Source organism: Sus scrofa, chromosome 6, assembly GCF_054392235.1.
Source record: "Sus scrofa isolate SSC_HxYL_T2T_F1_AM1 chromosome 6, Sscrofa_HxYL_maternal_Yorkshire_Landrace_v2.0, whole genome shotgun sequence".
Classification (NCBI taxonomy): domain Eukaryota; kingdom Metazoa; phylum Chordata; class Mammalia; order Artiodactyla; family Suidae; genus Sus; species Sus scrofa.
This window is the reverse complement of record NC_139388.1, coordinates 66,304,630-66,376,305: the sequence shown is the minus strand read 5'-3', so window position 1 is coordinate 66,376,305 and position 71,676 is coordinate 66,304,630. Positions and strand designations below refer to the sequence as shown.

The 71,676-nt window shown below is 44.8% G+C and overlaps 3 protein-coding genes across 7 annotated transcripts; all 3 read right to left on the bottom strand.

Moving 5' to 3' along the window:
- Window positions 1-3,483: 3,483 nt before the first annotated feature.
- On the bottom strand, window positions 3,484-11,553 carry ZNF134 (zinc finger protein 134). Of its 3 annotated transcripts, none has more exons than XM_084962410.1 (3): window positions 11,294-11,553; window positions 6,708-7,298; window positions 3,484-5,302 (listed from the first exon to the last, which is right to left on the bottom strand). In XM_084962410.1, exons 2-3 carry the CDS (start codon window positions 6,745-6,747, stop codon window positions 4,062-4,064), a joined length of 1,281 nt encoding a protein of 426 aa, XP_084818536.1. In that variant the 5' UTR covers window positions 6,748-7,298; window positions 11,294-11,553; the 3' UTR covers window positions 3,484-4,061. The 3 variants fall into 3 exon arrangements, with proteins under 3 accessions (XP_084818536.1, XP_003128163.1, XP_084818537.1); XM_003128115.5 differs by having other exon boundaries at window positions 6,708-6,805; window positions 11,294-11,434; XM_084962411.1 differs by lacking the exon at window positions 11,294-11,553 and adding an exon at window positions 9,143-9,176.
- A 13,102-nt stretch (window positions 11,554-24,655) lies between these two features.
- LOC146402511 (uncharacterized) lies at window positions 24,656-59,286 on the bottom strand. 3 transcript variants are annotated; one of them, XM_084962387.1, is made up of 3 exons: window positions 42,332-42,578; window positions 38,949-39,075; window positions 24,656-26,630 (listed from the first exon to the last, which is right to left on the bottom strand). In XM_084962387.1, exons 1-3 carry the CDS (start codon window positions 42,362-42,364, stop codon window positions 25,258-25,260), a joined length of 1,533 nt encoding a protein of 510 aa, XP_084818513.1. In that variant the 5' UTR covers window positions 42,365-42,578; the 3' UTR covers window positions 24,656-25,257. The 3 variants fall into 3 exon arrangements, with proteins under 3 accessions (XP_084818513.1, XP_084818514.1, XP_084818512.1); XM_084962388.1 differs by lacking the exons at window positions 38,949-39,075; window positions 42,332-42,578 and adding an exon at window positions 59,218-59,286; XM_084962386.1 differs by lacking the exon at window positions 38,949-39,075.
- Window positions 43,579-46,438, bottom strand: LOC146402512 (vomeronasal type-1 receptor 1-like). The gene is given in 2 exon segments (XM_084958887.1): window positions 43,579-44,629; window positions 44,632-46,438. Coding segments are annotated over 2 exon segments (933 nt in total). The 5' UTR covers window positions 45,371-46,438; the 3' UTR covers window positions 43,579-44,435.
- Window positions 59,287-71,676: the final 12,390 nt, after the last annotated feature.

Here is a 71,676-nt window from a genome sequence, read left to right as displayed (position 1 = left end):
AATTCATGTATGTCCTTGGTTGCAAAATACACTAAACCCATCTCAAGATCCCAAAAGGTCTCATTCCATTACAATATCACCAACCAAATTGCATCATCCAAAATGTCCAAATGAGGTGCAGGTGAGGCTCTGCATAATCCACCCTGGGGTACAAATCCTCTCCATCTGCAGATCTGTAAACTAGAAAATGAGGTATCGGAGTTCCCGTCGTGGCGCAGTGGTTAACGAATCCGACTAGGAACCATGAGGTTGCGGGTTCGGTCCCTGCCTCTTGCTCAGTGGGTTAACGATCCGGCGTTGCCGTGAGCTGTGGTGTAGGTTGCAGATGCGGCTCGGATCCCGCGTTGCTGTGGCTCTGGCGTAGGCCGGTGGCTACAGCTCCGATTCAACCCCTGGCCTGGGAACCTCCATAAGCCGCGGGAGCGGCCCAAGAAATAGCAACAACAACAACAACAAAAAGAAAAAAAGACAAAAAGACAAAAAAAAAAAAAAAAAGAAAAGAAAATGAGGTATCTATTCCGCAAATAAAATGGACCAGACCCAGAATTCCTTATATATTGCTTCCAAAGGGGAGAAAATGGAAGGGGAAAAAAAAAAAAAAAAAAAAGCCACCAGACCAGTCTGAGGACGTTGAAATCAAGCCTGGCAAACTACATTAGGTATCAAGGCCTGGGAATATCATCTGTGGTTCAGGACTCTGCCCACTAGACTCAAAGCAAACTCTGGGTTCTACTCGGCTGAGTCATGCTTCCTTTCTCAACAAAGTTAACAAGGTTTGCGGGTTAGTATTTTTCTCAGCCAGTTTCATATGTAGAATATTGAAGATCCTCCGCCCTTGAATTTCATACATTGTCCCTACAGATCCAAGATGCTCCTAGTAGAATAAATATTTCAAGAACTTTGTGGAGTTCCCGTTGTGGCGCAGTGGTTAACGAATCCGACTAGGAACCATGAGGTTGCGGGTTCGGTCCCTGCCCTTGCTCAGTGGGTTAGCGATCCGGCGTTGCCGTGAGCTGTGGTGTAGGTTGCAGATGCGGCTCGGATCCTGCGTTGCTGTGGCTCTGGCGTAGGCCGGTGGCTACAGCTCCGATTTGACCCCTAGCCTGGGAACCTCCATATGCCGCGGGAGCGGCCCAAGAAATAGCAACAACAACAACAATAACAACAAAAAGACAAAAAAAAAAAAAAAAAAAAAAAGAACTTTGTGGGCCTCCTGTAAATACCACATTATTCACTCCACCAGAAAAGAGATTGGTCCACATATTTTTTTCCCACCAGACAAAGATGTATCTATTTTTGGCTTTTGCTGAGATAGCTGAGGGTTATCTTTAAGCTTCCTATAGGCTCTCCAGTTGTATTGAGGGAACTTCCTTAATTATACAGTTAATCTCCTAAGACTCAGTATTCTGATTTTTGATTTGCTGAAGTATAATAAAAGGCTTTGCAGCCACACTGTTATTATCCTAGAATGTTTTCCTGACCATGAGTCTTTTTTTTCTTTTTGGGCACACCTGCCGCATGTGGAAGTTCCTGGGACCAGGGATCAAACCCATGCCACAGCAGTGACCTGAGCAGCAACAGCAACACAACCAGGTGAGCCACCAGGGAACTCCATGAATCTTAATTTCAATGTTTTCCACAATTAAAATGTGCTGAGAATTTCCTAAATCACCAAGTCAGTCTTGGGTCTTCTCTGTCATGTTTTACTATAATTAGTAAGAAACAAGACAACTTTCAACATTTTAAAAAAGTTTCCTGGAGTTCTCATTTGTGACTCAGCGGTAACCAACTAGTATCCCTGAGCATGCAGGTTTGATCCCTGGCCTCCCTCAGTGGGTTAAGGATCCAGCATTGCTGTGAACTGCCTGGCAGCTGCAGCTCTGATTCGACCCCTAGCCTGGGAACTTTCATATGCCTCACCTGCAGCCCTAAAAAAAAGCAAAAAGCAAAAAATACAAAAGTAAAAAAAATTTCCTCAGCTAGGTGTCCACAAAAAAGACTTGCACATGAATATCTGCAGCAGCTTTATTTTTAAAATTTAGAACCTGGAGGAGGGGGGAACCTTCAAAGAGGAATTAAGATAAACTGATAAGGTGTGTATATCCATAGAGAATATTACTCAGCAACAAAGGGAATGAGTTATTCACACACAAAATATGGATGAATCTCAAAATAATCATGTTGCAAGACAGCAGACAGAAATAAATTAAAAGTTTCACTTAAATAGCAAGTTTATGTATATTGAAAGTAAATCAATGGTTGCCTAAGGGTGGTAGGGAAAGTATTAGGAAGGGCATTGAGAAATGGCTTCTGAAGCAGCTTGAGTTAACTTTGAGGGTGATGGTTATGTCCAGTATCATGACTAAATGATGATTTTAAATGTGTATACATATATTAAGTCTTACCAAACTGTACACTTTAAGTGTGTTCATGATACTGCATGTTGACTCTACCTTTATTTTCAGTCCCAGGGTTCTCTCCATGCAGCAAAGACATCAGGTAAAGAGCCTGAAAACTACAGAAAACTACACACACAGAAAACTACATTTTTTACTCTGCCACTGATCCTGTTCATAAGGGTCACAGCCCTGGGCAGCATGAGAAATTTCATACACCCTGATCTCATTCAAAGTGATCTGAATGTTTATGGAAGTGTTTTCACAATGAGTACAACCACTCTCGTTTGCTGAAGTCTCTTTAATCCCAACTATTTACACTCAGTGTTTCTCTCCTCTTTTTTTTTTTTTTTTTTTTTTTTTTTTTTTTTGCTTTTTAGGGCCAAACCCTTGGCATATGAAGGTTCCCAGGCTAGGGGTTGAATCAGAGCTGTAGCTGCCGGCTTGTGCCACAGCCACAGTAACACCAGATCTGAGCCATGTCTGCAACCTACACCACAGCTCATGACAACGCTGGATCCTTAACCTACTGAGCGAGGCCAGGGTTGAACCCTCAACATGATGGCTCCTAGTCAGATTCATTTCTGCTGCACCACAATGGGAACTCCCAACACTCAGTGTTTCTATATCAACTTTGTTTCCTTCCTGGACACAGTAGGTCTTACAGCAAGTGACCTGTGTACAAATTCTGGCCTTCAGGACATATGGCACCTGGCAGGTCCTGAGGAAAAGCTGCCCCTCAACAGTGCTGGAAAATGTGGGACATGTGGTAGATACAAGACATTCCAGCCATGCTGCTTCCAAAAAACACAATTTGTTACATATTACCCCCTTAAGGTGATGCCTGGACCCTCTAATAACTCTGAAGTCCAGAGAAAATCAGGCCTGCCAAGCCCTGGATTCTCATCTAAGCTTTGGTCAGCAATGTAAATTAACAACAAAATTGGACTGAGAACTGTTCTGTCAACCTACTGTTCCATCTGAGGCACACAAAGTCAAAAGCCCCCACAAACACTGTTTACCACTTCAATCTGGCAGAGCCTAATTGTTTTCAAACCACTCTAAACAGCAAAAAGAACCTCCAAGATTTAAGGTAGCTTAAATAATAAGGTCTTTATTATCTCACAAACCAGAGCAACATGAGACAAGTGGGTCAGCCAGGTTGGGTGACTTGGAGACTGGAAAAATCTGTCACGAGTATTTATTACAAGAGACCAACAATGTCCAAGAAGAGAATAAACCTTTTCTGCTACGAGAACACAGCTCAGGTCCTCTTGGCTGAAGATGGATCATGTCCACTGCTTTTCCAAGTCAGAGGGGAGGAAATGAGGACTCTCATTTAACCCAGGTTTCTTAAAATTCCCTCCAGGAATTGGAGAGAGAGAGTACAAAGTCTGCTTCTCATAAGGATCTTTGGGTAACTAAGCTGGTAGAGTTGAGATGGTTTCAGCCATAGGCTTTGACATCGACAAATTAGGCAAGGTACCTGAGCAGGTCTGAAAGTGCAAATTAGACCCTGAAAGCTTCCCCTGTATCTGGCATTCATAAAGTATCTTCCCAGTGTTAATGTTCAGATATATGAGGTTCAACATAAGATTGATGTCTCCCTCTCCAAAGGGAGTCACAGAGCTCCTCTCCATGAGTCCCATCGTGTTGAAAGCATTCCTAAAGCCTTCCTGCAGTGTGAACTTTCTGGTGCCTAATGAGGTGGGAGCTTAAGCTATAAGATTTTCCACATTCATTGCATTCATACGGCCTTTCTCCAGTATGAACTTTTTGGTGCCGAACAAGGTGGGAGGTTCTGATGAAATCTTTCCCACATTTGCTGCAAACAAAAGGCCTTTCACCCGTGTGAACTCTCTGGTGTGCAATAAAGTCAGAGCTTCGGCTAAAGAATTTCCCACATTCAACGCACTCAAAAGGCCTTGTCTCAGTATGAATTCTCTGGTGTTTAATGAGGGTGTATTTGTGACCAAAGGATTTCCCACAATCACTGCAAACATAAGGGTTTTCTCCAGTATGGATACTCTCATGCTGAACAAGTGTAGATTTGTGTCTGAAGACTTTCCCACAATTGTTGCACTTATAAGGCCTTGCTCCATTATGAACTCTCTGGTGTACAATTAGGTTGGAGTGATGACTGAAGTGTTTTCCACATTCATGACATTTATAAGGCATCTCTCCAGTGTGAATTCTTTTGTGCTGGGTAAGGTTGTCTTTGCGGCTAAAGGCTTTCCCACATTCACTACACTCATAAGGCCTTTCTCCTGTATGGATTCTCTGGTGTTGGATGAGTGTGGCTTTGCGGCTGAAGGCTTTCCCACATTCGTTGCACTCATAAGGCCTTTCTCCAGTATGGATTCTCTGGTGCTGGACAAGTGTGTCTTTGCGGCTGAAAGCTTTCCCACATTCACTGCATTTGTAATCCATTTGTCCAATATGAAAGGTCTCCCCACTCTCAGTGCTCCTTGTCTTCCTCTTGCTGTGGGTGGCCTTTTGCTGGTGACTGCCCAAACTGTCCTGAAAGTCCTTCTGCTCCTCCTTACAGGCAAAGAGCTTCTCTAACAGGTGAGGTTCCTGACAAACTCTACAGTTCTTCACAAAAGAGGTCTTGCTTTTGTCTTCTCTTAAGAGTTTCTCCATAATGTATGGCTTCTGATGCTGGTCAAAGTTTGCACTGAACCAGAATTGTCTCCCACATGCCCCACATGTGTAAGATTTCACTCCATGGCATGTTTCTTGGTGTTCATCCAGGTGTAAAATATCTTTCAAAATGGGACCACATAAGTCACAAGTGTAAGTCACCTGAGTCAATGAATCTACCTTGGAAGTACGAACATGTAACACTCCTACAGAAACACTCTGCTCAGAAGTTGCCTCTTCATTCTCCACTCCATGCCAACAACCTGAAAGGAAAAAAAAAAAAAAAAAAAAAAAAAAAAATGCTGTTGATAACTTCAGTGGAAGTGGACATCCCTAACACAAACATGTGTCTAGAATACCCAGGATTTAGTTCACAGGGCAGGATGACAGATTTGAGATCAGGTTGAAGAAAGAGCAGTTGTGCAGTATTAGACTTTAAGACCCTTAAGGGGTTACAGAATGGGAAAGGTCTTACAAGAGACAAAGACACAAGGATGGGGTGTAGCTCAGGGCAAAGAGCCAGGCAAGACCTCCAACTTACACTTTGCGAATAACTTTTAGGAGGATTTTGGCTATTGGTAACAAGTGATCATGATCCAGAAATGTATATCTAAGCCCAGAAAATCTGATTTAAAATGAGTAACTGGGGTTAACGAATCCGACTAGGAACCATGAGGTTGCGGGTTCAATCCCTGGCCTTGCTCAGTGGGTTAAAGATCTGGCATTGCCGTGAGCTGTGGTGTAGGTTGCAGATGCAGCTCAGATCCTGCATTGCTGTGGCTCTGGCATAGGCTGGTGGCTACGGCTCCAATTAGACCCCTAGCCTGGGAACTTCCATGTGCCACGGGAGTGGCCCTAGAAAAGTCAAAAAGACAGAAAAGTAATAATAATAATAAAAATAAATAAAATAAAATGAGTAACTGGTATTGAAAAACTATTTTTTTTCTTTTTTTTAGGGCTGCACCCTCAGCATATGAAGTTCCCAGGCTACAGCTACTGGCCACAGCACACAGTGATGCCAGATCCCCGACCAACTGAGTGAGGCCAGGGATCACATCTGCACTCTGATGGATACTAGTTGGATTTGTTTCTGCAGCGCCACTATGGGAATTCCTCAAAAACTATATAAGAAGGAGTTCCCGTTGTGGCGCAGTGGTTAACGAATCTGACTAGGAACCATGAGGTTGCAAGTTCGGTCCCTGCCCTTGCTCAGTGGGTTAAGGATGCAGTGTTGCTGTGAGCTGTGGTGTAGGTTGCAGACGTGGCTCGGATCCCGTGTTGCTGTGGCTCTGGCGTAGGCCAGTGGCTACAGCTCCGATTCAACCCCTAGCCTGGGAACCTCCATATGCTGCGGGAGCGGCCCAAGAAATAGCAAAAAGACCAAAAAAAAAAAAAAAAAAAAACTATATAAGAAGATGTGTATGTTTCATGTCCAATAGAGGAGCGCAATATAGAGGAACAGTAGAGAGTACTGATGAGTGGGGTGGATGGCACTGGGACAGAGATCATTACAGCAATGACAAGTAAGTAAAGTATCCAAAATGGGAAGGAAAAGAGAAATAAGGTATGGCCTATAGCCTGGGCACTAAACAGTAGAGGGCACAGGACAGATTTCTGGTGCTATCTCAACCTATCCCTAAAGTCACATCCTCCCCAAGCATGACTCACCAGGGCCCATCCAAGCCCCTTCTGCCATGGCCAGAGTCATGACCCCTTACTCAGACACTTGTTCTTTCCCATGCTACAGTTCAGCAATCACAGAGGATCTAGAAGACAGAAGTCACAGAAGAAAGACAAGCAAGTTAAGTAGGAAAGCAGAGACCCAGGGTAGCCCCTGCCATGAGAGATTAAAAGAAAAATAAATATTACAAAATGAATGTCTTGAAGGAAAAACCCAGCAGACTCCACAAGGAGTAACCACTACTGTAATTCACGACAGAGGGCTCATGAGTGGAGAAAGAGCCATCTACCCAGGAAGAGAAGACAGGCAGGGTAGTATCCATTGGGCTGACCACACGACTCTTGACCTTTGAATTCTTTCTGACAAGTTTGGGGCCACAGACATTGGGAAACATAAGGAATGGAGGAGGCAATATACACAGCTGAACCCTGTAACCCAGAGGAGCTGAGGGGGTACCCATGGTCCACTCTCCTCCCCAGCTCCCTCTTTCAAACTGCAGGACTTTGTGTGACTGATGCCTCTTCTTTCCTCATTTTCCATTGTTCAGCCTCATCTCTTCTCATTTTCCATTGTTCAGCCTAGAACAGCAAGCAAGTGGACAGACAGACACTGTATAATCTGTGTCTATCAGGCAGGGACCAACCCTTCTCCCACCAGCTGGTTCCCATGGGATCCAGAGATTATGCCTCTTACATACAAATTTGAGCTCCTCACTCCCCTTGAAACCCTCAGTCCCAAAGCCCCCCAGGCCATGAATTCAGATTCCAGCTTGATATACACATCACTCTTTAGACCACGTTTCCTTCATTATCTGTGGAGGCTCACAACATAGGTACCTCCCAGATGTAAACCTGCACAAAGCATCCAGAGAATGCTTGGTTAATGTATTTGGGATTACATCCAGCCTCAAACAATGGCTCCCACTGCCACAGGTATTTCTCAATTCAGCTTTTAAATTCTTCCCTCCCGATTCAACTTCAGCAGTTCAGAATCATGTGCAGATTATCAGATAAAGCCAGCTTGTTCCCACTTTGTTGCTCCACGCTGGGGATGATATGCCTTCATTAATCACAGGCTTAACACTTACCACTAAACTCTCATGCAAAGCTCACACCCACTGGCCCTCAACCCTAGGCAAAGGAACTCCGCCAACTGACCCAGTTCAACCCTGAATTAATCTACCAGCTTGATCGAAACTCCCCATGAAAGGTCACCATAAAAACTTGAGAAGCACAGAGAAGGGAATAAACACCTCTCACATTCATCTCACCTCTATTACTGCTTTACTCCAGCATTCATTTCATGTCCATTTTCTCCCTGAAAGTGGCAAGTGCCAGATTCTATTTTCTCTGACCACTATGGACACTAACCTCCCCTTTCTTGTCTCTTAGGTAACTCCTATTTCCAGTCCACTGTGCCCACCTCTTTTCCAGAGCCCTAATGACATTGCTGCCACGACAAAAAGAGCCTCTCTCTAAATCTGATACACAGCTCTATCCTAATCCACTTACTAGCTGTCACCTTGTCAATATCTGCAACTTGAATCCCTCCTCTGAAGTCTGCACCCATGTGTCCAGCTGTCCACTTATTAACTCAACTCAGATGTCTTTGGAACACCACAGATTCAAAATAATCAAAATCTAATTACTGATGTTACCTCTGAAAATGACTTCTACCACCATCTTTACTACTTCAGCTAAGAATTTTTTCTTCCTTATGTGTTCTCATGAAAAAACATGGGGTCATCCCTAGCTCTTCCCCTTCTTTCTCTCACCATCCACATCAGAAAATCTGGTTAGTCTTACCAAAAAACAAACAAACAAAAAACAGAAAGAAATGAGCCTAAACAAACAAACCAAACAAACCACCAGAATCCAAACACTTGTCATTCACCTCCATAGCTACCACTCTGGTCCAGCCATCATCAATAGTCTTCCTTCCTACCCTTATAGTCTTCATTATGCAGCCAAAAAAACTCTGTTAAGACTGGAATCAGATCACTCCTTTCTCTGCTCCAAACTTTCTCTCTGCTTTCAAAACAGAAGCCCAGCTCTACTGGGCTGCCATTCTGGAGCTGAATCTTATCCCCTGCTCTCTGATCACCAGACTTAATGTGACCTGAGGTTCCCTGCACATACACAGTTCACTCTCAAGTGATGCATTAGCACATGCTCATTCCTATGACTGGGACACACTTCCACACTCCATTCCATTGCTTGCTATGAATGTAAACCTTTCCATGTAATTCTTGAATAGATTTCAGAGCACAAGAGCTCTGGTGACACCAGGATCCCCAAACCAAATGGCAGACAGAGAGGTAGGTTAAGATTCCCAAGACACTCCACTATTTGCCATACTAGGTTGCCAAGATGATGGGGAGAATGGGCTCGGTTGAAAGAGGACCTGAGCACATTACACTCACCTATTCAAGAGCCATGAATGCTTCTGGCACTATAGCAACCTGGCAGAAAGAGGGAAGTGGGAGTGGCAGGTTACCACACTAGGGTCTCACAGACTGAATTGTTCCCCTAACCCCTGGCCTGTGGTGGGGATGATTTCAGGTTGTCTAACTTCAGATACTCAGACCTTAGTGCTATATGCTGTCAGCAGGGTGACCATGAACAGAGATCTGTCTCAGTGCCCTCACCTACAAAGCATGGATAATAGTGGTAGCCACCTAATAGGGCTACTGTTTGTATCAGACATGTTAGTACACATCAAGTACCACTGAGTTAACTTTTGCTGTCCACAAGGTTAACATTTTTACGTATGTTTTTGTTGCAAATTAAGTAATACATTCTTTTAAATTCTGGGCTTGTTTATTAAGTCTTTGAGAAAATTTGAGGAGTTTCTGTCAAGGCTCATTAGTAATGAACCCAACTAGTATCCATGAGGGTGTGGGTTCGATCCCTGGCCTTTCTCAGTGGGTTAAGAATCTGGAGTTGCCATGAGCTGTGGTGTAGGCCTGCAGCTGTAGCTCTGATTCGACCCCTAGCCTGGGAACTTCCATATGCCACAGGTGTGGTCCTAAAAAGACCAAAAAAACAAAAAAGAAAAGAAAATTTGATACATAACAGTTTCGACTGTAATCATAAACTTAGAAGCAAACACATCACTTAATTATTAAGCACTAGTAGAAATTTACAATACCTATGTATTTTTTTTTCTTTTGGTTTTGGCTGGCCCACAGCTTATGGAGTTCTGGGGCCAGGGATCTTGAGAGACCACATGATCCCACTGTGCTACAGCTGGAACTCCAATACTTACATATTTTTAAATTTTAACTGCCTTCTTACATGTATTTGCCAGGTATACAGTAGTCCTTTCACACCAGCCTACCTGGGACATACTCTTCTGAAGTTGAGCATGCTGGTGGCCCTTCATTAGAGGTGTTCATATTTCTCCTTACTTGAGTAGTTAGGGAGCTGATGTACCAGTGTCCTGGATTGGGGTGGGACTGCTCCACTAGGCTGACTGACTACCTCTGCTGCAGGGCAGTTCCTCCGGCGGGCACCTATGGCACCTTCCAACTTGCTTTTCACCTCCACTCTGTTAGGGTGTTCCTAACACCACACAGTCCTCTCCTCTTCCTTAACCAGCCAGAATCCTTTTATATCCCAGGACTTCTACTTTCTAGAAGGAATCTCAGAGATGTCCACCCCTTCTTCCCTACACTCCAATCTCTTACCCAGGGACCACACAAAATAATATTTTTAATATTCTCTCCCTAAATCTTATTTCCAGGCTTTGACCTGAGGCCTCATTCCCCAGGTCTCCGCGCCTAGCCTACTCCGCAGAACTCCACATCAGCACATCCGTATATTTATGTGAGGCCTCTACTGTGAGACCCCTTCTATTTACCATGTCCAAAATGCTGATCCCCTTGAAAGGTGCTCCCTGTTCCAACAGACCCACTTCTATTCTTTCAGATGTTGAGGGAAAAAAACAAAACAAAATTTGGATAGTCCCTCACAACCCTTTTTCAATCACGGCCATACGTGATACAGCAGAAAATTCTATCGGCTCTACCTATGAAACCTCTCCAGAATTTAGTGACTATCCACTGCAAACCCCTCCTGCCACTTTTCTGGTACAGCCCCCACCACGACGTTCCTGGAGTTTGTGGCCTCCTCAGTGGTCTGGTCTCCCAACCTTCACCTTCATCACCTCCACTCCACTCCAGTCTGATTTCCCCTGAACGAGCTTTGTGATACCTGAAAAAATTCTTGATCAGATCACGTCCCTCTATGGCTCCCAGATTCCTCCTAATAAAGATAATCGCCTTACCCTGACATTTCTGGTATAACTACTACTCGCACTCTCTGCTCCCCCGACGACGTGAGCACCCCGGTTCCCCGAACGCTCCTGGCTCAGTTGCACCCCCCAAGCCTTTGCTCGTGCTAGTCGCTCGGCCAATAACACTCTTCTACACTGGCTGTTAGAAACAGAGACTCCATTCACAGCGCCCTGGTGCCTGGGTCACAATGACCTCAGTAGGCATCACTCATTCGGGGCGCTACGATTCCGAGGTGGGAGTCGGGACGCGTCAAGATCCCGGGAACACAGCACCCACCTACGGGGGTCCGTCGCCCAGGCGGCCGCCATCACAACCGGACCACACCGAGTCGTGAGGTCCCAGGTCGGGAACTGGACACTGCCGTCGCTCGGCTCCGGCGGTGGAATTCTCGCGGGCGTTGCCACCATCGAGCCTCTCTACAGCGGAAAAACGGTTGGCTGCTGCGCCTTCCCGCTTCCCGTCACCTCTGGAGCTAATCACAGCCCCGGAGGTGCTGCTAAGACGGGTCGACCCCAGGCAGACAAAATGTCTGCACCGCCAAGGCCGCCGGAAGTCCCTCCCAGAGAACTCCCGCACGTACGGAACCGCCTAAACAGTACCGCCCCTTCGCGGCGCAGAGGTCACTGGGTAATGTAGTTCCCACTAAGCGATCGATCACGGCGGCGCTGTGACGCTCTCGCGGCCTGGGTGTACCGCAAAGAACGCTGGGAAAGGGGCTTAGAGGTACAGACCAAGCAGCGGTACTTCGCTTTACTTAAACAGCCCGCGCCCCTGTTCCGTGTAGTGTACTCTTCGGGGATGGAACAAATGTTTAGAAACGTCCTCTCACATACTCCCCAAAGCTACAGAACCAAATGGGGGGCTTTCCTTGGTGGTGTAGCGGGTTAAAGATCCCGCCTTACCACTGCTGTGGCCGAGTGGCTGCTATGGCGTGGGTTCAGTCCCTGGGCCCCCAAACTTTCGTATGCCGCCAGTGCGACCAAAAAACCCAAAACAATACAGACGACGACGACAACAACAAAACCAGGTGGACACACCACATCAAGTGTCAAGTTGAATTCACTCATATTTCCTTGTTTTTTAAATACTTACAGATGGAAGCTTTAAGTTGGTTTTGTGAACATCAGTTGAGTTACGGGTAAGAGAGAATTGTCTGCAGACAGGGTTATGGGGTGGAAAAAGGAATGATGTTGGGGCACCCTGAAGCAAGTGGACTCTTGGGCTCTTCCTCAGAAAAGAATCTGCTTTTCCTAGAAAGAAGACCTGACAGGGCTGTGAGGAAGAAGACAGGTTACTGGAGTATTCTGAAACAGGAGGTCAAGGAAGGTGACTTTCCTCACGATGTAGTCACCAACGGTGTCCAATCCGGGGAGAAGCAAGCATTTTTCTAATACAAATGATATTCTGGCCAAAGAGCTGAAGGTATATTTATTTCCTTTTAGGGATATGCCACCTCTCTGAAAAGAACCATTACAAATGCGTTTGTGTGCCAGGATGGTGACTGACATGTGTCTAGGTCCTAGTGGCAGCAAAGGTGACATCTGAACCCAGCAAGTGTGACATCTGAACCCAGAAACAAACTAAAATAAAAACATGTAGGAGTTTCTTAGTGGCTCAGGGGGTTAAGGATCCCTCCTTGTCACCACTGTGGTGCAGCCCACCCTTCCCCCCAAAAAACATTTTACAAAGTGAGGATGTGAACCTGAATTGAATATTGTCGAATGAGTATATTTTTATGTATAAACGGTATCTCCTCTTAAATTTATCATTCATATGCATAATTTCAAAGAAAATCCTCATTTTATATTTGTTACTTTTTCTCTTAAGAAATATATTTATTTAATTTTCCAGAGTTCCCGTCATGGCTCAATGGTTAACGAATCCGACTAGGAACCATGAGGTTGTGGGTTCGATCCCCGGCCTCACTCAGTGGGTTAAGGATCCGGCATTGCTGTGAGTTGTGTTGGGGGTCACAGACATGGATTGGATCCTGTGTTGCTGTGGCTGTGGTGTGGGCTGGCAGCTACAGCTCGCATTACACCCCTAGCCTGGGAACCTCCATGTGCCACAGGAGCGGCCCTAGAAAAGGCAAAAAGACAAAAAAAGAAAGAAAAAAAAAAAGAAATATAGTTATTTAATTTTAAATGTTAAAAAACGTATGATCAGGAGAACCCGCTGTGGCTCAGCGATTATGAACCCAACTAGTAACCATTAGGATGTGGGTTCAATTCCTGACCCCGCTCAATGGGTTAAGGGTCCTGCGGCATTGCTAAGAGCTATGGTACAGGTCGCAGATGGGACTGGGATCCTGCTTTGCTGTGGCTGTGACATGGGCCAGCAGCTGCAACTCCAATTGCACCCCCAGCCTGGGAACTTCCGTATGATACAGGTTCGGGGTGGGGGGGAATAAAAGTATGAAGGTTCATCTCATGGATAAAGGTGGGCAAGTAGAACATTACTGTCACTACTTTCTATTGTTCTTATGTAAAATTTTAATTCTTTCATGGCTTTTATCTGATTGTACATTCTCACATACTCCAATATTACAATGAGGTTAAATTACTCTATGGCTTGTATTTTATGCGTCGCTTACTAAGTACATACCACAAATCATTTTTTCAAAAAAATATATACACTCCTACATAGTTTACCTGTTAGATTTAGACCTTTGTATCTTTGTCTTGATTTGTTTTGTTGGCCAAGCCTGAAGCATGAGGGAAGTTTCCGGGCCAGATTTTTTTTTGGTCTTTTTGTCTTTTTAGGGCTGCACCCGCAGTATATGGAGGTTCCCAGGCTAGGGGTCTAATCAGAGCTGTAGCCGCCGGCCTACACCACAGCCACAGCAATGCCAGATCTGAGCCCTGTCTGTGACCTACACCACAGCTTACGGGAATGCCAGATCCTTAACCAACTGATCCAGGCCAGGGATCGAACCCAAAACCTCGTGGATCCTAATTGGGATTGTTTCTGCTGTGCCACAATAGGAACTCTCCAGGCCAGTTTTTGTTTTTTTTGTTTTTATTTAGTTTTTTTGGCTGAACCTGTGGCCTATAGAAGTTCCTGAGCCAGGGATTGAACTCACACTACAGCAGTGACCCAAGCCTCTGCATTGACAATCCTTAACCCACTGTGCCACAAGAGAACTTCACATAATAAATTTTCGTATTGCAAAAAAAAAAAAAAAAAAAAAAAAAGGTAGTTCCCCTCTTGGTGCAGCAGAAGCGAATCTGACTAGGAACCATTAGGTTGCGGATTAGATCCCTGACCCCACTCAGTGGGTTAAGGATCCAGCGGTTCCATGAGCTGTGGTGTAGGTCGAAGACTCGGCTCGGATCTGGCGTTGTGGCTCTGGTGTAGGCTGGCAGCAACACCTCTGATTAGACCCCTAGCCTGGGAACCTGCATATACCACGCGTGTGGCCCTAAAAGGATGAAGTAGATAAATAAATAAAAATAAAATAAATTTTCATATTAATTTCTCACAGAACTTTGTCTAAAGAAACATTACATGATTATGGTTTCCTAATGTGAAAATTTTTATAATGCTATAAGAGTAGGATCTTTCTTTTTTCTGTGTGTCTGTCTTTTTGTCTTTTTTGAGGGCCCCACCCACGGCATATGGAGGTTCCCAGGCTAGGGATCTAATCAGAGCTGTAGTCACCAGCCTACACCACAGCCAGAGCAACACAGGATCTAAGCCATGTCTGCAACCTCCACCACAGCTCACGGCAATGCCGGGTCCTTAACCCACTGAGTGGGGCCAGGGATTGAATACACATCTTCATGGATATTAGTCGGGTTTGTTACCACAGAGCCACAATGAGAACTCCAGATAGCAGTTTTTCATAACCACCTAAATGTTAGATGTTTTCTAGAAAATTAAATCAGTATTCATCAAACAAGAACTATCATTTCTATAGTAATTTTTCACTTGTTTATGTTAATAGGCATGAGAGGATCAAATTATATAAATTATATAAATGGCATTAAAGTTTAGGAAATATTGGAATCCTAGTAAAGGGCAGATTAGGAGTTCCCCTTGTGGCTCAGCGAAAACAAATCTGACTAGCATCCATAAGTACGCAGGTCTACCCTGGCTTCTCTCAGTTAAGGGTTAAGGATCCAGCATTGCCATGAGCTGTGGTGTATATCACAGACGCAGCTGGGATCTGGTATTTCTGTGGCTGTGGCGAAGGCTGGCAGCTACAGCACCGATTCGACCCCTAGCCTGGGAACCTCCGTATGCCACAGGTGTGACCCTAAGTAGGACCCCCCCAAAAAAAGAGTACTTTTAAAGTGAAGATTAATTTAAAAAAGAAAATGGGAGTTCCCATTGTGGCTCAGCAGGTTAAGGACACAATGTTGTCTCTGTTAGGATGAGAGTTCAATCCCTGCCCTTGCTCAATGGGTTAAGGATCCAGCATTGCTGCAAGCTGCAGCATAGGTCACAGATGTGGCTTGGATCTGGTGTTACTGTGGTGTAGGTCTGAAGCTAAAGCTCTGATTTGACCCCTAGTCTGAACATTTCTATATGCTGCAGGTGTAGCAAGATAAGAAAAAAGAAAATGAGTTTGCTGGTGGCTCAGCAAGTTGAGGATCTGGCATTGACACTGTTGTGGCTTGGATCGCTGCTATGATGTGGGTTCAATCCCTGGCCTGGAAATTTTTGTGTGCCTCAGACACAGCCAAAAAAGAAAAAGAAGAAAATGATAATGAATCAAAACGTTTCTGGAAGGATACAAATGTCATAATAGATCATAAGTCAAGTGTGATATAGAGAAGTGATATAGTGAAGGAGAAAAGGAGATTTATTTCATGTATATGCATAAAAATTTGTTCAAATATTTCTTTTTTTTTGTTCAAATATTTCTAAGGAAAAAGGTAGAGTGTTTACAACAATTAAAAATTTAAGAAATCACTGGTAAAATTTTAAAATATAAATATTAGAAATTAACAAATCCAAATGAAAGAGCTATGAAGATATAACATGAATCATAATAATATAGACAAATCATAAAATTGAAATTTAATAACGATAGCCTAATTGAGCAGGAGTACCCAAACAACAGTTTGGGTAAATAATATAGAAACAAATATTCTGTCAATTCTGGTCCCATATCACCTACTAAGAAATGCAGAGGGAGTTCCTGTTATGGCTCAGTGGGTTAAGAACCCAACATAGTGTCCCTGAGGATGCAGGTTCGATGCCTGGCCTGGCTCAGTGGGTTAAGGATTCAGTGTTGCCACAAGCTGTGAGGCAGGTGGCAGATTTGGCTCAGATCCAGTGTTGCAGTGGTTGTTGTGTAGGCTGGCAGCTGCAGCTCCAATTCGACCCCTGGTCTGGGAACTTCCATATGCCACAGGTGTGGTTGTAAAAAGAAAAAGGAAAAAAAAAAAAAAAAAAAAAAAAGAAATGCAGGCATTCATGTACAAACACACCCCCATCTCATTTCTTTGATCAAATTGCAGTCTCTAGAGGGACAATTAGGAACTAAATTGGGGAGTTCCCATTGTGGCACAGTGGAAACAGCCCTAAAAAGCAAAAAAAAATAAAAAATAAAAAAATAAAAAAAGGTACAATATTGGGCACATTTTATTTCCTGGGAAAGTGGCAGAATAATCACCACCAGGAGCCCCTCTAACTGGATCTTTGTGGTTAGAACAGACCAAGTTAGGACTACTTGTAAAGTTGAGTCAAGTAATGACTTTAGAAACCACAACATGTTCAAAGCAGCTGCTAAAGTTCAAGAGATTTCTAAGGACCTTTATATCTAGTTAAATGTCAGCGTTGCATGTAGATTTTTAACACATTAGTATCACCTTATGATTCGTGCTCCCTAACCCCAGAATTTCAGAGAATTATAACAGAAATGTCAGAGGACAGATGTTAAGACAGCCCAGGGACAGGATTTTACTTCCTGGGAATTCTCAGAAAATATCCCTCCTTATATATTTGTCTCCACATTCTTACTCTAGGAAAGAAGATTATATTTACATATAATATTTCTTAATATGTTCTCAGAGAAATATCATGTTTCTCCAAGAATTTCTCTTTATCTAAAAGGAAGTTCCACTTACCATCATGTCATTCTCTACTGGGAGAGCGGGTGTCATGGTCACATTTGGAGCATGTGTGCAAAGGAGGCATCTTATCCCTGAGATAAAGGTACACTGGGATCTCATCTCCTTGCTGGGAAGTAATTATCATTTCACCTTTAATTGTGGTGACAGCATCCGCAGAAGGAGTTGAGATCATCTCTGAAAAAACATATATATAAAATATACAAATTAGGAGTTCCCCTTGTGGCTTGGAGGAAATGAACCCGACTAGTATCCATGAGGATGCAGGTTCGATCCTTGGCCCTGCTTGTGGGTTAAGGATCCTGAATTATTGTGAGCTGTGGTGTAGGCCAAAAATGCAGATCCGATCAGGCACTGCTGTTGCCGTGGTGTAGGGTGGCAACTGCAGCTCCAATTTGACCCCTAGCCTGCGAACTTGCATTATGCCACACCTGCAGTCCTCAAACAAAACAAAACAAAACAAAATACCAAATTACTAGAAGCTGTCAGTAGTGATTAATTAATTCACTCATTTGGAAAGAGAAGTAGGAGCAGACAAGGGGAAACAAAGCTCAATGGTAGGAAAAGTTTCAGGTGGAAATGACAGATGAGACAAGGGCAATAAGACGTGTGAAATGAAAGATTAGCTCAAGGCTGAGCTGTGTTTCTGGTCAACCTGAGGATTTTGCCTCCCAAATATGATTCACTTTAATTGCCTTTTCTTTTCTTTTCTTTTTCTTCCTTCCTTCCTTCCTTTTTGTCTTTTTAGGCCCACACCAGCAGCATGTGGAAGTTCCCAGGCTAGGGACTGAATTGGAGCTGTAGCTGCAGGCCTACACCACAGCCAGAGCAATGCCAAATCCGAGCCTCATCTGCAACCTACATAGCTCACGGCAAGGCTGGATCCTTCACCCACTGAGTGAGACCAAGGACCAAACCCATGTCCTCATGGATACTAGTTGGGATCGTTACCACTGAGGCACAAATGGAACTATCTTCATTTTCATTTCTGAGGACACTGTAGCCTGGAGGGCAGAGAAAAGGATCATCAAGTAAAAAATGCTAAAGTGTACAGCTAGAGATGATCATACTAAGCCAAAAAGAGAAAGACATACACCATATAATATTTATTTGTGGAATCTAAAATATGGCATGGAGTTCCCATTGTGGTTCAGTGGAAAAGAATCTAACTAGTATCCATGAGGTTGCAGGTTCAATCCCTGGCCTCACTCAGTGGGTTAAGGATCTGGTGTTGCTGTGAGCTGTGGTGTAAGTCACAGACATGGCTCAGATCTGGCATTGCTGTGGTGTAGGCCAGTGGCTACAGGTCCAATTTGACCCGTAGCCTGGGAACCTCCATATGTGGCAGATGCAGCCCTAAAAAGACAAAAAAAAAAATTGTACATATGGCACAAATGAACCTATCTACAAAACAGAAACAGACTCAGACATAGAGAACAGACTTGTGATTGCCAAGGGGGAGGAGGGAGTGGAGTGGAATGGACTACTATTTAATAGTAGACCCACTCATTCCCTGCTCATCCCCCAAATGAACATTTTTCCCCTAAGACACCTAGCATCATATAGCATATAGTATAACTTATTTATTATTCATTATTGTCCAATATCTTCATTTCTCAACTTCAGTAAAGTTCTTTGCTATCTTACCCGTGCCATGATCCCGGGACATTGCATTCCCCAAGAATAATATGTGACACACGTTGGGTGTTTACCATGTATATTTAAGTAGTTCACTTTCTTCATGTTCATTTTCCTTTTTTTTTTTTTTTTTTTAAGGGCCACACCCATGGCATATGTAGGTTCCCAGGCCAGGGGTCAAATTAGAGATGCAGCTGCTGGCCTATGCCACAGCCACAGCAAAGCCTGATTGGAGCCACGAGTACACCACACAGACCTACAAGGACCTACACCACAGCTCACGGCAACCCCGGATCCCTAACCTACTGAGCAAGTCCAGGGAACAAACCTATGTCCTCATGGATGCTAATCAGATTTGTTTCCGCTGAGCCATGACAGGCACTCCTGTGCTTTAAATTCGCATAAATATTTACACCACCAATGTGTGTTTTAAGTTTCTACAATAAAAAGTAAGCCCATGAGACCTGAGGCCCCCACACTTGACCACAGTAGCAGCAGAACCCCAGGCCAGGTACTATCTCTCTCTTTCCTCTAGACCTTGCTATGTAGCCCCAGACGTGCTATGTAATTTCCAGGTTTTGTAAATAACGAAACTCTAGTTTTTTCAGTCTCCTCATGGTTACTGCCAAAGGGCATCCTCCAGTCATAATAAGAACCACAAAAGCCAGTCTAACCACAACACTGGGCACTGACAGGCTAAGAGCAGCACAGAACAATGGATACATGCCTTTATACATTTATCCAAACCCATAAAATATACACCAAGGATAAACCCTAATGCAAACCATGATCTTTGGGTGATGTGTCATTTTAGTTTCATCAATTGTGACAAATAAACCTCTCTAGTGGAGGATGTTGATAATGGGGGGGGGCTATGTATATACAGGCACATGGGGTATTGTGGAAATTGCTGTACTTTCCTATCAATTTTGCTGCAACTGCTCTTAAAAAAAGGCTTTTTTTTTTTTGGTCTTTTTAGGGCCACACTCTTGGCATATGGAGGTTCCCAGACTAGGGGGTGAATCAGTTGTAGCTGTTGGCCACAGCCGCAGCCACAGCAATGCCAGATCTGAGCCACGTCTGCAATCATAGCAACGCCGAATCCTTAACCCACTGAGCAGGGGCAGGGATCAAACCTGCATCTTCATGGATACTAGTCAGATTCGTGTCCACTGAGCCACAATGGGAAATCCAAAAAAAAAGTTTATTAAAAAAATTTGTAAGTGAAAGCTGAGAAGTCTGAAGGTGTTGAATCTGTGACATTTATTAGAACTCCAGGAATAGGTTGCAAATAGATCATCAGATAATCACTGGATTTGGGGGATGGAGATACTTATTTAGAATATTTATGATATCATATTTATTATGATATTTACAACCATGCCATTGCTTAAGATTACAATTAGAATGTGTATAGATTGTGAAGAGAAAAATAACTGCTGATTGAGCTCCTATTCATTACAATATAAAGGGAATGCATTTTTAGAAAAGAGCATACTGGGTTAAGAATAGGAAAAAAAACAATGGTGTCAAAAGCGGCTGAAAGGGGAGTACTCACTGTGGCACAGTGGAAATGAATCTGACTAGTATCCATGATGATTCAGGTTTGATCCCTGGCCTTGCTCAGTGAGTCAGGGATCCGGCACTGGCATGAGCTCTGGTGGAGGTTGCAGATGTGGCTTAGTTTTTTTTTTTTAATCACTCAAATGAATTTATTACATCTGTAGTTGTATAATGATCATAACAATCCAATTTCACAGGATTTCCATCCCATAACCCAAGCACTTCTCCCCACCTCCCAAACTGTCTCCTCCAGAAACCATAAGTTTTTCAATGTGAGTCAGCATCTGTTCTGCAAAGGAGTTCAGTCTGTCCTTTTTTCAGAATCCACATGTCAGTGAAAGCATTGGATGTTGGTGTCTCATTGTATGTCTGACTTTACTTAGCATGGTAATTTCTAGGTCCATCCATGTTGCTAAAAATGCCAGTATTTCATTCCTTTTAATGGCTGAGTAATATTCCATTGTGTATATGTACCACATCTTCTTGATCCACTCCCCTGTTGATGGACATTTAGGTTGTTTCCATGTCTTGGCTATTGCAAATAGTGCTGCAATGTGGTTTGGATTTTGCATTGCTGTGGCTGTGGTGTAGGCCGGCAGCTCCAGCTCTGATTCAACCCCTAGCCTGGGATCTTCCATATGCCATGGGAGTGGCCCTAAAAAGCAAAAAAAAAAAAAAAAAAAAAAAAAAAAAAAAGTGCTGAAAGGAACTTTAAGGAAAATCTTAGACGACGTTACTGTGTTTAGGAATTCTTTAATGATGATGGAGTTGTGAAAATAAAAACTCCCATTTGAGAGAACTACATAGGAGTTGGGATAATGGAAACAAAAAGAGAAAATGGGAGTTCTCGTCTCAGCACAGTGGTTAATGAATCTGACCAGGAACCATGAGGTTGTGTGTTCAGTCCCTGGCCTCGCTCAGTGGGTTAAGGATCCAGCGTTGTCGTGAGGTGTGGTGTAGTTTGCAGACGCGGCTTGGATCCCGTGTTGCCGTGGCTCTGGTGGCTATAGCTCCAATTAGACCCTTAGCCTGGGAACCTCCATATGCCTTGGGAAGCGGCCCTAGAAAAGGCAAAAAGACAAAAAATAAAAATAAAAAAATAAAAAGGAGAAAATGCTCGTAGAAGTTTACCCATAAAGGGTGAGGGAGAGAAATGGTAGACCAGTAGATCAGAAAATGTACTAGGTCACAGAATGAAGAGTAGTTATTTTATGGAGCATATAAATTCCACTGATGTTACTTGTAAAACAGATTAAAAGACTGAAGGTCAGTGATGGGTGGTTTATCAGTCAAGACATTTGATAAACTAAAAACAAGACCCCTCAGAAACTAAGACGTGGGAAAGTCATCTTTACATGGCATTAATGGAGGGATCGATCCTAAATTGAGGGGTCATTTACATTTCAACACAGGGGAGCCCATAAGTGATTTTATTTTTTGTTTGTTTTTTAGGGCTACAGCTGCCACCTATGCCACAGCCACAGCAACACCTAATCAGAGTCTTACCTGCAACCCATACTTCGGCTCACAGCTAGTGGTTAACCCACCGAGTGGGGCCAGGGATTGAACCTGCACCCTCATGGAAACTAGTCAGGTTCATTTCCACTGAGTTGTGACAGGAACTCCTGTTTTAGATCTGGGAGGCAGAGGCTGTTGTTAAGTAAAATCATATAGTGCTTTTCTTTTCTCTGTAGAAAAGCAACAGAATATTAATATAGACAGAAGAAATCCTGGGGGAACTTTATCAAGTAACAAATAGTTTCAAGATTCTTGAGGGTTTTGGTGGATATATTAAGCTAGGAACACCAAGCTGGACAAACAAGCAGCAGAAGAGGTGGAGATGCTGCTGGAACAGAGGACAGCTGGGGGATTAAGGTTAAGTCCTTGACCAGGATTTGGAAGATTGTAAGTAATAAATCAGTAATGACAGTCTTTGAGTAGATGCACATTTACAGATAATAGGACAAATTAGTAGGACAATTCAGGCTAGAAGAGATCCTAGGTTATCCAAACATACCCCAACAAAGGGATGTTAAGGTTTGAAGGTGCTGGCAATAAGACTAGTTAGCAGTCATAACATGGAGTCTGTCTTTTCCTTCTTTGGCTGTACCTGCGGCATGCAGAAGTTACCGAGGCCAGGAATCAAACTGGCACCACAGCAGTAAACACAGCTATGCAGTGAGTGTATACATGTAAAAACTTACCGAATTGTACACTTTAAATACGTACAACTTATTCTATACCCATTATACCTTAACAGAGGTTTAAGGAACGGTTCATAATAAAAATCTAAGTATTGGAGTTCCTGACGTGGTGCAGTGGAAACGAATCCAACTAGGAACCATGAGGTTGAGGGTTTTTTTTTTTTTTTGTCTTTTTGCCATTTCTTGGGCCGCTCCTGCAGCATATGGAGGTTCCCAGGCTAGGGGTCAAATCAGAGCTGTAGCCGCCGGCCTACACCACAGCCACAGTAATGTGGGATCTGAGCCAAGTCTGCAAACTACACCACAGCTCACGGCAACACCGGATCCTTAACCCACTGAGCAAGGCCAGGGATCAAACCCGCAACCTCATGGTTCCTAGTTGGATTTGTTAACCACTGAGCCACGAGGGGAACTCCAAGGTTGAGGCTTTGATCCCTGGCCTTGCTCAGTGGGTTAAGGATTTGGTGTTGCCATGAGCTGATGCAGATGCAGCTCGGATCTGGCATTGCTGTAGCTCTGATTAGATCCCTAAGCTTGGGAACCTCAAGGTGGCAAGGGTGAGGCCCTAAAAAGACAAAAAAACCAAAAAAAACCCAAAACCAAAAAAACTCCTAAGTATCCCATTTTTCAGAAAATTAGATTTGACAACTATGTATTGACTCCACTATCTCCCTCCTTGTGCCTTGAGGTACAGTCTCCTCTCAATGGCAGGAAATACTGGCCAACAATGAAGGCCATTTCCAGCAGAGTCAAGACAACTGCTGGCTGGTTTATAAAAACCACACGCCTGGACCATGTATCTCTCCATCCTTCTTCCACTGTCTGTATAGCAATGGCCTTGGGGTGAATAGCGCAGGAAAGTTACAGGAATACCCACAACTGTTATTTTGCCTGCCAATGATTTCACAAGACAAACATACCTACCTGGAGGGCCTGAGATTTCTTGATACACTCATCCTGCAGTCACTGTCAGGAGAAATCTGTGGGTGTATCTTTTTTTTTTTAATTCATTTTTTTTTTTTTTTTTTTGGAGCATGATGATGTGAGAAAAAAGAATGTAAACACGTATGTGTAACTGGGTCACCATACTATACAGTAAGGAAAAAAGATGGTATTGGGGAAATAACAATTAAAAAAAAAAAAGAAAAAGAAAAAAATGTTTAGAAGAAAATAATAAATTTTTTTCTTTGCATTTTTAGGGCCTTACCCATGGCACATGGAGGTTCCCAATCTAGGGGTCCAATCAGAGCTGTAGCCGCCAGCCTCCACCACAGCTACAGCAATGCTGGATCCTTAACCCACTGAGCAAGGCCAGGGATCAAACCCACAACCTCATGGTTCCTAGTCAGATTCGTTTCCACTGTGCCATGATGGGAACTGCTGTGGGTGTATCTTTATTTTTTTGTTTTTTGTCTTTTTATGGCCGCACCCAAGGCATATGGAGGTTCCCAGGCTAGGAGGTCTAACCAGAGCTGCAGCTGCTGGCCTACCCCACAGCCACAGCAACACCAGATCCAAGGCACATCTGCGACCTACACCACAGCTCACGGCAATGCTGGATCTGTAAACCACAGATCAAGGCCAGGGATCAAACCCGCAACCTCTTGGATTCCTAGTCGGATTCATTTCTGCTGTGCCATGACGAGAACTCTGGTTGCATCTTTAGAACAGGAACACTCCACAGTTTGCTGCAGTCTCCTCCACTCTCTATCGACCAATGTTTCTGTACCAATTGTGGTCTTCCCTGCTCCTGAAATCTTACAACTACAGACACTAGTCTACTGAATTCTGAGTATCAGAGCATATGACTTGGTTGAAAAACCTGGGGTTAAGATTCCCCTCAATAGTTGGACATTGTGTGTTATCCTGAGCAAGAAAGCAAGTCCATGCTGTCTCCAGAAGCATTAGGTGTGGACTGCCCCTTCCTCATGAAGACCTTTGAACCCACAGATCTCTGGCATCCAGGCAAAAAACTACGAACTACAAAGTCTTTCCGAGGAGGTCTTGACCATAATGCACAGGAGGCGAAAATGAGGCCATCAAACTGTCCCCTCTGAGGCACCCTAAGTTTGGATCTCCACAAAAGTTATCTACCCCTCAAGGTGACAGTCCTATTGTGCTATTCACTCCACACAGTGAATAGATTTCCAAGATTAAGGTGTTTAAACAAAAAGGCCTTTATTATTGCATAAGCCAGAGCAATGTGCAAGAGGCAATTTCTGGTTTGGTGACTTGGAAGTTGGAACTCTTCACCACAAGCACTACCTGAGACCAAGTGTGTCCCTGGAAAAGCTAGTTCCCTACAGGCTAGTAGCAGAACTCAGACCACCTTCTCTGGAGCAACACAGGGTTAGCCCTGTGCCCTAACTTGTCAGAGAAAAGATGAAGAGCCCGCAAGGCTCAAGACACAATTTCCCCCAACAAATGGGAGAGCAGAGGCCAGATGCACTGAGCATACTGGGGCAGTGACTGATGCCAACTGAGGACCTGCCAGATGCTAGAGGTAGGATGAAACTGGCAGAGATCTATCTGGCAAGGTACCTGGGCAGGTTATACACACGTCCCACATAATGCAAAATTTATGGTGAATCAATCCCCAGTCTGTGAATATTTGGATATGAGATTCAATTCAGGAAGAGGGTTTCTCACAGAGCCTTTCCCCCAACACAATCATACTAAGAGAAAGGCACATTCCCTGCATACACAAGGCCTTTCCCCAGTGTGAACTTTTTGATGTTTGCAGCTAAAGAATTTCCTACATTCCCTGCATGTGAGCTCTCCTGTGTCGAAGAAGGCCAGAGCTCTGAGTAAAGGATTTCCCACATTCACTGCACTCATAAGGCCTTGTTCCAGTGTGCACTGTCCTGTGTCGAATGAGGTGGGTTTTGCGGCTAAAGGATTTCTCACATTTACCACATTGATAAGGCCTTTCTCCAGTGTGAACTTTTTGGTGTTGAATGAGGACAGACTTCTGGCTAAAGGATTTCCCACATCCACTGCACTCATAAGGCCTTTCTCTACTATGAATTCTTTGGTGCTGATTAAGAACAGACTTCTCACTGAAAGATTTTCCACATTCAGTGCACTCATAAGGCCTAACTCCACTGTGAACTTTCCAGTGTCGAATGAGGTGGTTTTTACAGCTAAATGACTTTCCACATTCAGTGCATTCATAAGGCCTTGCTCTAGTGTGAACAGTCTTGTGTTGAAGGAGGCCAGAACTTTGCCTAAACGATTTCCCACATTCACTGCACTTATAAGGCCTTTCATTAGTATGTACTCTCTGGTGTTTGATGAGGATGGATTTCTGGATAAAAGATTTCCCACATTCAGAGCATGCATAAGGCCGTTCTCCAGTGTGAACTCTTTGGTGTTGAATGAGATCAGATTTCTGGCTAAAAGATCTCCAACATTCACCACACTCATAAGGCTTTGCTCCAGTGTGAACTCTCCAGTGTCGAATGAGGTGGGTTTTGCGGCTAAAGAATTTTCCACATTCACTACACCCGTAAGGCCTTTTTCCAATGTGAATTTGTTGGTGCTGAACAAATCCATATCTGCATTTGCTACACTCATCAAGACCTTCTCCAGTGCAGACTCTCTGGTGGTGAAGTGTGTGAGTGTTGCCAAAAATTTTCCTGCTCTCAATCCACTTGCTAAGGTTTTTTCCACTGTTTAAGGGCTCCCCACACTCAATGTTGCTGTGTGGCTTTTCACCGTTGGGAGTGGCCTGGTGCTGAAGAAGGCCCAAGGTAACTAGAAAGTTCTTTCCACCCTCCCCACAGGGAAGGGGCTTTCTTGACATATAGAATCTGCAGCCCATCACAATTGAGGCCCTGTCCATGTCCATTTTAAAGATTTTTTCTCCACTGCTATGCTCTTGGTACTGGTGAAGGTTTTCATTTAACCAGAAGTCCCTGGACCCCCCACCAAAGTATGATTTCTGCCCAGGATATGTTGCTTGGAGCTCAGTCAGCTGCAAAATGTCTTTCAAAATTGAGACACACTTCTCACAGGGGTGAGTCTTCTGGGTCGATGAAACTGACTGAGAAGTCTTGACCTGTGACATTCCCACAGAAATGCTCTGCTCAGAAAGTACCTCCTCACCCTGTGCTCCACACCAACAATCTGAAAGCAGAGGAATGCTAGTAAAGTGCATGTTAACTTTAGTGGGAGAGGAAGTCCCACAAACATGTGTGTCATACACATACATTCAAACCAGAAAATGAATCCATGGGAATGTTTTCAGGATGAGGCATTATTTTGAAGGGAGGGTTGCTCTACAGTATAGCCTCTAAAGATCACTTGAGAAAGAGGGGTAACTTTCCAGGACAAAGAAAACAAATATAAGATGCCACACGAGGAGGAGAGGCAGAATCACTGACTTGGCCCTCTGCGAACAGCTGTCAGCAAGAAACATGTACATACTATGCAGAAGTCCAGGCCTAGGGAAATACAGGTGGAACTGAGTGGCTGGTATTCAAGAACTATTTAAGAATATGTGGAGAAGGATCAAGATAGTGGAAGAGTAAGATGTGGTGCTCACCTTCTCCCACAAATGCATTAAAAAAAAAAAACTTCATGTAGAATGGTTTGCACAGAACATCTAGTGAACACTGGCAGAAGACCTTAAACCTCCAAAAAGGAAAAAGGGCAAGAAACTCTCCACATAACTGGGTAGAGCAAAAGGGGAAAAAAAAGAGAGAGAGAGACAGAGAGAAAAGGAATTGAGAGAGAGAGAAAAAGAATCCCTCCTGAGAGGGAGCTTTAAAGAGGAAAAGAACCCACACCCTGGGAAGCCACGTAACTGACAGTGAGATCAGTCCAGACAGACGGACCTTAAAATCGAGGAGAAAAGTGCAGAAGCTGGACTGAAGAGGAAAAGCAGAATGAGAGCTGCATTGATCATCTGCACCACTGCCCTGGACAGCACGGCCTGAGATGCTTGGGTCGGGTCTGGGCACTGACACTCAGATATAGAGGTCAGTTTCAGGGTGAGGGCTAGGGTTGGCTGTGTGCAGATAGCCTGAGGGGCTAAGGAGTTGTGCACCACAGAATGGGAAGCCAAGCACCACAGCTGAGGGAACCCAGGAGGAGGTCTGGGCCTGAAGAGAAGCAAGGCACCATTTGTTGGAGGGCAAAGAGGAGGAGGGGCAGACAGCCATAGGAGTATCTTTCCCTGCCCACACTCTTAAAGGGTGAGGTACCACATGCGAAGGCTATGGACGACAGGGCCCTCTTGTGTGGGCTAGGTGGGGGGCTAAGCACAAGGCACCCCTTGCATGGTCTACAGGCAGCAGGGGCAAACCACAGCAGTAATCTCAGACACAAGAGGTAAGCCTGGCCGGCCACCACTAGGGATCTGTGAACAGGTACAACCTGCAGCCCCAGGTACCTCAGAGGATGGTAAAGAAAATGGCACTGCAATGCAGCACCACCCATTGTTGATCTCATTCCCCTGGGAACGCACCTGCCCTGCTGCTGCCACTTGCCAGGGTGCAGGCAACTAGAGCAGCCTGCACCACCTTTCCATAGGTCCTTGCTACTGTCAAGGGCCCAGAAACCAGGCACTAGCTACTAGCCATGGCCATTGCCTCCATCTCCCTGGAAGCACACATGGCACCTTAAAAATAAAAAGTAAGCTCTCACAAAATACCCAGGGGTGCTCACGCATATAAATAGCCCTCAAAGACTACTGTAGTTTTTCCTGAATTCACGGAATAAGAAAAATATAAGCAAAATAAAGACGCTCAGGAACCCTTCCCATTTAAAAGAAGAGCATTCACCTGAAGAAGCAAACAATGAAACAGATCTCTGCATTCTAACAGACACAAAGTTCAAAAAGGGGACAGTGAAAATACTGCAGGGATTAAGGAGAATATGAAGGAATTAAGAGTGGGTATAAACAGTAAAGTACGTAACTTCAGAAAGGAACTAGAAAATACAAGGGGGAACCAAGAAAAATTCAAAAATTCATTTGCAGAGATACAAGCTGAGTTAAAGGCACTAAAGAGGAGTTCCCATCTTGGCGCAGCAGAAACAAACCCGACTAGGAACCATGAGGTTGGGGGTTTGATCCCTGGCCTCGCTCAGTGGGTTAAGGATCCGGCATTGCCGTGAGCTGTGGTGTAGGTCACAGATGTGGTTCGGATCTGGCATTACTGTGGCTGTGGCACAGGCCAGCAGCTGTAGCTCCAATTCGACCCCTAGCCCGGAAACCTCCACATGCCACAGGTGTGGCCCTAAAAAGACACACACACACACAAAAGCTCTAAAGAGCAGAATGAATAGTGCAGAGGAACATATCAGTGACTTGGAACATAGAATAATGAAAATCACCCAATCAGGACAGCAGACAGAAAACCAAATGACAAAACATGAAAGCAATATGAGATCTATGGGATAATACTATGTGGGCCAATCTACACACAATAGGGATTCCAGACAGAGAAGAAAAAGAGAAGGGGATTGAAAATATATTTGAAGAAATCATGGCTTTTCCGTAAACGGCCTAAGGTGACCTCTAAAAATGGTTTGCTATTAACTCCACCCAGAAACCCCCACAAAATCATGCAAATCAAGAGGTTCAAATCTTCATGTGCTCTTTTAAGAACACTCGTGAAACTGCCCAGGCCATTAAGGGTATGCATTTTTGATAAGCCACCAAGGATCTGAAGGATGTCCCTCTACAGAAGCAAAGTGTGCCAGTCTGTTGTTACAATGGTGGAGTTGGTAGGTGTGCCCAGGCCAAACAGTGCGGCTGGACACAGGGTTAGTGGCCCCAAAAGTGCTGGATTTTTATTGCACATGCTTAAAAATGCAGAGTAATGCTGAACTTAAAGGCTTAGATGTAAATTCTCTGGTCGTTGAACACATCCACGTGAACAAAGCCCCCAAGATGAAGCACAGAACTTACAAAGTGCATGGTCGGATCAACCCTTACATGGGATCTCCCTGCCACAATGAAATGGTCCTTACTGAAAAAGAGCAGACTGTTCCTAAAACAGAAGAAGAGGTTGCACAGAAGAAAAAGATATCCCGAAGAAACTGAAGAAGCAAAAACTTATGGCGTGGAAATAAATTTCGCAAAAATAAATGCAAATAAAAGTAAAAAAAAAAAAAGGAATTATGGTTGAAAACTTTCCAAATCTAAAGGAAACAGATTTCAAGGTACAAGAAGCACAGAGGGCCCCAAACAATTTGAACCCAAACAGGCCCACACGAAGACATACTATAACAAAAATGGCAGAAGTTAAAGAGGATTCTAAAGGTAGCAAGAGAAAAACAAAGACTTAATTATAAGGGAACCGCCCCCCCATAAAGCTGGTTTCTCCACAGAAACACAACAGGCCAGAAAAGAGTAGCAAGATATGTTCAACATTCTAAAAGGGAAAAATCTCAGCCCAGAATATTCTACCCAGCAAGAATATCATTTAAAATAGAAGAAGGAGTTCCCGTCGTGGCGCAGTGGTTAACAAATCCAACTAGGAACCATGATGCGGCGGGTTCGATCCCTGGCCTTGGTCAGTGGGTTAAGGATCCGGCGTTGCCGTGAGCTGTGGTGTAGATTGCAGATGTGGCTCAGATCCCACGTTGCTGTGGCTCTGGCATAGGATGGCAGCTACAGCTCCGATTAGACCCCTAGCCTGGGAACCTCCATATGCTGTGAGAGTGGCCCAAGAAATGGCAAAAAGACAAAAAAAAAAAAAAAAAAAAAAAAGAGTACATCAATACTAAACCCTTTCTAAAAGAAATGCTAAAAAGGCTCCTCTAAATAAAAAAGAAGAAAGGAGAAATAGGATGGAGGAAATCACAACTGGAAAGCAAGCACTTAAATAAGCCAATATACATATGTAAAAGAAAAAAAAAAAAAACCCACTATTGTAAAAGCAATGATAAACACAAAGAGCAAAAGGACAAACATGAAGATATTAAAAAAAGGACTTCAGGAGTTCCCATCATGGTACATCAAAAACGAATCCGACTAGGAACCATGAGGTTGTGGGTTTGATCCCTAGCCTTGCTCAGTGGGTTAAGGATCCCATGTTGCTCTGGCTGTGGTGTAGGCCAGCAGCTGTAGCTCTGATTCGACCCCTAGCCTGGGAACCTCTACATGTTGTAGGTGTGGCCCTAAAAAGACCAAAAAAAAAGAAAGGACTTCAAAATCATAAAATGTGGGGATAGAAATCTTGACTTTTAGAATGTGTTTGAGTCTATAAGACTATCAAGCTAAAGCAAGCATATATAGGAAGAGGTTAGCATATCTGAAAAACAGGGAAACTACAAATCAAAACCAAACATTGCATATTCACAAAAACTAAAAAGAGGACACAAGCATAAACAAAGGGAAATTTCCAACCAAAAAAAATAAAGGAATAAAGGAGGAACATAGAATCAACTGACAATAAATACATATTTATCAATAATTACCTTAATGTCAATGGACTGAACACTCCAATCAAAACACATAGAGTGGCAGACTGGATTAAAAAACAAGAGCCTACAATATGCTGCCTACAAGAGACTCACCTTAGGGCAAAGGACACATATAAATTAAAAGTGAGGGGATGGAAAAAGATATTTCACACTAATGGAGAAGACAAGAAAGCAGGAGTTGAAATACTGACATCAGACAAAATGAAGGCCATAAAGAAAAAGAAGGACACTATTTATGGAGTTTCCATAAACTATTTATGAAGTTTCCTAGTCGGATTCGTGGTGCAGCAGAAATGAATCTGACTAGGAACCATGAGGATGCAGGTTCCATCCCTGGCCTCGCTCAGTGGGCTAAGGATCTGGTGTTGCCGTGAGTTGTGGTGTAGGTCACAGACGTTCCTTGGATCCTGTGTTGCTTTGGTGTAGGCTGGCAGCTGTAGCTCTGATTGGACCCCTGGCCTGGGAACCACCATATTCTGCAGGTGCAGTCCTGAAAAGCAAAATAAATCGATAAATAAATAAATAAAATATTAAAAAGGACACTATTTAATGATAAAAGGATTCATTCAAGAAGAGGATATTACAATTATCAATATATATGCCCCTAATATAGGAACATCCAGATAAATACAACAGATACTAACAAACATAAAAGGAGAAATTGATGGGAATACAATTAATAGTTGGAGACTTTTAACACCCCACTCACATCAATGGACAGATCCTCTAGACAGAAAATCAATAAGGTAACAGAGATCCTAAATGACACAATAGAACTGTTAGACTTAATTTACATTTTCAGGACATTACTTCCAAGAAATTAGAATATACATTCTTTTCAAGTGCACATGGAACACTCTCCAGGACTGACCACATATTGGGGCACAAAATTAACCTCAACAAATTTAAGAGTACAGAAATTATTTCAAGTATCTTCTTTGACCACAATGGTATGAAAGCAGAAATCAACCACAAGAAATGATAAAAAAACTGACTACATGGAGACTAAGCAACATGCTACTAAAAAAGCCAATGGGTCAATGATCCAATCAAAAAGGAAATTAAAAAACACCTCAAGACAAACGATAATGAAAACACAACCATTCAAAATCTATGGAATACTGCAGTGCTTAGAGAGAAGTTCATAGTGACAACAAAATTGTCAAATCTCTGACCAGATTCTCCAAGAAGAGGACAGAAAGAACTCAGATAAACAAAATAGGAAATGAGAAAGGAAAAATCTCAACAGATACTGCAGAAATACAAAAAACCATAAGAGAATACTAGGAACAATTATATGCCATCAAATTGGACAACCTAGAAGAAATGGACAACTTTCTGGAGACTTACAGCCTGCCGAAAGAGATCAACTGAACAGCCCAATCACTAGAAATGAAGTTGAGGAGTTCCCATCATGGTGCTGTGGAAACGAATCCACCTAGGAACCATGAGGTTTCGGGTTCAATCCCTGGCCTCTCGAGTCAAGGATCCAGTGTTACAGACATAGTTCATATCTGGTGTTGCTGTGGCTGTGCTGTAAGTTGGCAGTTACAGCTTTGATTAGACCCCTAGCCTGGTAATCTCCATATGCTAAGGGTGTGGCCCTAAAAAAAGAAAGGAAAAAAAAAAAAAAAAAAAAAAAAGAAAAGAAATGAAGTTGAATATATAATAAAAACATTCCCTACAAACAAAAGTCCTGGACCAGATGGCTTCACAGGGGAATTCTACCAAACATATGAAGAACTTATACCCATTCTTCTTTAACTTTTCCAAAAGGTTGAAGAAGAAGGAACACTCCCAAAGACATTCTATGAAGCCACCATCACCCTAATACCAAAACCAGACGAAGACCCTAATACCAAAAAAGAAAATTACAGGCCAATATCATTGATGAATATAGACACAAAAATTCTCAGCAAAACTTTACCCCACTGAATCCAACAACATATAAAAAAGATCATACACCACGACCAAGTGGGATTCATCCCAACCAAGTTCACAAGGATGGTTCAACATACACAAGTCAATTAACGTCATACACCACATTAACAAAAGAAAAAAACCACATGATCGTCTCAATAGATGCAGAAAAAGCATTTGACAAAATCTAATACCAACTCATGATAAAAACTCTACCAAAGTGGGTATAGAGGGAACATATTTTAACAAAAGTTATTTATGACAAACCTACAACCAATATAATACTCAACAGAGAAAAGCTGAAAGCCTTCCCACTAAAATCTGGAACAAGACAAGGATGCCCACTCTCACCACTTTTATTCAACACAGTATTGGAAGGCCTAGCCACAGCAATCAGACAAACAAAAGAAATAAAAGGTATCCAAACTGAAAGAGAAGAGGTAAAACTGTCACTCTATGCAGATGACATGATACTATATATAGAAAACCCTAAGGACTCCAAACAAAAACTATTTGAACTGATCTATGAATTCAGCAAAGCAGCAGAATCCAAGATTAATATTCAGAAATCAGTTGCACTTCTGTATACTGACAATGAAATTTTAGACAAGGAATATAAAAATATAATTCCTTTTATTTTTTTTTATTATTATTATTATTACTTTGTCTTTTTGCCTTTTCTAGGGCCGTTCCCCATGGCATATGGAGGTTCCCAGGCTAGGGATCCAATCGGCGCTGTAGCCGCTGGCCTACACCACAGCCACAGCAACGTGGGATCGAGCCGCGTCTGTGGCCTACACCATAGCTTCCGGCAACGCTGGATCCTTAACCCACTGAGCAAGGCCAGGAATCGAACCCGAAACCTCATGGTTCCTAGTCGGATTCGTTAACCACTGCGCCACAATGAGAACTCCCATACTTCCTTTTAAAAATCACACCCCCCAAAATGAAATACCTCGAAATAAACCTGACCAAGGAGGTTAAAGACTTATATGCTGATAGAGTTTCTGTTGTGGCACAGTGGTTAACGAATCCGACTAGGATCTGTGAGGACAAAGGTTCCATCCCTGGCCTTGCTCAGTGGGTTAAGGATTCGGCATTGCCGTAAGCTGTGGTGTAGGTTGCAGACACGGCTTGGATCCTGAGTTGTGGTGGCTCTGGCATAGGCTGGTGGCTACAGCTCCGATTGGACCCCTAGCCTGGGAATTTCCATATGTCACCAGGGCAGCCCAAGAAACAGCAAAAAAGACATATGCTAAGAACTATAAAACATTAATCAAGGAAATTAAGGAGGATTCAAAGAAATGGAAAGATAGTCCATGCTCCTGGATTGGAAGAATTCATATTGTTAAAATGGCTCAGTGGTTAACGAATCCGACTAGGAACCATGAGGTTGCGGGTTCGATCCCTGGCCTTGCTCAGTGGGTTAAGGATCTGGCGTTGCCATAAGCTATGGTGTACGTTGCAGATGTGGCTCGAATCCTGGGTTGCTGTGGCTCTGGCATAGGCCAGCAGCTACAGCTCCGATTTGACCCCTAGCCTGGGAACCTCCATATGCCACGGGAGCGGCCCAAGAATTGGAAAAAAGACCAAAAAAAAAAAAAGCCATACACCCAAAGCAATCTACAGATTCAATGCAATCCCCATCAAATTACCCAGGACATTTTTCACAGAACTAGAACAAACAATCTAAAAATTTATATGGAACCATAAAAGACCCAGAATTGCCAAGCAATCCTGAAGGGGAAAAAACCAAGAAGGAGGCCTAACTCTCCCAGACTTCAGACAATATTACAAAGCTACAGTAATCAAGACAGTGTGGTACTGGTACCAAAACAGACATACAGACCAATGGAACAGAACAGAGAAGCCAGAAATAAATCCAGAGACCTATGGTCAATAAATCTTTGAAAAAGGAGGCAAGAATATAAAATGGGCAAAAAACAGTCTCTTCAGCAAGTGGTGCTGGGAAAACTGGACAGCTGCATGTAAATCAATGAAACTATAATACACCCTCACATTATGCACAAAAATTAACTCAAAATGGCTTAAAGACTTAAACATAAGACAAGACACCATAAGACTCCTAGAAGATAACACAGGCACAACATTCTGTGACATCAACTGTGCAAATGTTTTCTTAGGTCAGTCTTCCAAGGCAACAGAAATAAAAACAAAAATAAACCAATGGGACCTAATCAAACTGACAAGCTTTTGCATAGCAAAGGAAACGGTTTAAAAAAAAAAAAGACAACCTATGGAATGGGAGGAAATAGTTTCAAGTGAGGCAACTGACAAGGGCTTAATCTCCAAAATATACAAATAACTTATACAACTCAACAGCAAAAAAACCAACAACCCAATTGAAAAATGGGCAGAAGACCTGAATAGACATTTCTCCAAAGATATACAGATGGCCAGTAGGCACATGAAAAAATGCCCAACATCCCTAATTATTACAGAAATGCAAATCAAAACCACAATGAGGTACCACCTCACACTGATCAGAATGGCTGATTAACAAATCAAAAATAACAAATGCTGGAGAGAGTGTGGAGAAAAGGGTACCCTCCTTCACTGTTGGTGGGAATGTAAATTGGTACAACCACTATGGAAAACAGCATGGAGGTACCTCAAAAAACTAAATATAGAACCACCATATGACCCAGCAATCTCACTTCTGGGTATAAACCCAGACAAAACTTTTATTCAAAAAAGATACATGCACCCCCTATGTTCATTGCAGCGCTATTCACAATAGCCAAGACATGGAAATGACCTTGGAAACAACCTAAATGTCCACTGAAAGGTGACTGGATTAAGAAGATGTGGTATATATACACAGTGGAACACTACTCCAGCCATAAAAAAGAACAAAGGGGTTAGTAGATGCGAACTTTTGCATTTGGAGTGGATAAGCAATATCCTGCTGCATAGCACAGGGACCAATATCTAGTCCCTTGTGATGGAACATGACGGAGGATAATGTGAGAAAAAGAATATATATATATATATATATATATATATATATTACTGGGTCACTTTGCTATACAGCAGAAATTGACAGAACATTGTAAATCAAATATAATAGAAAAAATAAAAATCTCAAGAGGAGTTCCTGTTGTGGCACAGCAAAAACGAATCCAACTAGTGAGGATGTGCATTTGATCCCTGGCCTCACTCAGTGGGTAAGGATCTGGTGTTGCCCTGAGCTGTGGTTTAGGTCACAGACGTGGTTCTGATCCCGTGTTGCTGTGGTTGTGGCCTAGCCCAGCAGCTGTAGTGCCAATCAATCCCTAGCCTGGGAACTTCCAGATGCAGTGGGTGTTGCCCTAAAAACCAGGAAAAAAAAAAAAAAAAAAAGAATATGTAGCTACCACGAAACACCTTACAGCATACACCATACTATAGCATTTGGCTCTATTTATTTTTTATTTATTTTTTTATTTTATTTTATTTATTTATTTTTTTTTTTGTCTTTTGTCTTTTGTCTTTTCTGTTGCTGTTGTTGTTGTTGCTATTTCTTGGGCCGCTCCCTCGGCATATGGAGGTTCCCAGGCTAGGAGTTGAATCGGAGCTGTAGCCACCTGCCTAAGCCAGAGCCACAGCAACTCGGGATCCGAGCCGCGTCTGCAACCTACACCACAGCTCACGGCAACGCCGGATCGTTAACCCACTGAGCGAGGGCAGGGATCGAACCCGCAACCTCATGGTTCCTAGTCGGATTCGTTAACCACTGCGCCACGACGGGAACTCCTCTATTTATTTTTTAAATGGGTTTATTTGTTTTTCATTTTGGCTACGCTCGTGGCATGTGGAAGTTCCTGAGCCAGGGAAAGAACTCATGCCACAGCAGCGACCTGAGCCACTTCATTGACCCTGGATCCTTAGCCGGCTGTGCCACAAGGGAACTCCAACTCTCGGCCTTATTACTGGGTTTTGCAGATACTGTGTTTTTTACGAACTGAAGGTTTGTGGCAACCCTGTGTCCAGCAAGTCTGTCAGTGCCATCTTCCCAGCAGCATTTGCTCACTTTGTGTTGTTGTGTTACCTTCTGATAATTCTCACAACGCTTCAAACTTTTCCATTATTACTGTATTTGTTATGGTGACCTATGATCAGTGATCTTTGATGTAACTGCTATGAATCACTGAAGGCCCGGACAATGGAATGGTTAGAATTTTTTAGCAAAAAAAGTACTTTTTTTATTTTTGGTCTTTTCTACGGCCGCACACATGGCATATAGAGGTTCCCAGGCTAGGGATCTAATAGGAGCTGTAGCCACTGGCCTACGCCAGAGGCACAGCAATGTGAGATCCAAGCTGCATCTTCAACCTACACCACAGCTCATGGGAGCGCTGGATCCTTAACCCACTGAGCAAGGCCAGGGACTGAACCCGCAACCTCAGGGTTCCTAGTGGAATTCGTTAACCACTGAGCCAAAAAAAGTACTCCAAAAAAAGTACTTTTTAATTAAGGTAGCTATACTGATTTTTAGGATAATTCCATTGCACACTTAATCCACTACAGTATAGTGTAAACATACCTTTTTTTTTTTTTTTTTTAAAGGGTTGCACCCAAAGTTAGCCCTATGGAAGCTCCCAGGCTCGGGGTCGAATCCAACCTGCAACTGCCAGTCTACGCCACAGCCACAATCAGTCCAGATCTAAGCTGCATCTGTGACCTACACTGCAGCCTGCACCAATACCAGATCCTCAACACACTGAGCAAGGCCAGGGATCGAACTTGCAACCTCATGGATACTAGTGAGGTTCTTAATCTGCACCAAAACACTGGTGGACACAAGGCAGTTTCCTGGTATCATTTAAACAGAGCCTCAGGAGTTCCCGTCATGGCACAGTGGTTAACGAATCCGACTAGGAACCATGAGGTTGCGGGTTCGGTCCCTGTCCTCGCTCAGTGGGTTAAGGATCCGGCTTTGTCGTGAGCTGTGGTGTAGGCTGCAGACACAGCTCAGATCCCACATTGCTGTGGCTCTGGCATAGGCTGGCAGCTACAGCTCCGATTAGACCCCTAGCCTGAGAACCTGCATATGCTGTGGGAGCGGCCCTAGAAAAGGCAAAAAAACAAAACAAAACAAAACAAGAAAAACTTCTCATCAGAAGGGAGGAAAAAAAAAAGATCTAACTCTGTATGGAAATGGGTGTAGGAGTTCCCATCGTGGCTCAGTGGTTAAAAAACCCAACTAGGAACCATGAGGTTGCGGGTTCGGTCCCTGTCCTCGCTCAGTGGGTTAAGGATCCGGCGTTGCCGGGAGCTGCGGTGTAGGTTGCAGATGCGGCTCGGATCCTGTGTTGCTGTGGCTCTGGCGTAGGCTGGCAGCTACAGCTCCACATGGACCCCTAGCCTGGGAACCTCCACATGCCGTGGGAGCAGCACTAGGAAAGGCAAAAAGACAAAAAAAAAAAAAAAAAAAAAAAAGAAAGAAAGAAAGAAAGAAAGAAATGGGTGTTAACTGTTAACTGGACTCGCTGACTCACCGTTGTGTGCATTTTGCAATATATACAAATACCAAATCACTATGTTACACACCTGAAACTAATATGTCATAGCTCACTCATATCTCAAGTTTATTTTATTTTTGAGGGCTGTGCCCACAGCATGTGGAAGTTCCCAGGCCAGGGATAGAACCCACATCACAGTAGTAACAATGCCAGATTACTGCTAGGCCACCAGAGTACTCCCAAGTATGTCTCCAATTAAAAAAAAAAAAGAGAGAGAGAGAGAGAGAAGAAGAAAAAGAAAGAATCTGGAGCACAAGTGCCACACATCTGGACACAGTCATCCAGCTAAGGAGAGACCAAGAAATGCCAGGTCTACTAGGATGACGGCCAGACTAACTCCCAGACGCTTTCCTGCGTGCCTCGGGGCAGCAGGTGATGGGGCTGCTTGAGAAGCACAGTGCTCAGAGCAGAGTACACAGCTCGGCACTGGCACCCACAGCACTGAGGCCAGGCAAGTGGGGACGCCAGCCAGGGCCACGGTCAAGCTGTGCAATGGACAGAGCTGCCTCTTGGATGGGGAAAGACAGACCGGCTAAGGACCCTGAGAAGAATATGAAGGCCTTACCCAGGGATGTTGTAAGTGCCAAGGTCTCCAGCATCACATCACGGTACAGGCATCTCTGAGCCTCATCAAGGAGCCCCCACTCCTCCTGGGAGAAGTAAATGGCCACGTCTTCAAAGGTGACACAGGCCTGCCATGATGGGGACAGTTCATGCCATGATCAACTTCTCTCATAGGACCCCAAGGTCATCCACCCATCCACTGCTCACCCACCTCCCCATTTCCCCATCTCAGAGGAGAGTCCAGATCCTGGTGACAGTGATGTGCACTCTTCTCATGGTCCCTTTGATTACTCTGTCCACCCGTGGCAACAGGCAATGGGCAGACAGATTATACCTAAGCTCTGGGCCTGGAGTGCAGAAAAGGACTCTCTCTTACCAAGCAATTCTCTGAGGATGCCCCAGCTCATGCCTCTGAGATGCAGCCAAGGGTGTGGACTAACATTTCACCCTCATGTCCTCAACGCCAGGGCCTGCAGGGTATCAGCTCACATTCCCTTTCCACGTGGACATCATTTTTACAACCTTCTTCTCTCACAGTCCCCATCTCTGTCCCTCCCTGCAACAGAGCTATCTACTTGTCCTTGGTCCATGTTGTAGAACACATGGCATATGGAGAGCGCCTGGTAAATTCAATACCATTCAGAACCCCAGTGGTCCCCACAGCCACCGGCAGTCCTGTCCGACTCTGTTTCTTGTTTCAACCTCAGCCCCTCAGAACCACGTGTGGATCTCGTATACCCACGATCCTCTTCCACCTGGGCTACGCTTGATGTGCTCTCTCATCCATCACAGACTTCCTCTCTCTTCCTAACCGTCATCAAAATCCAATCCCAGGAGTTCCCATTGTGGCGCAGTGGTTAACGAATCCAACTAGGAACCATGAGGTTGCGGGTTCGGTCCCTGCCCTTGCTCAGTGGGTTAACGATCCGGCGTTGCCATGAGCTGCGGTGTAGGTCGCAGACACGGCTCAGATCCCGCGTTGCTGTGGCTCTGGCGTAGGCCGGTGGCTACAGCTCCAATTCGACCCCTAGCCTGGGAACCTCCATATGCCGAGGGAGCGGCTCAAGAAATAGCAAAAAAAAAAAAAAAAAAGAGAGACAAAATCCAGTCCCAGAGGCTTTCTGCCCCAGGCCGGTGACTCTCCCAGATGACCACGTGTCCCCTAACTAACCCACCAACATGACTGCAACTTCCTAGACACACAAGGTCACAACAATATACTAAGGAGCCCACCATACAGTGAATAAGCAGTACTCCTGGCCTCACTGTTCTCTTGACTCCATCATCCCTATGTCTCTACTTCTGCCTAATGTACTCAGCCCTGAGAAGCCTACATCACCTGCCGCCACCCTCCCTCCCACACCGCTCCCATGGCCACGTATCTCCTTCACCTGCGGTTTGTGATGTCTCATCCTCCACCTAAGCAGGAGGCCAAGCCCTCAAAGCCCCCTCTTCTCTCCCTGGGCTATTAGTAACATCATCATGACCAAGATCATTGCCACTAAATGTGACTCACAGTGTTATGGACTCAACGTATGCAGCCTCCCAAAATGGACACATTGAAGCCTGAATCCTCAATGTGATGGTATCTGGAGGTAGGGCCTTTGGGAAGTAGCCAGGTTCAGATGAGGTCATGAGAAGGGACACTTTACACGAAGAGGAAGATAGATGTCTCTTGTTCCCTCCACCCGCCTGTACCAAGAAAAAGCTAAGCGAGGATGCAGTAAAAAGGGAACCAACTGCAAGGCAGGAAGAGACTCCCTGTCTAGGAATCCAATCTGCCAGCACTTTGTTTTGGACTCCTCAGCTTCTAGAACTGTAAGAAAGCGAAGTGTTTTGTTTTAGCTGTCCAAGTAAGACACTCAGTTTCCCCACCTTCTGCAGATGTCTCTATACTGAAACCCCTCCCAGAGACCTAGACCTGTGTGCCCAGCTGCCCACTTAATAACTCTACTCATTAGTTCTCTGAAACATCTCATACACTATGGTCAAAAAAAAAAAAAAAAAAAAAATCCTAATACCCTGATTGAAAATTAATAGTTATGACCAAATTCCATATCCCATTATCCCATTTCATGGAACTTCAATCCCTCTCACTGCTAAACCCCCAAAACTTGCAATCAACTATGACTTGTACCTTTTCCTTTTTTAAAAAAGCTCCATTTATTTATTGGAGTTCCCGGTGTGGCATGGCAGAAACGAATCCAACTAGGAACCATGTTTCAGGTTCGATCCATAGCCTTGCTCCGTGGGTTAAGGTTCTGGCGTTGCCAGGAGCTATGGTGTAGGTTGCAGATGTAGCTTGGATCCTGCGTAGCTGTGGCTGTGGCACAGGCCAGCAGCTGTAGCTCCGATTTGACCCCCATCCTGGGAACCTCCATATGTTGTGAGTGGGGCCCTAAAAAGACCAAAAAAAAAAAAAAAAAGTTTATTTATTTACTTTTTTTTTTTTTTTTGCGTTTTAGAAGCAAGTCCGAGGCATATGGAGGTTCCCAGGCTAGGGGTCCAATCAGAGCTGTAGCCACCGGCCTATGCCACAGCCACAGCCACGCAGGATCCCAGCCGTGTCTGCAACCTACACCACAGCTCACAGCAACAGCAGATCCTTAACCCATAGAGCGAGGCCAGGGACGGAACCCCCATCCTCATGGATACTAGTAGGATTTGTTACCGCTGAGCCACGATGGGAACTCCCGTGACTTCTACGTTTGTATCTCACATTCCAAATCAGAAAATCAGAGCAGATTTACTTTTAAAAAAAAAAAAGAAAAGAAAGAACGAAGATCCAGAATCCAACCATTTCTACCACCTCCAAGGCCACCACACTCATCGGGACTATAGCAGTAGCTTTCTCTCTGTTCTTCCTAACTCCTTCCTCACACCTCCCATTCAGTTCTCCACACTGCAGTCACAGGGAGCCTGATAAGAGCTGGGACAGATCACCTACAGAAAAGACACTCAACTTCTAAAAAAAAAAAAAAAAGACACTCAACTTCTCAGAGAGCCATTCCAGTCCTGAGTCTTGCCCCCTTGCTCTGTTCCCATGGGAAAGACAGGAGACTGGGCCACCTGAAAATGGCAGCCCGGCATCCAAGCGCGACTCTGCCTCACATTCTCTGTTCCCTGAACACATTAAGGCAGACCTCGGAGTTCCCGAATCCTCCCGCCTCATTTGCACCCCCAAGTCCTTACACCTGCCGGCCCCTCCACCTGTAACCCTCTCCCACGCGCCACCACAAATCCGTCAGAAAAAAAAACCCGACCCATGAAGGCCTCGCTGTCTTGGACACCGGGGCCTGGGCTGCAGGCACGTGAGCAGGCGACCCGCACTGGCGCTTTTAGGCACGGGTGGGTGGGGTGAGGGCCCGGAGGTCGAGCATTTACCCGAGGCGGGTCCCAAAGCGCCGCGGCCGCCATCGGACACTCTGGGCGGAGCGGGGCCAGGAGCGGTGGCGGGACGCGGGCACGGCGGTCTCTTTGCCGGGGCTGGAATGGAGCACCCGGGCGGCGTCTCAGTGCAGCGCGGACGGCACCTCCTCTTGGACCTTCTCAGTCTTGACTCTATTCTCCAGAACGTGAGACGAAACGCCGACAAATCAACCGCCACGAGGGAGACGCCGGAAGTCCCGCCCCAAGTAGGTGCGCACATTACGGAAACCCACTTCTTCCAAACTCTCATTGGCTCAATGCCGAAGACGCCCTGCGCAGAGCCCTCTGGGTAATATAGTCCCCACGTCTTTGAGCCCAAGCGCAAGGCGCCACTTACCAGGACCTCGGAGAAAGGTGGCACCTGTGCGAAGAAGTTACGAGAGGAGTTCCCTTGTGGCGCGGAGGAAACGAATCTGACTTGCAACCATGAGGTTACAGGTTCGATCCCTGGCCTCGCTCAGTGGGTTAGGGACCCGACGTTGCCTTGAGCTGTGGTGTAGGTCGCAGACGCAGCTTAGATCCAGGGTTGCTGTGGCTCTGGTGCAGGCCGGTGGCTACAGCTCCAATTCGACCCCTAGCCTGGGAACCTCCCTATGCCGAGGGAGCCCCCCCCCCCCAAAAAAAGGACTGCTTGCTTGCTGCCTGTGTGTTCGCGGAGTTCATTCTTTGCGCACGCAAGAACACGGATGATTCCGGTATCATCTTTCTGGTATCAGCAGTGTCTGTGACAACAAAGTCCCCCTAAAACTGAGACCTCCTATTGAATTTATGCTTAATCTCTCTATCCAAAACTATTCTCTTCTGACCTCAATCCCATGCTAGCTAATCAAGCAGAGTCAGGTTGATACCAGAAAGATGATACCGGAACCTAGGTTCTTGTTTACGGCAGTCCATGAATGAACTCCACGAACACACAGGCAGCAAGCAAGCAAAGTCTTTATTTTTTATTTTTTGCCTTTTGTGTTTTTAGGGCCACACCCGTGGCACATGGAGGTTCCCAGGCTAGGGGTCCAATCGGAGCTGCAGCTACCGGCCTACGCCACAGCAACACGGGATCCAAGCCGCGTCTGCGACCTACACCCCAGCTCATGGCAATGCTGGATCCTTAACCCACTGAGCAAGGCCAGGGATTGAACCTGCAACCTCATGGTTCCAGTCGGATTTGTTTCTGCTGTGTCACGACGGGAAATCCAAGCAAAGTTTTGTTTTGTTTTGTTTTCCTTTTCTGGGGCCACTCCCGAAGCATATGGAGGTTCCCAGGCTAGGGGTCTAATTGGAGCTATAGCCACTGGCCTACGCCAGAGCCACAGCTACTTGGGATCCAAGCCACATCATCGACCTACACCACAGCTCATGGCAATGCTGGATCCTTAACCTACTGAGCAAAGGCAGGGATCAAACCCACAACCTCATGGTTCCTAGTTGGATTTGTTAACCACTGCAGCACGACAGGAACTCCAAGTATTGCTTTTTCTGAGATGTGTGTGTACTGTGGCTGTTCCTTGAAATTCAATGACTCAAAGTGTTGACAGCAAGTACCTGTGTGGTTATTTGTATTATGTATAATAAAATATGGGGGCTTCCTCAGTTTGGATTTGGGCTGTTTTTGTTGAAACACACCACAGTCCTCCTGTGGCATAACTGATGCTTGACTTTATAAAAAAACTTTAGAAATAGTGGTGGCAGAAGCACAACATTGCAAATGTACTTAATGTGATTGAAATGTACACTTAAATGACTGAAAAGACAAATTTAATATTGCATAGCATTTACCACTATGTACATACACATACGAAAAGTGCCTAAACTGAGAGATTTTCTCCAAATTGCCAAACCCCTAAACTTTCTGCTGTTACACTATTTCAAAATGTCATGAACAGTTCCACTGATGAAGCTAAAACAGCATCATATTTGCATTAGGAATACATAGTGTAAAAATAGGGCTTCTTATAGGATTATGATTTCCAGGACCTAACTATCCCATTCTACATACAGTAAGAAATTTCTATCAAGAATCTGACAGTAGAAGAAATGGATAAATTTCCTGTAGAGAAGACACTCATCTGGTCACAATCAAGTTAGGAAAAATGTTTCCCTTGTCCAGCAGGAAAAACCGCGTGACACAAATATCACTGCAAATGAGCACAAAGGGGCTGAATGCTGGGAAACATGAAGACAAAAACATAGAGGTATCCACCAGCCACTGGCCTGGAATAACACATAGCGTCATCCAAACAGACAAGAGAGAAGACAGTAAAAGGAGAAAACGGAGCCCACGAGGATCAAGATGGTACCTGTGGCTCTCGCCTCAGCAGAAGATCGGGAAGATCAGCTGTTGCTGGGAATGTGCTGGACTCGCTGCTTGTGCCTGTGCAGGAAAACGACCAAGGAGCCACTAGCACAGACCATGAGGCCTAAACACACAAAGTCAACTGTGAAGAATATGACTCCAATGACAAACTTCACAGTTCTGTCAGCATTCAGAGAGGAACAATATTCGTAATTTATTTTCACACTCGTGTTTTTGCTGTGCTTTGGGCCAATCATGTTGACAGGAACCACACTATTTACCAAGAGATGCAGGACCCAGCAAAGGGAACAGCAAAAACCAATGCACGCTGGGGATCTCATTTTGAGCTCCATCCACCTAGAGAACCGGGGGCAAAGCTTAATGGTCTGAAAGACACTGAGGAGGGCAGTCATTGTGAAGGAAACCCCTCTGGCCACTCTGTGGAAATAAAAGAGAAACTTGCATCCCGGCTCGTTCAGGAAATGTTTTGATCCAAAAGCTGCTATTGTATGGGGGACCCCTCTGGAAAAAAGCACGAAGGAGTTGGCTAAGGCCAGTTGGCTGAGAATCAAGTCTGTGGGTCTCACCTTACGTCCCTTGAAAAGTGGGAAGTTATAAACATAAAGGAGGGAGAAGTTTCCAAGAATCCCACGTCCCATTTGAGTGAGGAAGAGAAGCCCTATTTCCCACTGGGCAGTAGCCATCACATACCTATGGGATAGTGATTTAAGGTGAAGCCGGATGAATGACAGCTCCACAGATACAAAGAAGTATGTGATAAATAAACCGTGGTACCTGCAGGTAGTGTAATGTTGTTCAGTATGAAAATGAGTTGAACTATCAAGACACAGATGAACCTTAAATGCATATTAGTAAGTGAAAGAAGCCAATCTAAAAAGGTAACTTACTGGGTGATTCCAAGGATAAAACATTCCGGAAACGGCTTAAAACTATGGCGACAATAAAAAGAACAGTGGTTGCCAAGAGTGGAGAGGAGTGGGGAAGTATGAATAGGCACCCCATAGATGAATTTTAGGGCAGTAAAAATATGCTGTATGATATTATAATGAACGATGTAGTCATGACCAATTTGTCTTTACCAACAGAATTTATAACGTCATGAGTGAAACCTAAGGAAAACTAACGACATTGCATGATTCTGCTGTATCAAGGTAGTTACATCTTTGGTAAAAAAAAAAAAAAAAAAAATGTACCATTCTGGTGAGTGATGCTGCTAATGGGGGAGACTACGCATGTGTAAAGCCAGGAGATAGATAGGGAATCTCTGTACCTTCCTTTCAATTTTATCGTGAACATAAACTCCTCTAAAAAAGAGTCTTTAAAAAAAAAAATGTTACCATCACCATCATGCTCAGTAACCTCCAATACTAAATCTTACAAATATTTTGTCAATTTCAATGGGCATTAAGTATGTGTGCTTATGGATGCAGAGGCTATTCATGGACTTTCTACCTGGAAACACTTTAAATGTCTATCTGTGGGAACGGATGGATGTATTACAGCCCAATTGTACAACAGAATTTTCTACACCTGTAAATTGCGTGAGAAGGATCTCTCAACACTGATCTGTGGTTACGTGTGTATGTATCTATATGTATCCTGAAGTGAAAATCCATATAGAGAACTCTGTAGGCTAAGTTTTTCCATGTATAATGAGGAATGAAAATATAGGCAGAGAACATATATAGAATGGGGCAGAAATTAAAGTTAGATTTTTTAAGAAAAAAACTCTATTACACTGTTTAATTCATACAAATGTACAGATATCACATAGCTATTAAAGAGTAATAAAGCAAATTAAATGTTTTGAGTATAAAATTTAAAGGTTAAAAAATTTGATATCCCATTGTTTGTTTCTATATGAAAAGAAAAAATACTTTGAATGAATTGAAAACACAGAATTTTGACTTTATGTTCCTAGAAAGACATACCAATGCCAAACTACCTGCAAAGATATTCAAGTTTGTCTCTGCATTTTACTAAAAGTATTGTTATGGAATTTGGGGAACAACGACATTAATATAAATAGAAAACAAAGCTTTCTCTGTAAACTAAATAAATTCAAATAAAAGCCAAAGAATTTGAATAAAACTAAAACCTACATTTCATAAGAATGTCCAATATTAACTCACATGGTATTTGATTTTAAACACAGATGCATTTCCTTACTCGTTAAATTGAAACAAAATCTAAAAATTATGGACAACCTTATAACAATGCCAAATGCTAGTAACTGCTTCATGGACTTTTTTTTTTTTTTTTTTTTTTGTCTTTTGTCTTTTTGTTGTTGTTGTTGTTGTTGTTGCTATTTCTTGGGCCGCTCCCGCGGCATATGGAGGTTCCCAGGCTAGGGGTTTAATCGGAGCTGTAGCCACTGGCCTACGCCAGAGCCACAGCAACGCGGGATCCGAGCCGCGTCTGCAACCTACACCACAGCTCACGGCAACGCCGGATCGTTAACCCACTGAGCAAGGGCAGGGACCGAACCTGCAACCTCATGGTTCCTAGTCGGATTCGTTAACCACTGCGCCACGACGGGAACGCCCGGACTTTTTTTTTTTTTTTTTTTTTGTCTTTTGTCTTTTTGTTGTTGTTGTTGTTGTTGCTATTTCTTGGGCCGCTCCCGCGGCATATGGAGGTTCCCAGGCTAGGGGTCCAATCGGGGCTGTAGCCACCGGCCTACGCCAGAGCCACAGCAACGCAGGATCCGAGCCGCGTCTGCAACCTACACCACAGCTCACAGCAACGCCGGATCATTAACCCACTGAGCCAGGGCAGGGACCGAACCCGCAACCTCATGGATCCTAGTCGGATTCGTTAACCACTGCGCCACGACGGGAACTCCTGGACTCTTAATTCATTTCCCAATGTAAGTACGCAGAGTGTCTTGCAGGTCTAGAGTAGGACTTTTCCAAAATAACCCTGAAACTACTTGTCATTTAAGGGAAGCAAGGAAATGGAACACTGAGGTCACAATATTCCACCTGAAGAAGCTGCTTCTGCACAACGTTGATACAGCAGAAACTCCAAAGGACTGACTCGTGTAAACCAAATGCCTATGATATAAAAATAACTGGAACGACTAATGCTAAAAGATGGTAAGGAAACAACTCATTAGTTGGAAAACTATGATGGGAAAGTATTAATCATTTCTCAAGCAACATGTATACACATTAAAAAGTCTCTGTGCTGGCACACAAAATTGGTCTATTTTTTTCTTTTTAGGGCTGCACCTGTGGCATATGGAAGTTCCCAGGCTAGGGGTTGGACTGGAGCTGCAGCGGCTGGCCTACATCACAGTCACAGCAATGCAGGATCTGAGCCACATCTGCGACCCATGCCACAACTTGCAGCAATGCCAGACCCTTAACCCACCGAGTGAGGCAAGGGCTCAAACCTGCATCCTCATGAATACCAGTCAGGCTCTTAACCTATTGAGCCACAACCGGAACTCCAAAATGGATCTATTTTGGATGAGACCTATGGACGCCACCTAAAATATTTTTTTATCATGGGAAAAGGTGCAGAGATACAAACTTAAGTCATAAAAAAGAAGTTCAAGAACATTTTAGGGAAGACTTCCTCTTGAAAACAATCCCTTCTTCCAGGTGCACTGATGTTACAGTACTGAACAATGAACTACGAGGACTTTTTCATATTGCGAAGACACAAAACCACCAAGCTGGACAGCTCCTTGTTGGGTCATCATCTTCCTGGCAAGTTCACTTCAATATGGCAGGAATAATAACTGTGACACGAATTTCAATTCCTACAATCAAGAACTGAAACAGGAGTTCCCACCGTGGTGCAGTGGAAACGAATCCGACTAGGAACCATGAGGTGGTGGGTTCGATTCCTGACCTCGCTCAGTGGGTTAAGGATCCCGCATTGCCGTGAGCTGTGGTGTAGGTCGCAGACATGGCTCGGATCTGGCCTTGCTGTAGCTGTGGCATAGGCCAGTGGCTACATCCAATTAGACCCCTAGCCTGGGAACCTCCATATGCTACGGTATAGCCCTAAAAAGACAAAAAAAAAAAGAACTGAAACAGTTATACCCTCAAGACATAGTCTAGAAGCCTAGGTATTCTTATTAGGATCAATAATATAATTTAGAATAGTCTCAAATCAAGGCAGTCAATTTTGTTCCCTTATATAGGCAACAGTTTCCTTAAATTTACAAGCAAAAATATACCAGTTAAAGACAAATTAACTTTTGGAAAAGAACATTAAAAACTAAGAAATGTGGGGAAAACACTGAACAAAAACCAAAAAGTATGTTTAAATCATAGGAGTCACTTTTTTTTTTTTTTTTGGTCTTTTTAAGGCTGCACCTGCAGCATATGGAGGTTCCCAGGCTAGGGGTCAAAATGGAGCTGCAGCTGCCAGCCTACACCACAGCACAGCAACGTGGGATCCGAGCCATGTCTGTGAGCTATACCACAGCTCACAGCAACGCTGGATCCTTAACCCACTGAGCAAGGCCAGGGGTCGAACCTGCATCCTCATAGATACTAGTTGGGTTCATTATCGCTGAGCCATGATGGGAACTCCAGGATTCTCTTTAAATAGCATCAGAGAAACTGTTTTCCTCGTTGGAAAACATTCCAAGGTTAATAGTTCAATTCACACTGATAGATGTGTTACCGAAGAAAATTCCAGTGCAAATGGTAGCAGTTCTGAAGTTTTCTATGAACATCAAAAGGACACATTTCAAAACGAAATATAATAAACTGAACTTTCATTAACATATATAGAATATACTAATGACTAAGGATTTCTACTGGCAAAAAATGAATATGGCATAGAACAATAAGCCTGAAAAATATCTACGTTGGAAGGTTTTTTTTTGTTGTTGTGGTTGTTTGTCTTTTTAGGGCCACACCCATGGCATATGGAGGTTCCCAGGCTAGGGGTCCAATGGGAGTAGTAGCTTCCAGACTACCCACAGTAACACAAGATCCGAGCCACATCTGCGACCTACATACACCACAGCTCACAGCAACGCCAGATCCTTAACCCACGGAGTGAGGCCAGGGATCAAACTCAAGCCCTCATGCATACTAGTTGGGTTCATTAACCACTGAGCCATGATGGGAACTCCTGTTTGAAGGTATTTTTATAGGATAAGTTTATAGGAGCATACGTATAAAAACAGTAAATGAAGAATTAGTTGGGGAGTTCCTGTTGTGGTACAGTGGCTAACAAATCCGACTAGGAACCATGAGGTTGCGGGTTCGATCCCTGGCCTCGCTCAGTGGATTAAGAATCTGGCATTGCCGTGAGCTGTGGTATAGATTGTAGACGCGGCTCGGATCCCCCGTTGCTGTGGCTGTGGCGTAGGCTGGCGGCTACAGCTCCAATTAGACCCTTAGCCTGGGAACCTCCATGTGCCACGGGAAGTGGCCCTAGAAATGGCAAAAAAAGACAAAAAAAAAAAAAAATTAGTTGGGACAAATGGAATATAGACAGTATCAAAAATTTTGGAAATTTAGTTAAGATGGTATAGGCGTATGTCCAGCTTTACTCTTAGAGAAAATACATACTGGTTCTAAACATAAAGAATATCAAAGTTCCTTGAAAAAGGACTGTAACATGTCTTCCTAATTTTGCCTGAGCAAAGTACACACTACTAAACATGTACCAACCTGAGGACTCAAACGTTTTTACCATATTTTTAGTGTTTTGTTTTGTTTTGCTTTCTAGGGCCACTTCTCGTAGCATGTGGAGGTTCCCAGGCTAGGGGTCCAATCAGAGCTGTAGCCGCCGGCCTACGCCACAGCCACAGCAATGCGGGATCCGAGCCGCGTCTACAATCTACAGCTCATGGCAATGCCACATCCTTAACCCACCGATTGAGGCCAGGGACCGAACCTGCAACCTCATGGTTCCTAGTCGGATTCATTAACCACCGCGCCACAACAGGAACTCCTTACCATACTTTTAAATAAAGAATTAAAACTTCGAATTCTTGTATTATCTTTTACTTAGAGATTCCTTAAAAAGATAGAATATGGAATTTTTAAAAATTAAATACATAGAATCTAAGATGCAATTACAATAAAGTCAGCACTTCTCCTGAAATATGTAAGAGGCAACTTTTATTTTTTATTTAGTTTTGTTTGTTTGTTTCGTTTTTTTGTGGCTGTGCCTATAGCATATGAAGTTCCTAGGCCACAGAATGAATTTAAGCTGCAGTTGTGACCTATACCACAGGTGCAGCAACACCTGATCCTTAACCTGCTGTGCCACAGCGGGAACTCCAAAGAGGCAACTTTTAGAAGGTAAACAATACATTATAAAATATATTTTTCTGGAGTTCCCGTCGTGGCGCAGCGGTTAACGAACCCGACTAGGAACCATGAGGTTGCGGGTTCGGTCCCTGGCCTTGCTCAGTGGGTTAACGATCCAGCGTTGCCGTGAGCTGTGGTGTAGGTTGCAGACGCGGCTCGGATCCAGCGTTGCTGTGGCTCTGGAGTAGGCTGGTGGCTACAGCTCCAATTTGACCCCTAGCCTGGGAACCTCCATATGCTGCAAGAGCGGCCCAAGAAAATGGCAAAAAGACAAAAAAAAAAAAAAAAATTTTTTTCTCATAAAACCAGAAAAAGCCAAATTACAGTGAAAATGACATTGAGTTTTTCAATATATATACACAGACTCTTGCTCAAATTTAAATTTTAGGGCCAGTTTCGTCTTAAAGAATATTTGTGTCATCTTTCCTTCATACATAAAACAATAATCAGGCAACATGATGACAATACAATAATTAGTTTGGAATTTTTCAACAGGCCTGCTATATTGTAAATGTTAAAACTTCACATTTGGGAGTTCCCGTCGTAGCACAGCAGAAACACTCGGAATAATATCCATGAGGATGCAGGTCTGATCCCTGGCCTCGCTCAGGGGGTCACCGAGCTGGCGTTGTCCTGAGCTGTAAGTTGCAGGAGCTGCTCGGATCTGGCGTTGCGGTGGCTGTGGCCGCTGTAGCTCAGATTTGACCCCTAGCCTGGGAACGTCCATAAGCCATGGGTGCAGCCCTAGAAGGAAAAACAAAACAAAGCAAACTTGCCTTTTCTTTTTTTTTTTTTTGTCTTTTTGCTTTTTCTAGGGCTGTTCCCATGGAGGTTCCCAGGCTAGGGATGGAATCAGAGCTGTAGCCACCGGATCCTTAACCCACTGAGCGAGGTCAGGGATCAAACCTGCAACCTCATGGTTCCTAGTCGGATTCATTAACCACTGCGCCATGATGGGAACTCCCAACAAGCTTCCCAGTTTCCTGCTGCTTCAACATCTCCCCAGGAAGGGCCTGAACACCCAGACCAGGGGCACTGGTGCGAAGGCAGGCCCTGGCCACCAGCTTCCCTTCTTGGCCTCCCTGGCTGGGGACACTCAAATGTGCCAAAGGGGAGTCTCCTTCCCCTGTGCTTGTCGCGTGCCCCACCCAGACCCCAGCAGAGGACTTGCCCCCCAGACCCTCCCTGCCACTGCCTCTCTGCCCTCCCCGCCACTTGGCTGTCAGCAGCCCTGGCTCTTCCGCCACGTCGTTCCTGTGTGGTGACGACTGACATTCTCTCTAGAATGTCATGTGAATGTCATGTGAGAAACGCTGTTGATCTGGGCCTCTTCTGTGTCGCCTCTTGTAGCCAAACGTGACTGACCATGTGAAGAAAGGATACAAAACACCTGCTCATTTAAAATGTTTGGAGGAGTTCCCCATCGTGGCTCAGAGGTAAGGAACCCAACTAGTATCGACAAGGATGCAGATTCGATCCTTGGCCTCACTCAGTGGGTTAAAGATCCGGCGTTGCTGTGAGCTGTGGTGTGGGCCGGCAGCTGTAGCTCCAATTCACCTCCTAGCCTGGGAACTTCCATATATCTCAAGTGCATCCCTAGAAAGACAAAAAAATAAAGTAAAATAAAATAAAAAATTTTGGAAAACCATTTAGAATGCCGAATACATGCAATTTTTTTTGTCTTTTTTTTTTTCTTCTTTTTTTAGGGATGCACCTGTGGCATATGGAAGTTCCCAGGCTAGGGGTTAAATCGGAGCTACAGCTGCCAGCCTACACCACAACAACCTGGGATCCAAGCCATGTCGGCAACCTACGCCTCAGCTCACAGCAACGCCAGATCCCCAGCCCGCTGAGTGAGGCCAGGGATGGAACCCGCATCCTCATGGATCCTAGTCGGATTCCTTTCTGCTGAGCCACACTGGGAACTCTGAATACATACACTTTTTTTTTTTTTTTCTTTTTAGGGCGGTACCTGTGGCATGTGGAGGTTCCCAGGCTAGGGGTCAGATCAGAGCTGTAGCTGCCGCCCTACACCATAGCCACCGCAACACCAGATCCAGGCTCCGACAGCGACCTACACCACAGCTCACGGCAACGCCAGATCCTTAACCCACTGAGCAAGGCCAGGGATCAAACCTGGATCCTAGTCGGATTCGTTTCTTCTGCATCAGGATTGTCCCTCCTTACATACACTTTTATGTATCTTTTCTAGCCTTGCTTTCCAGATGGTGCAATTTACAATTAAGTAAACTGAACCCTCTGTTGAAAAAAAATTGCAATCACATTGCAGTAACTTAAATTGAGAACCGTTCATGGTGAAGCATGGGGGAAACGCCTTACTCTCGGTAAACAAACCAGTGGACTAAGAATCCAGGGGGGGTGGGGGGGGCCATGCCTCACCAGTGATGCCCTCTCACATCCTATGGACATGGGTTAGTGTGTTTCACAACAGAGGGCAGACGAATTCACTCAGCAGTAAAAAAAAAAAAAAAAAGCAGATGGAAACTGAGAGGCCTTAGCGAAGTAAGATAAATTGCTTTAGGAGGGGTCTCACCAAATGAAGCAGGATTACCTGTCTGAGCTGGGAAGGTGGCAGGTGTTGGGGTAGGGGTGTCAGAGTGAAGACCCACCTGAAACTGATACTGCTGTTACAAATTTCACAGTGAAATTTACAGTTTCCAATTTTTAATCTTATAATTTGAAAAAGCACTTACAATTGAGAAGAGGGGAGTTCCGTTGTGGTTCAACGGTAATGAACCTGACTAGCATCCAGGAAGATGTAGGTTCAATCCCTGGCCTTGCTCAGTGGGTTAAGTTGAGCGTTGCGGCAAGTTGCAGTATAGGCTTCGGTTGTGGCTTGCATCCTACATTGCTGTGGCTGTGATGTAGTCTGGCAGCTGCAGCTCCGATTCTACCCCTAGCCTGGGGTCTTCCATATGCCACAGGTGTGGCCCTTAAAAAAAAAAAAAAAAACAGAGAGGGAGAGAGATGGAAAAGAGCAATTTGGGGCATAACTAATGGAATGAAAGATATATAACTGCATTAGGACAGGGAAGTAAACTATGAGAAAGGCAAAGATTCAGGAATCCTTAGGAAGAGACATCCAAAAATGAATTTAAATATAAAGCACTCAGGTAAAAAGACATGGTATGCAAATTAAGAACATTTGTTTAAGTAGAAATTTGTTTAAACAGAAAGCCAGCATGAGGATCCTGTAAGTCTGGAAACTGCTGTGGTTGTCAGTCACTCCAGCTCGCAAATACCTCAACCATCCGTGACAATACCGGATACTTTTATTCCCTGATCATACGGTTTGGGGTAATAAAGGGGGGCTCTACAGGAAGAGATCACTGCTCTCAGAGAGAAGGATGTGGACCTGGCCAGCCAAGTTCTTTCATCAGAATTTATTTGATTGCTTTTATTCTTACCTTTTCAATTTGACATACACCCAGCAGTATCGAGAGAGCAGCGGGTTAACTGCAGAACGAGAACAGTAGGGCACTGAACATCTGGTTGGGTTATATGCCGGGTAATTAGCATCTTAAGACTACTGACGATTCCCCCTCCCCAGCTCTGCAGCCATGAGGCACCGAGTTCTTCAAAGAATCACTTCTTTTACTGGGGAGTGAGATGAGTCTGTTAGTTCTCTAAACACGAGATAACATGTCAACACTCTTTGCTGATGAGAGAAATTTTAGAACTAGATCCCCGCACAAGAGGCTCAAGACAAAATATAACAAAACCAAAGGCACATGCCAGCCCCGGTCCCTCAGAACTGGGAGGTCACGATTACCTAGTTCCTGCTCACATGCCTGCAGTGCGAAGCCTTCAGAGGGAATGCTGGGAGGTTTAGCAGCTTTAGACAGAGACAGACCATGTCACAAAAGTTGTCACTGTGAACAAAGGGGAAGTTGGGCCGCCTGAAAGCAGGTGGCAAAGAGGTAGCTTGCCTCAGGTGTGCTCAGTTTTACTCCTCACTATTCACAAACGTATATTCGTGGATGAACCCCAGAAAACATATGAGATCTATGTTTATATTTTTAAATGGACCTTCTGTGATACAATTCTATGAATCTGACACTTACCTAAAAAGCGGATCCTCACCAAATCACACAGGCACTCAGAACAGTGGGCGCACAGGCCCTATCCGTGCAAATGTGGAAAGCGGCATCTGAACCCGAGATAAAGGTTTGTGACACCGTGATGTCATTTACTGGCTGGGAAGTGATTATCATGTCCCTTGTACGTTCAGTGACAACAGCTGCATAGGGAATTGAGATTATCTTGGAAAAGCATCTGCAGATTGTGGAAACTCCCTCGAGTAATTAATACTGGATTTTAAAATGTTCCACTAGAAACTGTGGAAATATCTGGGGAACAATTTACCTGTGAAACAGCAAAAAAAGTCAAAATAAAAATAAACAAACTCAGGGAACACTGAGCAGGCCAGAAAACACTGGAACCTAGTGAGGGAGAAAATGAAAATCAGCACCTCGTTATCCAAGATTCTTAATAATTTTGAAAGTTTGTCTCAAAATGGGATTCCTTTCCATTCTTGAGTTCAAGGAGGGCACTGACGTGGAAGGGAGAGTAGTAAATGGACAGAGAGAACAGCTGGGGGCTTCCACTGGGCACCCCTCTGTGATTTCACATTCATTAATGTTCGCCAGGGTGTTTATCCAGGTTCTTAAGCCTGTGGTTCTTGGGGAGCTACCCTGGGCTATCATCAGTATAAACACACGGAACCTGACTTCTAGTGGAGCGAAAGACAGCATTAAATACATTTAAGTTAGTAAATCCTTTACTTTTCAGAGGGTGTTACAGTGACTAGAAAAAACGAAAAACAAAAAAAGAAAAGGAGTTCCCATCGTGGTGCAGCGGAAATGAATCCGACTAGGAATCATGAGGTTGTGGGTTCAATTCCTGGCCTCACTCAGTGGGCTAAGACTCCAGCATCGCTGCGAGCTGTGGTGTAGGTTGAAGATATGGCTCAAATCCCATGTTGCTGTCACTGTTGTGTAGGCTGTCAGCTGGAGCTCCAATTGGACCCCTAGCCTGGGAACCTTCATATGCCACAGGTGCGACCCTTAAAAAAAAAAAAGAAAAAAAGGACAAAAAAAAGAAAATGGACATGTGTATATGTGTAACTGAATCACTTTGCTGTACAGCAGAAACTAACAGAACACTGAAAGCTTTTTTTTTTTTTTTTTTGTCTTTTTGCCATTTCTTGGACCGCTCCACGGCATATGGAGGTTCCCAGGCCAGGGGTCTAATTGGAGCTGTAGCTGCCAGCCTACACCAGAGCCACAGCAACGCGGGATCCGAGCCACGTCTGCGACCTACACCACAGCTCACGGCAACGCCGGATCGTTAACCCACTGAGCAAGGGCAGGGACCGAACCCGCAACCTCATGGTTCCTAGTCGGATTCGTTAACCACTGCGCCACAACAGGAACTCCCTGAAAACTATTTTAATAAAACTTTCTAAAAATTTAAAAAACATAAAAATGGGAAAAAAGAGAATCAGTTGCAAAGAAAATTCTGGATCTCCCATACCTCTTGGAAACCCAGAAGATTTGAAAATACTATATTCCTGCCACCATTTTTCTCTTCACACCTTGGGAGACGCCCTGCCTTTGTGGCAATAAAATTTGGCAAATAACAAACGTCAGTTCCTCCAGTCACCAGGAAGGAAGGCTGGGTCAAAACAGGCAAATCCCTGAACTACAGGATCCCTTTCCTCTCAATCCCCATTTGCCTGCCTCGCCAGCAATAGCCTTCAGATAAGAGTACAGGAATCCAGAAAATCTTGAGACTATTTGCTCAGCCATAAGGGACACAGAGCTGAACCTTCTGAGAATCCGCACACTCTCTCTGTGTAGAGCCATGTACTCGGGAATTTCTGTGGCTCCAGCTTTAGAAGGCGTACATCCTCCCTCCCGGGCTGCAGTCCCCGCCCCCCCACCAATAACCTGGAGAAAAGTCAGGAATAGAGCCTCGGGGGATGGTGCTGGGCTTTAGGGGTTCTTCTAAGACTCCACAGTGGGTGCCAACACCCTCTAGGCCTCTCCTCTGCTCTCCACCTCCCTTGGCTGCTTGCACCTCGGGTCTGGATCCGCTCCTCCCCATGGAGGTACCCACCTCAAGACCTGCCCCCCCACCATGTACTCCTCCCTCCATTGTCTCCGCAGTGATGTGACCTCAGATCACACTCAGATCTAGGAAGCACAGCCTTCTATGCAGAAAAAAAATGTTCACCATGTTCCCTTGGGAAAGTGGGAACAGGGAGAGCCCAGAACAGACCCCAACCCATGGGGATGCAGGGAGGATCCTTGACCCAGCTGCGGCTGGGCCCAGTCCTACTGGGCAAGACCCTTTCCTGGACATGGACTGGGAGGCCCACAGTGACTCAGTGCCCTGCAAGTCTTCTCAGAGTTGGGGTATCCTCAGAATTGGGGTGTTCCCTGGAAAAGAAGGTCTGTTTGGGCAGAGTCACTCCTAAGGTGGGGCCCCTTAGGGTCTCCACTGCCCATCCAGGAAGCTGAAGGAGGTCCCCCCTCTGGCAGGATTGCAATGTCACCACATGGTGTGGCTGTGCAAACTCCGAGCAGCTCCCAGGCCCCTCAGCTGTTCTCTGCCCAGCCTTGTGGAATCATACTCTACACACAAGTTCAGTTTTGTGCCAAACACTCAGGACTCCATGGAGAAAGCTGAGGCTCCTTCTCTGAGCATTTTGCACTTACTAGGAGGCCACCTCATGAACAAAAGTGGACTCAGAAACCCTGTTTCTGAGCTCTGTTATTGCCACCCTCTGCTCTCTGGGCTCTGCGTCCTTGAGCTGCTGTGGAAAGTGCCCTGACAGGAGGATGTGACCGTATCTGCTGTGCTGTCCTTTGGACACACTTCACAACATGTGGCACGTTATCCAATGCCTGAAAACAGTGACCTCATACATTCTGTCCAGATTTATTGTCGTTGATGGCAGAGGTGTGAGTAAGGCCCTGTTACTTCATCACAGTCAAAACTTGACAGAAATAAGGTTTTCCACATTATAGGAAATAAAAGTGATTCTGAGAGTTTCGAACCCTAATTCTTAATACAGAGCTTCCTTAAACTTTGGCAAATTGGAACTCTTTTTATCGTAAAAGATGTGAAGGGAAATATGAAGCTCCAAGACAAGTTCCTCAAATACTACATCGGCTGATTCACAGACATGTAAGATTTTCAGAGGGCGTTACTGTCATGGCTCAGAGGAATCGAACCCGACTAGTATCTCTGAGGATGCAGGTTTGATCCCTGGCCTTGCTCAGTGGGTTAAAGATCTGGCATTGCTGTGGAGTGCGGTGCAGGTCACAGGCACGGCTTGGATCCCGAGTTGCTGTGATCATGGTGTAGGCCAGCAGCTGCAGCTCTGATTCCACCGCTAGCCTGGGAACTTCCATATGCCACAGGTGCAGCCCTAAAAACAAAAACAAAAACAAAAACAAAAAATTCAGAGGGACACTACTTGTGTCTGCAATCTTTCTTTCTTTCTTTTTTTTTTTGGTCTTTTTAGGGCCGCACTGGAGGCATATGGAGGTTCCCACGCGAGGGGTCGAATTGGAGCTGTAGCCTCTGGCCACAGCCACAGCCATGCCAGATCTGAGCAGCGTCTGTGACCTGCACCACAACTCACAGCAATGCCGGATCCTTAACCCACTGAGCAAGGCCAGAGATCGAAGGCACATCCTCACAGAGCAATCTTGCATCTTTTAATGTTGACATGTAAACTTTTTTTTTTCTTTCAGATATAGAACACACTAGAGGAGAATGTAAAGGAGAAATCGTGCCAAGATTCTGAAGAGCACAAAATAAACGTTTAGAAGACAACAAAACAGTCAAGAGATCAGAGATTTGGGGTGACTCTACAACAAAGCAACCAGGGGAGGACTGAGACAAAACGACACTGGAACCAGCCGGCAATGAAGTGAGAGAACCACGAGATTATAAATTAATAAATAAAGCCTTTACGGTGGCCAGAGCTACGCTGAATGTAAACAGGATCACGTTCGAGAGTTACCTGGAGCTAGGTTGGGTTTACATCGTAAGAGACAGGACACGCGTATACATTAAAACATTTCCATGGATTCATTTTTCAAATATAAGGAAATAGTTTAAAAAGAAAAACAGATTCACTACTCAAAGAGTAAGCCAGCTCCACTTGTAATAAACGGGGCACGTGCAAAGGCAAATCCAGTTACCTTTTTGGGTCCACGCGGCGCGAGGAAACCCCCAGACACATGGTAATCACTGCCTCAAACCGGAACTTCCGGTGGGATCAGCCCGCGCTTCCGTCCCGAGCGCGTGGTCCATGCAGTAGCTGGACGGCAACGCGCGGCTGCTCCGCTGGACTCCAAGTCCCAGAGGACTTTGCGCCCCGGGCTGCGGAGGGAAGGTACAGGAAGCAGAGGCTCTGGAGCCCTAGATTTCACCTCTCTCCGCAGCTCTCGCCTCCAACCCAACCACTGCCTGCTGCCAGTACAGGCTGTCACCTTCGGAACGCCCTAAGGCAGCCGTTTCCCTAGAGACGACATCTCATCTGCGTTTGCGCAAAACTCACTCTCGTCGCCGGCTCCCAGGAAGCAACGCGCCTGCCGCAGACCACGAATCCCAGGACTCGTGTTCCAGCCTTTTTAACCTTCCCTCCCAAATATATAAAGGCTTAAGTACAAAAGTTCACTGAGGATCTTCCGTGGCCACGAACTTTGGTTGCAAATGCCGAGATCCAGGAGTTCCCGTCGTGGCGCCCCGGAAACGAATCAGACTAGGAACCACAAGGTTGCGGGTTCGATCCCTGGCCTCGCTCAATGGATTAAGGATCTGGCGTTGCCGAGAGGTTGCAGACACAGCTCGAATCTGGCGTGGCTGTGGCATAGGCCGGCCGATACAGCTCGTATTAGACCCCTAGCGTGGGAACCTCCATATGCCACCGGTGCGGCCCTAAAAAGAAAAGAAATACTGAGATCCAGCGTTGAGTGGACGACTGAGGATCATTTTGTCTGCATGTGACTTCAATACCTCCGTGATGCCAAGTAGAGTAGAATGCAGCTAGTACGTCAGGGAGACACGTCAAACAAGTTTTTAACTTGCAAAATACAAGCATATTGGGTAAACAGGGTGTGGAGTGAGAGAAATTCTTTTAATCCCTGTATTTTGCCCGCTTTATTTTTTTTTTTTAGGGCCACACCCGTGACATACGGAGGTTCCCAGGCTAGGAGTCAAACCAGAGCTGTAGCTTCTGGCCTACACTACAGCTGCAGCAATGCCAGAACCAGCTGTGTCTGCAGTCTACACCGCAGCTCACAGCAACGCTGGAGCCTAAACCCAGGGATCGATTGAACATTCTCATGGATACCAGTCAGATTGGTTTCTGCTGAACGATAATGGGAACTCCCTTGCCCGCTTAATTTAATAAGTTGTACCCAGTTTCTGGATATTAAAGTTAGACCAGTTGCAATACCCTCTGTTCCAAAATAAACGAACAAGATGATTTAGGATTAGTAAAGCCACTTTGAAAAGTTTGTCCCTGCCTCACAGAGGTTTTTCCAAAGAGAAGCTTTTCCTGTGTACCAGGAAGCTTGTGTAAGAGTGTTCGCAAGAGCCTAAAACCTGTCCAGGAAGGAGGATGGATTAATGGACTTCTCCACACACCTTATCTGCAGCTTGATCATTCTCTCTTCCGTGGATATAGGATGGGAAACAAACTTAACAATTTACACTGCAGAACGCTCCCTTACATGATTCCAGCAGATTCTACGTAGCATCCAGAAGTTTCTCAGCAGGGTTGAACTCCAATTTCCTAGCAGAAGCGAGCTTCCAAAAGTATCTGAACCAACCAACCAGCCTGTGTGCTTTTGCCTCAGTGCTGCACAGAATCCTTTTTGTCCAAATCACACTTTTGTTAGGGGAACATTGACTGAAATTGTCCACGTTGGCTGGATACGATAATAGCCACTTTCCTAAACTGTCTCACAACAAGAAGCCTCAATGAGGAAGGTGGTGCTGCCCTGAAGACTAACCAGGAGGATCTGGGAGGGGCCAATAGGAGGGAGGACACAACCAACTCCCAGAATCCTTGGCGCTGGAATGCACCTTGTCTGAGAGGTGTGCAGGCGACCAAGAAGGACCTCGGGCCATACCAAATAGGGGCCAAAAACCCCCACTGGCCAGAGATAACCTGTAAACTGAGCTTATTCCCATAAAACATGAGACTGTGAGTCACAGGACAGAGCAGTTCTCCTGGGTTCCCTCACTCCGCTGCTCTCTGCCCTGGGCCCCTTCCCAATAAAGTCGTTTGCTTTGTGAACACGTGTGTCTCCTTGGACAATTCCTTCATAAATGTTAGGGCCACTCTCGGGCCCTGGAAGGGGTCCCCTTTCCTGCAACCCTTTCAGAACTGTTCAGAAACTATGCCCCTCGCCCCCCATACCTGCCATTCTTTGAAGAAATGAATGGAAAACCTGTTAATCCTTCGGGTTTCCACTTGTCGATAAAATCGTATTCTGAAGCTTTTCGTCCTCAGACTTATTTTGGTCCAGTTTAGCTGGTATTATTTCCAGTGAATTAAATAAATGACTATAATTACTAAATATAAACATTCCCTTTTGTAGGCTAAGGCCTCCTTCCCAGTTCCCACCTCTGCTCCCCACATTCCTGTGGCCCACAGGAGATAAAGGGTGTGGACAGAGAACAGGGTAGCAGGTAGGGAAAGCCTCTCGGGATGGCTGTGAGCTGGTGTTCGTGTGTTCTGGCATGGGAACTCAGTGTCTTCTCATGTGGGGCGCATTCCTAAATGTTAAAAATCAGCTTGGAGTACCCGTCGTGGCTCAGTGGCTAATGAATCCGACTAGGAACCATGGGGTTGCGGGTTCGATCCCTGGCCTTGCTCAGTGGGTTAAGGATCCGGCGTTGCTGTGGCTGTGGTGTAGGCCGGCGGAAACTTCGATAGTCTGGGAACTTCCATATGCTGTGGGTGAGGCCCTAAAAGACAAAAAAAAAAAAATAGAAAAGAAAAAAGTTGCTAATAAATTAAATCCTTTTTTTTTTTTTCTGCCATGCCGAGGGCATGCAAAAGTTCTTGGGCTAGGACTGAACCCCCACCACAGCAGTGACAATGCCAGATCCTTAACTGCTAAGCCAGCAGAGAACTCCAGAAAGTAAATCTTCAATGTCTACATCACAAGGGAAAAAAAATGCTAACTATGTATGGTGATGACATTAACAACTTAATGTAGTGATTAGTTCACAATTTACATATCAAATTATTATGTGGTAGATCTGAAACTAATATTGTATGTTAATTACACTTCAATAAAAAAAGACTAAGTCCATTTTCCACATAATTTCTTTATATTGTGTCCTTTTTAACTTTATATATGACTAGTAATTCGAGGACTCATATATATATTTTTTAAATTTCATACCATAAAACAAAAAAGATTAGGGATTGGTGGGAGTATTATAGGGGCACAGAAAACAAACTGCTTCTGTTAGTTGGATGATATTTCACATGTGGTGTCAACCTCATCTAGCATTCTGATCACATCGACGGCCTTGATCCCATCAATAAAGAAGGCAAAGATAAATCCAGAAGAACGCCAAAGGAGAAAATGCAATACAGTCTTTTCTTTTTGGCTGTGCAGCCAGGACCTGGAAATTTGGAGTTTCCATCGTGACTCAGCAGTAGCAAATCCGACTAGTATCCATGAGGATGCGGGTTTGATCCCTGGCCCCACTCAGTGGGTTAAAGATTTGGTGGTGTGAGCTGTGGTGTAGGTTGCAGACATGGCTCGGATCTGGTGTGTCTGTGGCTGTAGTGTAGGGTAGGTTGGCAGATGCAGCTCTGATTGGACCCCTAGCCTGGGGACTTTCATATGTGGCAGGTGCAGCACACACACCCCCAAAAAGCCTTGGGGATTCAAATTCAGCCTGCCAGGGTTCCAGTGTGGAACCAGACCAGCTGTTTGACCCAGGCAAGTTATCCGTGAGGTCCCCATCTGTGTCATAGGACTAGGATTCTACAAACATGCAGTTCCCTGAGTTGTTATAGGGTCTCGATGAGTAAACATATGAGAAGCAGGCGAACTGATCCTTTAAGGTAAGGTAAGTGGTCAGTAGGGTCTGCTAAATAGCAGACACTCACCCTTACCTTCCTGCTTTGACCTCACCCATGGCACATGGAAGCTCCCAGGCCAAGGACGGAACCCAAGCCACAGCAGTAACCAGAGCCAGATCCTTAACCAGCAGAGACAATGCCAGATCCTTAACCAGCTTGAGCCACTAGACCATTCGGACATTCACCCTTTAAATTTCAGCTCAGCCCTCATCCTAATCCATCGCAGACCAACACTTTCACAAGATTTCATAAAAATGAACAACTAAAGGAGTTCCCGTTGTGGCTCAGTGGTTAATGAATCCAACTAGGAGCCATGCGGTTGCGGGTTCGGTCCCTGGCCTCGATCAGTGGGTTAAGGACCATGAGATGTGGTGTAGGCCGGCAGCTGCAGCTCCGATTGGACCCCTAGCCTGGGAACCCCTATATGCCATGGGCATGGCCCTAAAAATCAAAAACAACAACAACAACAGGAGACAGACTATCAGAAGGTCTGAGAACTCAGGGGGAGGGGGTGGGATGGACAGGGAGTTTGGGGTTACTAGATGCAAACTGTTGCATTTGGAATGGATAAGCAGTGAGATCCTGCTGTACAGCTCAGGGAACTATATCCAGTCACTTTTGTGATGGAACATGATGGAAGATAATAGGGGAAAAAGAATCTATATGTATGTATGACTGGGTTACTTTGCTGTACAGCAGAAATCGACAGAACATTGTTAGTCAACTACAATAAAAATTTGTAAATTAAAAAAATTTTTTAAATGAAAACTGAGACCTGTTCCACCAGTTAGAAGTCGAAGGTACAGTTATACACATTTTTGAGACAGAGGCTAGTACATCAAAATACATATTGACATTGTACATAAATTTCACCAACGATAACTAGTCCAGATAAGCATATTCAAGTCAAACAACGTCACCATGAGCCCCTACAAGATGGGCAAGAACACTAATCCTTTAAGAAGCTGCATTGCCAGTGTCAGAAAAGAGGAAAACACGCGTATTTACGGCGGAGCAGGCATTCATTCCATCCTTGGAGGGGGTCTGGTGAATGTGTAATGCAGATGCACAGTAAAGCACGAGAGACGCGGCCCAGACAAACACACAGGAATTTATGCAGAGATCTTCTTGTCGTGCCTTTAAATACACATTTTATTGCATCAGCCCAGTTCCCATCCCCTCTCCCTTGGATGGTGGACAAAAACTCCTGTCTGGCCACCCCGCCTTCCACTAGGCTTCGGTCTATTCTCAAAAGAGCCACTAGGGGGAGCCAGTTACCACCAAACTGACTCCTTTTGGCTTGTTACTCCACCAGTTTGCAGAGCTTCCCAAGCTGCCTCCGGAGAAGGACCTGCCCTTCCTCCCTACTTCCCGTGCACTTGTCATGAACACGCTTTTACAGGATGCAATTAACAATGTCTTACTAAAAATATGAAGTTAACAGGACAAGAAAGCCATGCAGAATGGAAGACCTTTGATATTGATTTACTATTTAATGTTTTTTAGGAAACAACTCGTGTTTTTACCGAAAGGGTGGCATTAAACTTAAAGTTAAGCATGGAGGATTTCCCTTGGGGTGCAGTGGGTTAAGGATCCGGCACTGTCACTGTAGCGGCTGTGGTTTGGGTTCGATACCTGGCCCAGGAACTTCCACATGACGTGAGCATGGCAAAAATAACGATAATAATGATAATAATAAAAGTTAAGCATGGAAATGAATGTTATAGGCAAGGTTTTATAAATTTCATGTAGAAATAGGTTCTAAGTACAATCGATAAAAGTAAAAGCAGTGACATACATATGTGAGTTCTTCAAGAATAAGACTGAGAGTCATTTTAGTCAGTGTTAAAATGACATATGCTTAGTGGTATTTAGATGAAGGTATAGAAATAAAATGTTATCCTGCTGAGTGCTGCTGAGCTTGACACGAAGCTCAGGGTTCAGAAGAAGTTGAACACGGTGATTTTACGAATAATATTGTCTATGAGGACACAAATCTCCTTAGAGTGGGTGGTAAGAAATGAGATAATGGCCACACCCTCTAACAGAATTTTTGTTCTGGTTGGAAGTAAAGAAAATATACTATCAGCTGAAGAAAGTTTGTGACATCAGTGCAGTATATACATTTTTTATGGCAGTACCCGCGGCATATGGAAGTTCCCAGGCCCGGGACTGTGTAGGAGCCACAGCTTCAACCTACATGGCAGCTGTGGCAACGCCGGATCCTTTAACCCACTGTGCCGGCAGAGGATCAAACCACACCTCCACAGTGACCTGAGTCGGATTCTGAGTCAGCATATGGAAATTCCCAGGCTAGGGGTCATCGGAGCTGCAGCTGCAGGCCTACACCACAGCCACAGCAACACCAGATCCGAGCCGCGTCAGTGACTTTCACCACAGGTCACAGCAACGCCAGATCCTTAACCCACTGAGCGAGGCCAGGAATCAATCCCAAGTCCTAATAGATACTAGTCGGGTTTGTTATCACTGAGCCAAGAGGGAACTCAAAACTATCTTAAATATATTTGATATCAAACGTCTTAGAGAGAACTTCCAGGTTTACCAGGACACTATTAAGATACCCCTGAAAAGCTGTCTCCATAAATTTACGGTAAAACCAGTCAGGCTGATTCCTATTCATGTGCAGGATCATTCAAGTGTAGTGGTAGGAGAGGCAGAGTGTTTATGTTCACTAGTTTTGAGATACGATTAACCGAAGTGTTTTAAGTGAGGGAGAAAAGTTTCCTAGATCTCATTTCAAGGGATTCATTCAAATGATGAAACATGGAGAGAGTTCAGTCGTGGCGTGGCGCAGTGTTGAACGAATCCGACTAAGAACCATGAGGTTGCGGGTTCGGTCCCTGGCCTTGCTCAGTGGGTTAAGGATCCGGCACTGCCGTGAGCTGTGGTGCGGGCGGATGCCACGGTGCGCCTTCCCGCACAGGCTGGGATTCCACTTCGCTGGAGCCTAGAGTGGGCTCCCCAGCGACGGACTGGCGCTGCTCAGTCATCAGACGCCGTCCCGGGACCCCTTGACAAGGGTACAGCCTCCCCGCTGACGCTGGTCGGTAATGCAGCCTAACTCCGCAGGTTTGGGGAACTCGAAGGCAGCGTGGGGAGCCGACCTGGCCTATCGCGTGGAGGCTGCTTGACTGCTCGACTTTGTCGAAGTTAAGAAACCCTGTACGACCCGGTGGTTTTATGCAGGCACCTCAGAAAACCAAATACAGAACTGCCATGCGACCCAGCAACCCCACGCCTGCGCATAGGCCTAGATAAAATTTCACTGAAGGAGATACATGCGTGGGCCACAGACGCGGCTCGGATTCTGTGCTGCTGTGGCTCTGGCGCAAGCCGGCAGCTACAGCTCTGATGGGACCCCTAGCCAGGGAACCTCCATATGCCCAGGATGCGGCCCTAAAAAGACAAAAAAATAAAAAAGAAAAGAAAAAGAGGAGCTCTCGTCGTGGCTTGGCAGAAACGAATCTGATTAGCATCCATGAGGATACATGTTCCATCCCTGGCCCTGCTCAGGGGGGTTAAGGATCTGGCGTTGCTGTGAGCTGTGTGTGGTGTGGGTCACAGACACGGCTTGCACCTGGCATTGCTGTAGCTGTGGTCTAGGTCAGCGGCTACAGCTCCAATTTAACCCTTAGCCTGGGAACCACCATATGCTGTGAGTACAGCCCCAAAAAGACAAAAAAAGAAAAAAGAAGGAAAGAAAAAGAAAAGGATACATGCACCCCTATGTTCACTGCAGCACTATTCACAATAGCCAAGTCATGGAAACAATCTAAATGTCCCTTGACGGATGAATGGATTAAAAAGATGTGGTATAGGAGTTCCCGTCGTGGCATAGTGGTTAACAAATCCGACTAGGAACCATGAGGTTGTGGGTTCGGTCCCTGCCCTTGCTCAGTGGGTTAAGGATCCGGCATTGCCGTGAGCTGTGGTGTAGGTTGCAGACGCGACTCGGCTCGGATCCCGTGTTGCTGTGGCTCTGGTGTAGGCTGGCGGCTACAGCTCCGATTCGACCCCTATCCTGGGAACCTCCATATGCCGCGGGAGTGGCTCAAGAAATAGCTAAAAAGACAAAAAAAAAAAAAAAAAAAAAAAAAAAGATGTGGTATATATACACAATGGAATACTACTCGGTCATAAAAAAGAACTAATTAATGCCATTTGCAGCAACATGGATGGAACTAGAGACTCTCATACTAAGTGAAGTCAGTCAGAAAGAGAAAGCCAACATATGATATCGCTTATATCTGGAATCTAATATATGGCACAAATGAACCCATCTACAGAACAGAAACAAACTCATGGACAAGGAGAACAGACTTGTGGTTGCCAAGGGGGAAGGGGAGGGCATGGGATGGACCGTGAGTCTGGGGTTAGTAGATGCAAACTCTTGCCTTTGGAGCGGATAAGCAATGAGGTCCTGCTGTAGAGCACAGGGAACTGTATCTAGTCACTTGTGACGGAACACGATGGAGGATAACGTTGAGAAAAAGAATATATATATATGTATATATAATTGGGCCACTGTGCTGTACAGCAGAAATTGACAGAACATTGTAAATCAGCTATAATTTAAAAAATTTTTAAAAATGAAATCCTGGGAGTTCCTGCTGTGGCAAAACAGAAATAAACCCTACGGGCATTCATGAAGACGTTCAGAAGTGGCTCGGATCCGGAGTTGCTATGGCTGTGGTGTAGACTGGCAACTGCAGCTCGGATTTGACCCCCGGGGGAAAAAGCCAAAAAGCTTTTACTGCGGATCTAAGAAGGAAAACTAAAAGGAAAATGAGTTCATGTGATGTTTTGCTTCTGGTGGCATGGGATGAGGGATACACATCTAAGTCAGGAGTTCTCCTTATGGCTCTGCAGAAACAAACCTGACTAGGAACCATGAAGTTGCAGGTTCTATCCCCGGCCTCCCTCAGGGGGTTGGGGATCAAGGGTTGCCTTAAGCTGTGGTGTGGGTTGCAGATTCGGCTCAGATCCCACATTGCAGCTCGGATTCAGCCCCCAGCCTGGGAACTTCCACATGCCACAGGCATGGCCCTTAAAAAGCTAAAATATATATATATTTATATATATCTCCAAGTTTATCACTGCTAAATGAAAACATGTCATCTTTCTCGATAGGGGATATCAGTTCCCAGACCAGGGATTGAACCTGGGCCACAGCAGTGAAAGTGGCAAATCCTAACCACTAGACCACTGGAGAATTCCTGATTTCAGTTTTGGTTTTTTTGTTTGTTTGTTTTGTTTTTATGGCCACTGCACCTATGGCATGTGGAAGTTCCTGGGCCATGGACTGAATCCAAGTCACAGCTGGGACCTATGCTGCCCTTGAGGCAGCATCGAGTCCTTTATAATCCATTCTGCTGGGCCAGGGATCAAACCTGCACCTCTGCAGCAACCCGAGCCGCTGCAGTCAGATTCATGACCCATGGGGCCACAGTGGGAATTCCCTGATAGGAGTTTTTATAACAGATTTTAATTCAGTCCAATGGATTCTGTCTGTCACTTACAGAAGCAGCACTAATGATGTCACTTGTCTGGCTGGACCTGGTCACTGGTTTGTCACTTCCTAGGATGCCTTTCCAGGTGTTCGCCTAGAGAAAGCCTAGCATCTGACAAAGCCATTCTCCTAATTATCCTCCTGCCACGCTCCCCTCACTACCAAGGACCCTCAAACACTGGCTTTCTAAAGTCCCTCCTGGGCTCTACCAGCCTCCCATCCTGGCATCAGTTCAGGCAATCTTCCGTCTAGACGCCCCTAGGCTTAAATATACATACATACCATTTTTTTTTAGGTAATGACATGGAAAAAAAAGAAAAACAAACAAATAAAGAAACCAAAAATCCAACTCTTTCCCCACAAGTTAACCTTTCCTACTTCACATTATCTCACATATGTCCAGAGGTCCCGCCTCGAATAGCACAGGTGAGACAGTTGAACAGGTGAGACAGTGAGACAGGTGAACTCTGCCCGCTGGTGTCGACAGTCCCACGGCTGGTTCCACTCTGAGCACGGCTGTCACAGAATAACAGACGTACAGCCCGCTCATAGGCACCTAAAAATCACTGGATATGTATGTATGTGTGTATGTACATGTATATATTTGGAGGGGTGTGCATGCGACATACGGAGATTCCTGGAATGTGACAGGGATCAAACCCATGCCACAGGAGTGACAATGTTGGATCTTTAGCCGTTAGGCCACCAGGGAACTCCTGGAAATAATTTTTTTTTTTTTTTTTTTTTTTTTTTTTTTGCTTTTTAGGGCCGCACCTTCAGAGTATGAAAGTTCCCAGGGTAGGGGGTGAATTGGAGCCATAGCCGCTGGTCTACACCACAGCCATAGCAACACAGGGTCCGAGCCACATGTGCAACCTACACCACTGCTCATGGCAACACCAGATCCTTAACCTACTGAGCGAGACCAGGGATCAAACCTGCGTCCTCATGGATGCTAGTCAGATTTGTTAACCACTGAGCCACGATGGGAACTCCTGGAAATAATTGTTTTTGGCTTTTTTCTCCTTTTTAGGGCCACACTCTTGGCATATGGAGGCTCCCAGGCTAGGGGTCTAGTCAGAGCTGTAGTTGCTGGCCTACACCACAGCCACAGCCACGCCAGATCTGAGCCGAGTCTGCAACCTACACCACAGCTCAAGGCAATGTGGAAAAAATTTTTAAATGGTTGACAACTGAACCAACTGCATAGGTTAGAAGACATCTAGGTGTTTGAGCAGATTATGAAGAATGGTTTTCTCAGCCCAGCAGGCAAAGCAGAACCGAGAGGCACGCACGTCACTGGTGATGAAGACAAAGGGGCTGAATGCTGGGAAACTTGAAGACACCAGAACAGAAGTGTGCACCCGCCACTGGCTTGGATTCATGATCTGGGCCAAACAAAGTGTCAAAATGAAAGTAAAATGAGTTCCCGTCGTAGCGCAGTGGTTAACAAATCCGACTGAGAATCATGAGGTTGCAGGTTCGATCCCTGGCCTCACGCCGTGGGTTAAGGATCCAGCGTTGCCGTGAGCTGTGGTGTAGGTTGCAGACGCAGCTCGGATCCCGAGTTGTTGTGGCTGTGGTGTAGACCGGAGGCTACAGCTCTGATTTGACCCCTAGCCTGGGAACCTCCATATGCCATGGGTACAGCCCTACAAAAGACAAAAATAATAATAATAACAATAACAATAATAATAATAATAAAGAATCAAGTGTGTGGGTCTGGACATGGGCCCAATGAGCAAAGTAAAGATATAAAAACAATGGAATGAAGAATTTCTAAGGATCCCAGCTCCATTTTGGTTTTTTTGTTTGTGTTTGTTTTGTCTTTTTGCCTTTTCTGGAACTACAGCGGCCAGCCTATGCCACGGCCACAACAAAGCAGGATCTGAGCCGTGTCTGTGGCCTGCACCACAGCTCATGGCAACTCGGATCTTTAACCCACTGAGTGAGGCCAGGGATCAAACCCACAATCTCATGGTTCCTACTCAGATTCGTTTCTACTGCGCCACGACGGGAACTCCTGGATACTGTTCCTTTCTGAATGCAGACAGAACTGTGAAGTTTGTCATTGGAGTCATATTCTTCACAGTTGACTTTGTGTGTTTAGGCCTCATGGTCTGTGCTAGTGGCTCCTTGGTCGTTTTCCTGCACAGGCACAAGCAGCGAGTCCAGCACATTCCCAGCAACAGCTGATCTTCCCGATCTTCTGCTGAGGCGAGAGCCACAGGTACCATCTTGATCCTCGTGGGCTCCTTTTTCTCCTTTTACTCACTGTCTTCTCTCTTGTCTGTTTGGATGACGCTATGTGTTATTCCAGGCCAGTGGCTGGTGGATACCTCTATGTTTTTGTCTTCATGTTTCCCAGCATTCAGCCCCTTTGTGCTTATTTGCAGCAATTCTTGTGTCACTCATAAAAGAGTTGTTTTATCCACTAAGCAAGGAAAACACATTTTGCTAACTTAGTTGTGACCATTTGACTCTACAAGAAATTCAATTTCCTTCCCTCATCTGTTCATATTTAGTTGACTAATAATTTTTAGATTCTTGATAGGCAAATATATTCTATGCAGATGACAAAAATTAGGTCCTAAAATTCATATTCCTATAAGAGGTCAAACATGACTGTTGTTTATACAATCAAACTAGCTGCTCTAGCTTCATCAAGAGAAAAAAAAATTTTTTTTGGACTTTTTACGGCCACACCCGAGGTAAATGGAGGTTCCCAGGCTAGAGGTCACATTGGAGCTGCAGCTACTGGCCTACACCACAGCCACAGCAACTCAGAATCTGAGCCACATCTGTGACCTACACTACAGCTCACAGCAACAGCGGATCCTTAACCCACCAAGCAAGGCCAGGGATTGAACCTGCGTCCTCATGGATACTTGTCAGTTTCCTTTCTACTGAGCCAAGATGGGAACTCCATCAACAGAAAAATTCATGAAATAGTCTAACAGGAAAATTTTGAATTTGGGGATCTGGACAAAAATCTCTCATTTTGTGGGAGTTCCC

Coding starts and splice junctions, on each gene's coding strand:
- ZNF134 (XM_084962410.1), bottom strand. CDS start 6,747: ATGACTCTGGCCATGGCAGAAGGGGCTTGGATGGGCCCTG. Junction 5,303..6,707: donor AGGGGCTTGGATGGGCCCTG/GTGAGTCATGCT, acceptor TTTTCCTTTCAG/GTTGTTGGCATGGAGTGGAG.
- LOC146402511 (XM_084962387.1), bottom strand. CDS start 42,364: ATGGCGGCCGCGGCGCTTTGGGACCCGCCTCGG. Junction 39,076..42,331: donor CGCTTTGGGACCCGCCTCGG/GTAAATGCTCGA, acceptor CCATCATGGCAG/GCCTGTGTCACCTTTGAAGA. Junction 26,631..38,948: donor GGCACTTACAACATCCCTGG/GTAAGGCCTTCA, acceptor CTCTGCTTTCAG/ATTGTTGGTGTGGAGCACAG.